The 50,478-nt window shown below is 51.6% G+C and overlaps 1 protein-coding gene across 2 annotated transcripts; it reads right to left on the bottom strand.

The window, feature by feature from the left end:
- Positions 1-25,321: 25,321 nt before the first annotated feature.
- On the bottom strand, positions 25,322-48,444 carry PDGFRB (platelet derived growth factor receptor beta). Of its 2 annotated transcripts, XM_060008534.1 has the most exons (23): positions 48,369-48,444; positions 47,387-47,432; positions 45,994-46,317; positions 45,199-45,465; positions 44,352-44,479; positions 44,064-44,235; positions 43,327-43,519; positions 42,507-42,622; positions 41,050-41,173; positions 40,405-40,616; positions 37,904-37,998; positions 36,873-37,005; positions 36,217-36,321; positions 35,736-35,846; positions 34,514-34,673; positions 33,292-33,452; positions 32,254-32,372; positions 31,889-32,011; positions 30,992-31,103; positions 30,455-30,554; positions 29,803-29,908; positions 28,472-28,704; positions 25,322-27,357 (listed from the first exon to the last, which is right to left on the bottom strand). In XM_060008534.1, the coding sequence occupies exons 1-23, from the start codon at positions 48,408-48,410 to the stop codon at positions 27,180-27,182; spliced, it is 3,360 nt and encodes a 1,119-aa protein (XP_059864517.1). In that variant the 5' UTR covers positions 48,411-48,444; the 3' UTR covers positions 25,322-27,179. The 2 variants fall into 2 exon arrangements, with proteins under 2 accessions (XP_059864517.1, XP_059864518.1); XM_060008535.1 differs by lacking the exons at positions 45,994-46,317; positions 47,387-47,432; positions 48,369-48,444 and having other exon boundaries at positions 45,165-45,312.
- Positions 48,445-50,478: the final 2,034 nt, after the last annotated feature.

Below are 50,478 nucleotides of genomic sequence, written 5' to 3'. Positions count from 1 at the left end.
AGTAACTCATAAAAGCCCGTGCACCACAAGGAAGATTGCCCCGCTCGCCGCAACTAGAGAGGGACCCGCATGCAGCAACCAAGTCCCAACGCAGCCAAAAAAAAAAAAAAAAAAAAAATACCATTCACTTAAAAGACAAACAAAGAATTCCCTGGAGAATCACAAAGGGGAATGGAGGGTCTCAAAGACAACAAGCTTGGATTTGAAGGTTCCCTTAGGGAACACTGAAAAGGTTTCCATTAAAGATGGTTGCCAAGCACTGTAGCCTAAACGTCACGCGTGCTGCCTGTCTGTCAAGAAATCTGTCCTGGCAGTTCCGAGGCTGTAGCCACGGTGGTCAGAGGCTCCTAAGAGTTTCTACCCGAGTGCTGAGGGCAGGCGTGCCTATTGCAGAGGGGCCTGGGAGAGCCCAGGCTCTGTCTCACGCACTGCCTGGATAAATTTACCTCATGGCGAGGCAGGTGGAGGCAGTGACAGGATCACCTTGAAGAAACCAAAGTGAGGAGGCTGTCTGAGACTCAGAGCTGAATTTGAGAGACGAATTCAGGAGTATACAGGTTGAAACACCCAAGCCCTGACTTCTTTGTGGGCATGTTGGGGTTTAATCTTCCACGTAGATGATCGAAACATTTTACCTCCCCAGCAGAAATCAAAGAGAAGCTCAGCTCAGCACCTGGGAAATTTCCAGGTAGAATACATTCCGCCCAAGACCTCCATATAGCATGTGGCCTTTAGCATCACCACCAATGCTTCTTCCTCCGGCAAACTTTCATACACACACTCACACTCACACACACACACACACACACTGAAAGACATTTTAATTCTAACTCCCTGCTAGTTTGGCTCATACAAAAGAGGGTTTAAACTCTCAGTGAGGAAAACCGAAAACATCCAATTGTATGAAATTCCTTTAACCGAGACACGGGTGACATTCTTCTGGGGTGGAGACTTACCTGCTTCATGCTCCCTCATTTCCCCTTTACCCTCTTGCCCTAACAAGGTAATCAGGGCTGGTTTCATTAAGAATACACACCTTTATCAATAGTGCCAGGTAATTATATTAGGCACAGGTGAAAACGCTCAACAGCTCTGTAAGGCAAGCTCTCTAGTCAGGGAGCGATGGCTTTAACCTCCTGGGTCAGAGGACTGCCCCCTCCCCCATTAATCCTGGTTCCAGAAAGTTTTGCTATAGTCATCCAGGAACCAACCCCTATTAGCCAATCCTAACAAAGGAAACACTCAGACATAGGCAAACAAAAAGGCATGGGGCTCTAACTCAGGGTTGGGATTCTAGCCTGATTGATCCTTTGGTACCTCAGTGGCTGCAACCTTTTAGAGTGACTCTCTTATGGTGGGACTCTAACCCACAATCCTGATGAGATTATTCAACAATATAGGCACTGGTGCATTTTAACAAGCTTACTCACCCCCAAAGACATCTGATTTCAGAGCTGTTTCTTCTCTCAAAAGTGAACGGAGCACTGAGGGGCCTGGAGGGCCACAGCAGGGAAGCAGGAACTCGACAGCTGACCCTCTAGATGAATTTGGTCTAAGTGGCCACTCAGGGTCTGTGGTGAGGGCCCACAATCCGCCAGGGGCTACAGTGCCTCAGGCAGGCTGTCACAAGACTGAGTCCCTTCATGGAGTCCAAAATTGTTACTGAGCAAGGGCTTGCTACCCAACGTGCATAAGAGCCAACACTATGTGCCTGGCATTTGAGAAAAGCAAGAACTTTATTGGGAGGTTGGCTGCCAAGGAGACAGATTTGAGGGCCTTGCCTTGGTTGACCCCCCAGATGAGTAGGAACCTTGGATAGAGAGGGATGACGATAAGCAGTAGGTGGATGAACACCCACAGTGTTCAAGGGTCAGCTCTACACCAGTTAAAGGAGATTGTCATACTGGATAAAAAAGAAAAACGGAATATTTGCTATCTACAAGAAACCCACTTTAGAATGTAAACTGGTGCAGCCACTATGGAGAACAGTATGGAGGTTCCCTAAAAAACTAAAAATAGAGCTACCTTATGATACAGCAATCCCCTCCAGGGGGATATATCTGGAAAAGACGAAAACTCTAATTCAAAAGATACATGTACCCCAATGTTCATAGCAGCAGTATTCACAACAGCCAAGTCATGGAAGCTATCTAAGTGTCCATCGACAGAGGAATGGATAAAGATGATGTGGCATATATATATATGATGGAATATCACTCAGCCATAAAAAAGAATTAACTAATGCCATTTGCAGCAACATGACCTACAGATTATCATACTAAGTCAAGTAAGTCACAAAGACAATATCATATATCACTTATATGTGAAATCTAAAATAAATTATACAAATGAACTTATTTACAAAAAAGAAACAGATTCACAGACATAACAAACAAACTTATGGTTACCTAAGAGGAAGGGGGGGATAAATTAGGAGTTTGGGATTAACAGCTACACACTACTATATATGAAATATGTAAACAAGGACCTACTTTATAGCACAGGGAACTACATTCAATATCTTGTAATAACTTATAATGGAAAGGAATCTAAATTATATATATAGCCATATATATATATCTGAATCACTTTGCTTTACACCTGAAACTAACACAACATTATAAATCAACTATACTTCAATAATAATGAAAAAAAGAAGCCACGTTAAATATAAAGACACAGGTAGGATAAAAGTAAAAGGATGGAAAAAGATATTACATGGAAACTGTAATCAGAATAAACAAAAAAACAGCTAGAGTGCTGTACTAATCTCAGACAGAGCAGACATTAGAACAAGGAATATTTCTAGGGATAGTGAAGAATATTACATAATGACAAAGAAGTCAATTATCCAATACAACTATCCTAAATGTATGTGCACCTTAGAAGAGAGCTTGTAAATACATGAAACAAAACTGAGAACTGAAAGAACAGATAGACAAATCTCTGGTGACACATCTCTCTCTGCAACAGATGGTACAAGTACAGAGAAATTAAGAATATAAAACACCTGAACAAAAGTACAAACCACTTGACCTAATTGATATTTAGGGGTACTCTACTTAACAACAACAGAACACACATTCTTCCCAAGGACACATGGAGCAGTCACCAAGATGTACCATATACTCATGTATATGAAAAACCATTAAAAATTTTAAAAGCATAAAAACTTTAAATATCTAAATCATACAAAGTAGTTCTTGTACCATAACAGAAGCATATTGATATCATTAACAGGACAATAACTGGGAAATCCAAACATATGGAAATTGAACAACACTCTTATAAACAACCCACGAGTCAAAGAAAAAATCCCAAGGGAAATTAGTCAATGTTTTTAATTGAATGAAAAAATAATCAATGATCTGAGTTCTACCTGAAGAAACCAGAAAAGAATTAAACCCATAGCAACTATAAAGGAGGAAAGAGGATAACAGCAGAAATGAATGAAATCCAGAAAATGTCAGAGAATAATCAATAAAGCCAAAAGCCATTTCACTGAAAAAGAAAAAAATATATAAAATATTCAAGAAAAACAAAACAAAACAAGAAAGGCAAAAAATAAATAAATTAATTAATTAAAATGCCAAGCCTGGGGAGGGTTGGGTTTTGCCAGGCAGAAGCAGGGAAGAAACAAGAAAGGGCATTTACAAAGAAATGAACAGCAAAGACCATTAGCAGGGCAGCTAGTCGGCCACTAGCTGTTACAGAACCCAGGCAGAGAGCAGTAGTGCCAGGAATCCCTTCCCAGCAGCACGCTATAGTCCTGTTGCCCCACAGTGCTTACTGCAAGATAGTCATACATACAGAGGGATCTATTCTCCCCCTGGATGGAAGCTCCCCCCCCCACAAACCCTTCTCCCAACCACAGCCCCTTTCCCAGCAACAGCCACTGGTACGAATCATGTATATGCTCTACCCTTCCTGACCTTTGTCCACACAGCTATAAGCTCATCCACGGATCCATTCATCCATCCTCTCAGCCATACTGTGTGGTTTTTGTTTTTTTTTTTTTTTGCGGTACGCGGGCCTCTCACTGTTGTGGCCTCTTCCGTTGTGGAGCACAGGCTCCGGACGCGCAGGCTCAGCGGCCATGGCTCACGGGCCCAGCCGATCTGCGGCATGTGGGATCTTCCCGGACCGGGGCATGAACCCGTGTCCCCTGCATCGGCAGGCGGACTCTCAACCACTGCGCCACCAGGGAAGCCCTTGTGTGGTTTTAAAAAGCAGTAGTAGATGCTATTTATTGCACTGTGGGGCTTCGGGTTAAGCACTTAATCACACATCTTAGAAGTCTTTCCATGTCGATAGAGATTTACCTCAGTTGTTAACTAGCTACACTGCATTCATGACATAAACGTACCATAATTGTTTTCACCATTCCTCTACTGTATGAACACTTCAGTTACTTGATTTTTCTCCACTGTAAACAAGGCTGTGGTGCACATCCGAGCACCTAGATGATTGTGCGTGTGTGCTATCATCTTAGCGGGATCCATTCCGGAGTTTTGGGTCCAAGGGTGGGTCCAGTGAAATGTGAGGCCCTGTTAAACTGCCCTCCAACAAAGGCTGTGTGGGGCTCCCCTGGTGGCGCCGAGGTTAAGAATCCATCTTAGGGCTTCCCTGGTGGCGCAGTGGTTGAGAGTCCGCCTGCCGATGCAGGGGACACGGGTTTGTGCCCAGGTCCGGGAGGATCCCACATGCTGCAGAGCGGCTGGGCCCGTGAGCCATGGCCCCTGAGCCTGCGCGTCCCGAGCCTGTGCTCCGCAACGGGAGTGGCTACAAGAGTGAGAGGCCCGCGTACCGCAGGAAAAAAGAAACAAAAAACAAAACAAAACAAAAAGAATCCACCTTAAAATCCACCAGGGAGAACAGGTTTTAGTGAGGGCCCTCCCTTGAACCATAAGTTTACATCTCTTCCACAAATTCTTACCTTGCAAAATAACTTAGAAAAACCAGTGGAGGTCAGACGTACCTGCTACTCTTGATCTGAGGAAAGTTGATAACTGCAGTGCAGGCAGAGAGCTGACGGTAGCACAGCCAGGAGTCCTTCCTCGAAGAAAAACAAGCACTTAGTGAAGCTGGGCTCTGCAGCTGGCTGACTGGGTTTCCTCCGCTGCAGTGCTCAAGAGAGTTTACTTCTTGGCCAGCAAAACCCCAGAAGAGGCTGGAACAACTACCTTCACCAAATGCCTGCCGCTTCTTCCCAGCCTTTATGGTTGGGGCCGCACACCAATCAGCAGTCTTATCAGAGACTCAGGTCTGCGTGATGCTGCAATGCTGGCTGTACCGGGAAAACCTGGGCGTTCACGGGAGATGAAGGAAAGCACCAGGACTTGCCAATCGGTGGCTACGAGCAACCTTTATTCCTATATAGGCAGCACCTGGGCACACGGGCCGCTTGCCCCGCCAACCACTCTCCATCTTAGTGCCTGTTCTGAGGAGTTATCTTGCCCTCCAGAGAATGGATGTTTGGGGAGAGAGAGCATGAAAACAGGCAACCCCTAAGTCAAAGTCTTAGTCAATATCCCAGGTTTCAAACCCAAGAGCTGAGAACAGTGTATGGACTGCAAATCTCTAGAAAATGGCCTTCCCTCTGTAACTCATAGAAGCCCGTGCACAAGGAAGATAGCCCCGTTCGCCGCAACTAGAGAGGGACCCGCATGCAGCAACCAAGTCCCAACGCAGCCAAAATAAAAAAAAAAAATACCATTCACTTAAAAAGACAAACAAAGAATTCCCTGGAGAATCACAAAGGGGAATGGGAGAGCCTCAAAGATGACCAGCTTGGATTTGAGGGTTCCCTTAGGGAACACTGAAAAGGTTTCCATTAAAGATGGTTGCCAAGCACTGTAGCCTAAACGTCACACGTGCTGCCTGTCTGCCAAGAAATCTGTCCTGGCAGTTCAGAGGCTTCACCCACGGTGGTCAGAGGCTCCTAAGAGTTTGCCCCCGAGTGCTGAGGGCAGGCGTGCCTATTGCAGAGGGGCCTGGGAGAGGCCAGGCTCTGTCTCACGCACTGCCTGGATAAATTTACCTCATGGCGCGGCAGGTGGAGGCAGTGACAGGATCACCTTGAAGAAACCAAAGTGAGGAGGCTGTCAGACTCAGAGCTGAATTTGAGAGACGAATTCAGGAGTATACAGGTTGAAATACCCAAGCCCTGACTTCTTTGTGGGCATGTTGGGGTTTAATCTTCCACGTAGATGATCGAAACATTTTACCTCCCCAGCAGAAATCAAAGAGAAGCTCAGCTCAGTGCCTGGGAAATTTCCAAGTAGAATACATTCCGCCCAAGACCTCCATATAGCATGTGGCCTTTTGCATCACCACCAGTGCTTGCTCCTCCGGCAAACTTTCATGCACACACTCTCACACACACACACACACACACACACACACACACAAACACACACATACACATACTGAAAGGCATTTCAATGCTAACTCCCTGCTAGTTTGGCTCATGCAAAAGAGGGTTAAAACTCTCAGTGAGGAAAACCGAAAACCTCCAATTGTATGAAATTCCTTTAACCCAGACATGGGTGACGTTCTTCTGGGGTCGAGATTTTCCTGCTTCATGTTCCTTCATTTCCCCTTAACCCTCTTGCCACAACAAGGTAATCTGGGCTGGTTTAAGAATACACACCTTTATCAATACCGCCAGGTAATTATATTAGGCACAGGTGAAAACTCTCAACAGCTCTGTAAGGCAAGCTCTCTAGTCAGGGAGCCATGGCTTTAACCTCCTGGGTCAGAGGACCGCCCCCCCCCCCCAATTAATCCTGATCCAGAAAGTTTTGCTATAGTCATCCAGGAACCAACCCCTATTAGCCAATCCTAACAAAGGAAACAGTCAGACACAGGCAAACAAAAAGGCATGGGGCTCTAACCCAGGGTTGGGATTCTAACCTGATTGATCCTTTCGTACCTCAGTGGCTGCAACCTTTTAGAGTGTCTCTCTTAAGGTGGGACTCTCACCCACAATCCTGATGAGTTTATTCAACAATATAGGCACTGGTGCATTTTAACACGGTTACTCACCCCAAAGACATCTGATTTAGGAACTGTTTCTTCTCTCAAAAGTGAAAGGAGCACTGAGGGGCCTGGAGGGCCACAGCGTTACCGGGAAGCAGGAACTCGACAGCTGACCCTCTAGATGAATTTGGTCTAGGTGGCCACTCAGGGTCTGTGGTGAGGCCACACTCCTCCAGGGGCTACAGTGCCTCGGGCAGGCTGTCACAAGACTGAGTCCCTTCATGGAGTCCAAAACTGTTACTGAGCAAGGGCTTGCTACCCAACGTGCGTAAGAGCCAACACTATGTGCCTGGCATTTGAGAAAAGGAAGAACTTTATTGGGAGGTTGGCTGCCAAGGAGACAGATTTGAGGGCCTTGCCTTGGTTGACCCCCGGATGAGGAGGAACCTTGGATACAGACGGATGACGATAAGCAATAGGTGGATGAACACCCACAGTGCTCAAGGGTCAGCTCTACACCAGTTAAAGGGCATTGTCATACTGGATAAAAAAGCAAAACAGAGGGTTTCCCTGGTGGCGCACTGGTTCGGGTCCCCTGCCGATGCAGGGGACACGGGTTTGTGCCCCGGTCCAGGAAGATCCCACATGCCGCTGAGTGCCTGGGCCCGTGAGGCATGGCCGCTGAGCCTAGGCGTCTGGAGCCTGTGCTCTGCAGCGGGAGAGGCCACAACTGTGAGAGGCCCGCGTACCGCAAAAAAAAAAAAAAAAATGTAATTTCGTGCAGCCACTATGGAGAACAGTATGGAGGTTCCCTAAAAAACTAAAAACAGAGCTACCATATGATCCAGCAATCCCACTCCAGGGGGATATAACTGGAAAAACTCTAATTTCGTCTTTACTTTCTAATAATCAAAAAGATACATGTGTCCCAATGTTCATAGCAGCACTATTCACAACAAGCAAGTCACGGAAGCTATCTACGTGTCCATCGACAGAGGAATGGATAAAGAAGATGTGGCATAGCCTCCTGTCGTTTCCCAGAACCTGTCAGGATTCCCACCTTCCAACAGTCCTGCGTTCTGGCAGAGCCTGGAGCTAAGAGCAGAGAGAATTAGTGGAACAAGCTTCATCTCTCCTGGATGCCAATGAACAACCTCACAGCCTTCTCCTTTGGGCTCTGACCTAAGACTCTCCCAGCCTGTTTGCAAGAGGCTAAGGGCCTCTTAACTTCCAACATGTCCCTGACCCATCTGAAATGGGCAACACCTGGAGAACTTAACTTGTTAAAAACACACTAGCCTGGAAGGAAGAGCTCAGCCTCTTCTTTCGGGGAGGGACGTTTAGGTGACTATTCTTGAGAGAGCAGAACAGCAAGCTTTGTCCTCAGCACCTTAGCCCTGTGGGGCCCTGGGTTGCTCTAGTTCCTGCCTTTGCTGCCAGGAGATGGGTCAGCTTGATCATACCAATATGGTAACTGAGAAGATGAGAACAGAAGTGATGAACCTGCTGCAGGTTTGCTGGTTGGTATTAGAGCTGATTGAACCCCAGGCCCCCTGTGTCCCACTTCTGCAGATTCCACTGTTAGCAGGAGATGATCAGAATATACAAGTCTCACCATTTAAACCCTCTGTGACCAAGACGCTTTGCTCTCTTCAGCCCCACCTCTCCCTGTGACCCCATGGTCCATACTCTAGTGATAATTTACTTTTTTCATTAAAGTGTAATTGATTTACAGTATAAATATAACACAAGTATACATAAGTATAAATATAACACAAGTATAATTGTGTTACTTTCAGGTACACAGCAAAGTGATTTGTTTAAACACATATTCTTATTTTTCAATACTTTTCTTATAATTAGTTTATTGTAAGATATTGAATATAGTTCCCTGTGCTGTAACAGGAAATCCTTGTTGTTTATTTTATACATGGGAGTGTGCATCTGTTAATCTCATACTCCTAATTTATCCCTTCCCCCTCTTTGGTGACCATAAATTTGTTCTCTATGTCTGTGAGACTCTTTGTTTTGTAAATCATTTCATTTGTGCTATTTTTCAGATTCCACATGTAAGTGATATCATGTAAAAAAAAAAAGATGTGGCATATATATATATATAAACACATATAATGGAATATCATTCAGCCATAAAAAAGAATGAACTAATCCCACTTGCAGCAACATGACCTACAGATTATCATACTAAGTGAAGTAAGTCACACAGAGAAAGACAATATCATATATCACTTGTACGTGAAATCTAAAATAAAATTATACAAATGAACTTATTAACAAAAGAGGAACAGAGTCACAGACATAGCAAACAAACTTACCGTTACCAAAGAGGAAAGGTGGGATAAAAAAGGAGTTTGGGATTAACAGCTACACACTACTATATATAAAATATATAAACAACAAGGACCTAATTTATAGCACAGGGAAGTACATACAATATCTTGTAATAACGTATAAAGGAAAGGAATCTAAATTACATATATAACTATATATATATATATATATATATACCTGAATTACTTTGCTTTCTACCTGAAACTAACACAACATTGTAAATCAACTATACTTCAATAATAATGAGAAAAAACCCACTTTAAATATGAAGACATAGGTAGGATAAAAGTAAAAGGATGGAAAAAGATATTCCATGGAAACTGTAATCAAAAAACAAAAAAACAGCTAGAGTGCTGTATTAATCTCAGACAGAGCAGACATCACAACAAGGAATATCTCTAGGGATAGTCAAGAATATTACATAATGACAAAAAAGTCAATTATCCAAGAATACAACTATCCTAAATGTATGTGCACCTTAAAAGAGAGCTTGTAAATACATGAAACAAAACTCAGAACTGAAAGGATAGACAAATCTCTGGTGACACATCTCTCTCTGGAACAGATGATACAAGTACAGAGAAAGTAAGAATATAAAAGCCCTGAACAAAAGTACAAACCAACTTGATCTAATTGATATTTAGGGAATACTCTACTTAACAACAAGAGAATACACATTCTTCCCAAGGAAACATGGAACAGTCACCAAGATGTACCATATTCTTATCTGTATGTAAAACCATGAAACATTTGAAAAGCAAAAAAAGTTTAAACATCTAAATCATACAAAGTATTTCTTGTACCATAACAGAATTAAACTTGAAATCATTAACAGGACAACAACTGGGAAATCCAAATATATGGTAATTGAACACTTATAAACAACCCATGAGTCAAAGAAGATCTCCCAGGGGAAATTAGACAATATTTTTAATTGAATGAAAAAATAATCAATGATCTGAGTTCTACCTTAAGAAACCAGAAAAAGAACAAATTAAACCAATAGTAACTATAAGGGAGGAAAGAGGATAACAGCAGAAATGAATGAAATCAGAGAATCAGTAAAGCCCAAAGCCGTTTCACTGAAAAAGAAAATATATATAAAATATTCAAGAAAAACAAAACAAAACAAGAAAGATACAAGTTAAAAATGTCAGGAATCAAAGAGGGGACAACATCCCCAACATCACCAGCCACTAAAAGGATAATAAGGGAATACTATAAAATGCTCTAGGTAAAAGGATAATAAGGGAATCCTGTAAAACGCTCTAAGTACATCACTTCAAAAAGTTAGATAAAATGGACAAATCTCCGGAGAGATGCAAGAAGATGCTTCTAGCATCACTGAGCTGGCCTGTTGATCCTAAGGCGAGGATGAGAAACACGTGAGGCGGAGCTGCACCAGCTAAGGTACCTCTGCTGAGCCCAGCCTGGAGCAGAATCCCCAGTCGCCATGTAGATGCCTGAGTGAACCCTACAGAGTCCAACAGGATCAGCCGCACAAGGTGTAGATGAGAGAGAAATAAACGTTGTTATTATTTTAGATTTGTGGGGTTTTATTTGTTTGAATGCTATAGAAGGGAAGCTAACTGGTAATGTATTGATCTGGGATAAATGCCAAGCCTGGGGAGGGTTGGGTTTTGCCAGGCAGAGGCAGGGAAGAAAAAAGAAAGGGCATTTAGAAAGAAATGAACAGCAAAGGCCATTAGCAGAGCAGCTAGCTGGCCACTGGCAGGTACAGAACCCAGGCAGAGAGCAGTAGTGCCAGGAATCCCTTCCCAGCAGCACGCTATAGCCCTGTTGCCCCACAGTGCTTACTGCAAGATAGTCATACATACAGAGGGATCTATTCTCCCCGCGGATGCAAGTCCCCCCAAAAAACCCTTCTCCCAACCACAGCCCCTTTCCCAGCAACAGCCACTGGTACGAATCATGTATATGCTCTACCCTTCCTGACCTTTGTCCACACAGCTATAAGCTCATCCACGGATCCATTCATCCATCCTCTCAGCCATACTGTGTGGTTTTAAAAAGCAGTAGTAAATACTATTTACTGCACTGTGGGGCTTCGGGTTAAGCACTTAATCACACATCTTAGAAGTCTTTCCATGTCGATAGAGATTTACCTCAGTTGTTAACTAGCTACACTGCATTCATGACATAAACGTACCATAATTGTTTTCACCATTCCTCTACTGTATGAACACTTCAGTTACTTGATTTTTCTCCACTGTAAACAAGGCTGTGGTGCACATCCGAGCACCTAGATGATTGTGCGTGTGTGCTATCATCTTAGCGGGATCCATTCCGGAGTTTTGGGTCCAAGGGTGGGTCCAGTGAAATGTGAGGCCCTGTTAAACTGCCCTCCAACAAAGGCTGTGTGGGGCTCCCCTGGTGGCGCCGAGGTTAAGAATCCATCTTAGGGCTTCCCTGGTGGCGCAGTGGTTGAGAGTCCGCCTGCCGATGCAGGGGACACGGGTTTGTGCCCAGGTCCGGGAGGATCCCACATGCTGCAGAGCGGCTGGGCCCGTGAGCCATGGCCCCTGAGCCTGCGCGTCCCGAGCCTGTGCTCCGCAACGGGAGTGGCTACAAGAGTGAGAGGCCCGCGTACCGCAGGAAAAAAGAAACAAAAAACAAAACAAAACAAAAAGAATCCACCTTAAAATCCACCAGAGAGAACAGGTTTTAGTGAGGGTCCTCCCTTGAACCATAATTTTACATCTCTTCCACAGATTCTTACGTTGCAAAATAATTTAGAAAATCAAGTGGAGGTCAGACGTACCTGCCTACTCTTGATCTGAGGAAAGTTGATAACCGCAGTGCAGGCGGAGAGCTGACGGTAGCACAGCCAGGAGTCGTTCCTCGAAGAAAAACAAGCACTTAGTGAAGCTGGGCTCTGCAGCTGGCTGACTGGGTTTCCTCTGCTGCAGTGCTCAAGAAAGTTTACTTCTTGGCCAGCAAAACCCCAGAAGAGGCTGGAACAACTACCTTCACCAAACGCCTGCCGCTTCTTCCCAGCCTTTATGGTTGGGGCCGCACACCAATCAGCAGTCTTATCAGAGACTCAGGTCTGCGTGATGCTGCAATGTTGGCTGCACCTGGAAAACCTGGGCGTTCACGGGAGATGAAGGAAAGCACCAGGACTTGCCAATCTGAGGCTACGAGCATCTTTTTTCCTTTGTAGGCAGCACCTGGGCACACGGGCCACTTGCCCCGCCAACCACTCTCCATCTTAGTGCCTGTTCTGAGGGGTTAGCTTGCCCCCCTGAGAATGGATGTTTGGGGAGAGAGAGCATGAAAACAGGGCAACCCCGAAGTCAAAGGCTTAGTCAATATCACAGGTTTCAAACCCAAGATCTGAGAACAGTCTATGGACTGCAAGTCTCTAGAAAATGGCCTTCCCTCAGGCGCCCTTAAAAGCCCACGCCCCACAAGGAAGAGTAGCCCCGCTCGCCGCAACTAGAGAAGAGCCCGCCGCAACTAGAGAAGAGCCCGCGTGCAGCAACTAAGACCGAACGCAGCCAAAAAAAAAAAAAAAAAATACCATTCACTTAAAAAGAAATAAACAGAATTCCCTAGAGAAGCCACAAAGGAGAATGGAGAGCCTCAAAGATGACCAGCTTGGATTTGAGGGTTCCCTTAGGGAACACTGAAAAGGTTTCCATTAAAGATGGTTGCCAAGCACTGTAGCCTAAACGTCACGCGTGCTGCCTGTCTGCCAAGAAATCTGTCCTGGCAGTTCCAAGGCTGTAGCCACGGTGGTCAGAGGCTCCTAAGAGTTTGCCCCCGAGTGCTGAGGGCAGGCGTGCCTATTGCAGAGGGGCCTGGGAGAGGCCAGGCTCTGTCTCACGCACTGCCTGGATAAATTTACCTCATGGCGAGGTAGGTGGAGGCAGTGACAGGATCACCTTGAAGAAACCAAAGTGAGGAGGCTGTCTGAGACTCAGAGCTGAATTTGAGAGACGAATTCAGGAGTATACAGGTTGAAACACCCAAGCCCTGACTTCTTTGTGGGCATGTTGGGGTTTAATCTTCCAGGTAGATGATCGAAACATTTTACCTTCCCAGCAGAAATCAAAGAGAAGCTCAGCTCAGCGCCTGGGAAATTTCCAGGTAGAATACATTCCGCCCAAGACCTCCATATAGCATGTGGCCTTTAGCATCACCACCAATGCTTCTTCCTCCGGCAAACTTTCACACACACACACACACACACACACACACTCTCACACAAATTGAAAGGCATTTCAATGCTAACTCCCTGCTAGTTTGGCTCATGCAAAAGAGGGTTAAAACTCTCAGTGAGGAAAACCGAAAACGTCCAACTATATGAAATTCTTTTAATCCAGACACGGGTGACATTCTTTTGGGGTCGAGATTTTCCTGCTTCACGCTCCCTCATTTCCCCTTTACCCTCTCGCCCCAACAAGGTAATCTGGGCTGGTTTAAGAATACACACCTTTATCAATACCGCCAGGTAATTATATTAGGCACAGGTGAAATCTCCCGACAGCTCTGTAAGGCAAGCTCTCTAGTCAGGGAGCAATGGCTTTTACCTCCTGGGTCAGAGGACCGCCCCCCCCCAACCCCTTTAATCCTGGTTCCAGAAAGTTTTGCTATAGTCATCCAGGAACCAACCCCTATTAGCCAATCCTAAGAAGGAAACAGTCAGACATAGATAAACAAAAAGGTATGGGGCTTAACTCAGGGATTGGGATTCTAACCTGATTGATCCTTTGGTACCTCAGTGGCTGCAACCTTTTAGAGTGTCTCTCTTAAGGTGGGAATCTAACCCACAATCCTGTTGAGTTTATTCAACAATATAGGCACTGGTGCATTTTAACAAGGTTACTCACCCCCAAAGACATCTGATTTAGGAGCTGTTTCTTCTCTCAAAAGTGAAAGGAGCACTGAGGGGCCTGGAGGGCCACAGCGGAGAAGCAGGAACTCAAGAGCTGACCCTCTAGATGAATTTGGTCTAGGTGGCCACTCAGGGTCTGTGGTGAGGGCCACACTCCGCCAGGGGCTACAGTGCCTCGGTCAGGCTGCCAAAAGACTGAGTCCCTTCATGGAGTCCAAAATTGTTACTGAGCAAGGGCTCGCTACCCAACGTGCATAAGAGCCAACACTATGGGTCTGGCATTGAGAAAAGGAAGAGCTTTATTATGAGGTTGGCTGCCAAGGAGACAGATTTGAGGGCCTTGCCTTGGTTGACCCCCCAGATGAGGAGGAACCTTGAATACAGAGGGATGACGATAAGCAATAGGTGGATGAACACCCAGTGTTCACGGGTCAGCTCTACACCAGTTAAAGGACATTGTCATACTGGATAAAAAAGCCAAACCCAGTATTTGCTTTCTACAAGAAACCCACTTTAGAATGTAAACTGGTGCAGCCACTATGGAGAACAGTATGGAGGTTCCCTAAAAAACTAAAAATAGAGCTACCATATGATCCAGCAATCCCACTCCAGGGCATAAAACTGAAAAGACGACAACTCTAATTCAAAAAGATACATGTACCCCAATGTTCATAGCAGCACTGTTCACAACAGCCAAGTCATGGAAGCTATCTAAGTGTCCATCGACAGAGGAATGGATAAAGATGTAGCATATATATATATATATATGATGAAATATCACTCAGCCATAAAAAAGAATGAAGTAATGCCATTTGCAGCAACATGACCTACTGATTATCATACTAAGTGAAGTAACTTACACAGAGAAAGACAATATCATATATCACTTATATGTGAAATCTAAAATAAAATTATACAAATGAACTTATTTACAAAAGAGGAACAGATTCACAGACATAACAAACTTATGGTTACCAAAGGGGAAGGTGGGATAAATTAGGAGTTTGGGATTAACAGCTACACACTACTATATATAAAATATATACAAAAAAAGGACCTACTTTATAGCACAGGGAACTGCATTCAATATCTTGTAATAACTTATAATGGAAAGGAATCTAAATTTTATATATATATATATATATATATATGAATCACTTTGCTTTACACCTGAAACTAACACAACATTGTAAATCAACTATACCTCAATAACAATGAAAAAAAAGAAACCACTTTAAATATAAAGACATAGGTAGGATAAAAGTAAAAGGATGGAAAAAGATATTACATGGAAACTGTAATCAGAATAAACAAAAAAAAAACAGCTAGAGTGCTGTACTAATCTCAGACAGAGCAGACATTAGAACAAGGAATATTTCTAGGGATAGTGAAGAATATTACATAATGACAAAGAAGTCAATTATCCAAGAATACAACTATCCTAAATGTATGTGCACCTTAGAAGAGAGCTTGTAAATACGTGAAACAAAACTGAGAACTGAAAGAAGAGATCGACAAATCTCTGGTGACACATCTCTCTCTGGAACAGATGGTACAAGTACAGAGAAATTAAGAATATAAAAGACCTGAACAAAAGTAGAAACCAACTTGACCTAATTGATATTTAGAGAATACTCTTCTTAACAAAAAGAGAATACACATTCTTCCCAAGGACACATGGAGCAGTCACCAAGATGTACCATATACTCATGTATATGAAAAAACATTAAAAATTTTAAAAGCATAAAGACTTTAAATATCTAAATCATACAAAATATTTCATGTACCATAACAGAATTAAACTTGAAATCATTAACAGGACAATAACTGGGAAATCCGAACATATGGAAATTGAACAACACTCTTATAAACAACCCACGAGTCAAAGAAAAAATCCCAAGGGAAATTAGTCAATGTTTTTAATTGAATGAAAAAATAATCAATGATCTGAGTTCTACCTGAAGAAACCAGAAAAGAATTGGGTTTTATTACTTAATCACCCATCTTAGAAGTCTTTCCATGTCAATACGCTGAGATCTACCTCAGTTGTTAAATTGCTACATTGTATTGAGATAAACGTACCATGATTGTTTTCACCATTCCTCTACTGAATGGACACTTTAGTTCCTGATTTTTCTCCACTGTAAACAATGCTGCGGTGCACATCCGAGCACCTAGATGGTTGTGCGTGTGTGACATCATCTGAGCGGGATCCATTCCGGATTTGGGGGTCCAAGGGTGGGTCCAGTAAAATGTGAGGCACTGTTAAACTGCCCTCCAAAAAGGGCTGTGTGGGGCTCCACTGGTGGAGCCGTGGTTAAGAATCCGCCTGCCAATGCAGGGGACACGGGTTTGAGCCCTGTTCCGGAGAGATCCCACATGCCGTGGAGCAACGAAGCCCATGTACCACAACTGCTGAGGCTGCGCTCTAGAGCCCGTGAGCCACAACTACTGAGCCTGCACGCCTTGAGCCCGTGTTCCGCAACAAGACAAGCCACCGCAATGAGAAACCCACACACTGCAACAAAGAGTAGCCCCCGCTTGCCACGACTAGAGACAGCCCGCGCTCAGTAAGGAAGACCCAACGCAGCCAAAAATAAATTAAAATAAATTTTAAAAAAAAGACTGTGTAAATGTGCATTCCTATCAACAGTGTGTAGGAAACCAGCTACACTATGTTCTTGCTGACATTGGCTTTTACTGACCTTTAAAGATGTTCCCAATCTGATAGAAAAGAAATGTTATTTCACTGAGATTTTAATATGCATTTGTGAGGTTGATGGTAAAGTGATTGCTTTTTTAACGTGTATATTGGCTATTTGGATTTCTTCAACAGATATCCTTGCCTCATTTTCCCATTTGTTTCTTGCCTTTTATTGATTTGTTGGCACTATTTATATTCTGTATTATGTCTATTAACCCTATTATCAGATACATTGAAAATATTCTCCCCCAGTCCACCACTTCTCTTTCAACTTTCTTTTCTGGTATCTCTATTTACACAGAAGTTTTACTTTGTTGTCAAATGTGCTGGTCTTTTCATTTCTGGTTTCTGGGCTTTGTGTCTTGCTTAGGAAGGCTGAGCCATTAATCGTTTACAAGGCACTTTCATTTCCATTTTCTCATAGAGGCCTGGGCCACAGGGACTCAGTGAAGTGCATAGTATCTCCACTAGAGATAAGAAAAAGAAAGGTCAGAGAGGGTAAGTGACTTAACTCAGGTCACACAGTCACTTTGGGGAAGACTTAGAGGCAGTACTGGGATTCTCAGGGACTCAGGTCCAGGATACCCCTCCCGGCTGCCAGGTCGATTGGCCAATACCATTCCCCACACACTCACAGCATTCCTGGCAGGTCACCTGCGTACCTCTTGTAGTTAGAAAGCTGTAGCCCATGCTTCCCTACCAGGGAACAGATCTGTCTCCCTGGGGTACTCACCTGTCACTACTGGTGCTGTTTTCAGGATCCCCCGGCAACTCTGTTCCCTGTCCCCCAACAGGCCAGCTGTGTGGGGGCAGCCCCTGTGGCCCCTGGAGGCACCATGTCTCTAGGACAAGCACTTCATCCCTTAGCGGTCCTCCTGGGACCTGGTCTCCCAACACGTCTGGTCATCCTCACCCTCATCAGATCTTCAACAATATGCAGGGTCAGCAATATGACGTTAACTTTTTCAAGTCCAATATATTTGGAAGGAGCCCCTTCGTGTGGTGACAGGGGCACAATCAGGTGGCATGGGGGGATAGGATGGAGAGGCTTCGAGGGTTTCCAGAGCAGTGGCTTTGGAGCTGGTCCTTGGAGGAGTCCTCCAGGCAGAAAGGAAACCCAGGAGTGTGACCGGCATGAGGGCAGAAAGGGCGAAAAGTCAGAGCTCCCCGTGGTCGGCCAGAGGAAGGGAGCAGAGGCCGAAGTAGGAAGGGGCGAGGTCCAAGTGCAAAGTGTCCCTGACCATGCGGCTGGGGTTTTAGGCTTTATCCTACAGGCCAGGGTTCTTCATGGGAACTGGAAGAGGGGGGGTACCTCCAAGTACAGTCTGGGTCCAAGTACAGTCCAGGGACCCCAGCCTCAGAATCACAGGGGTACCTGTTAAAATGCAGATTCCAGGGCCATCCCAGGCCTGTGGAATTAGAGGTGGGATATGGGAACCTGCACAGGAAACAAGCTCTCTAGGGGATTCTGATGCTTCCTTGTGTCTGAGGCCATTGTCCTCCAAAGCCCACGGATGGCCTTGAGAAAAGCTGAGAATCTCTAAGATGTAGGTGAAGTTTGTGTCTGGTCTCAGGACTGGGCTCTCGGCTTCCATTCAATTCTCACAAAGTCCCTGATCTGGGCTGGCGGGGACCCCTCCCTGGTGGAGGGCGTTGAGGTGGAGAAGGGATGTGGCTACCCAGGGGGATGGAGGTCACAGTGACCCCGAGGGGTGACATAGGCCACCTCAGTAGAACCTGTCTCTGTCCCAGAGATCAGAGGAAGCTGTCACTTCTGTTCACCCAGCTATAACTCCAACAGTTTGGACTCCCTACCTGTCCCTGCCAGGCTGGCAGGGGTTCTGCCTACGCATCCCAAGCCTTCTGGGTTCACACCCATCTCAGTTCTCTTTTCACTTGCAGGCCTCCGAGGTTCTACGCATCCCAAGCCTTCTGGGTTCACACCCATCTCAGTTCTCTTTTCACTTGCAGGCCTCCGAGGTTTATCAGGTTCTCACATGTCAGGCAGCATGCCAAGCTCTCTTTGGAATTTTCTCACTGAATCCTCAACCCTAGAGGTAGGTGTGGTTATTATTCCAAGGCTCAGAGGAGTTAAGTCACTTTCTCGAGATCACACAGCTGGTGAGGGTTTTCCTGCCTCTTGAGCCTGTGGTATACCTGACCATTCTGATCCACTGATTTTAGATGTTTGAAGGATGAATGAATCAACAAACGAATGCTGTGTTCCAAAGCTCTGTGAGCAGGAAGGCACTGTACCCTCCTGGAAATATGGCATTTGGAGGCCTAACATCATCCACGTGTTGTTTATGTGCCAGGCACCATAACAGGTTCTTTGCATATTTATCTCGTTTAATCCTCTCAACCAGGAGACCTGGTCTATTAATTATTCCCATTTTGCAGATGAGGAAACAAAGGCTCATAGAGGTTAGGCACTTGCCCCAGGTCCTAGAGCCAGCAGGTGACAGAGCTGGCTGCAAAGACTTTGCTAATGACCATCAAAATGCACAAGGTGACCCTGGGTCTTTCTCAGACGTGAGGGTGCTGGTGACCCATGAATGTGGGTGGGAGTGCCCTGGGCTCATGGGGTGACCCTAACTGGGGAAGCTGCAGTGACGCTGCCGGGAGGGTGATGAACAGGGACCCCAGACTGCCATGACTCCTTCCTGTGGCAGAGGAGCTTTGCAAAGGGTTTGCACGTCAGCCTGAACATTAGGATGTCCTGAAGCAACTGTGTGGGCCCGTCATGCTCCTGCACACACCGAGGGCCTGTACTCATCTCCCTGCCTGGCTCTGGGCTCCTGGCACCTCCGGACCCCATGGCAGAGAGAGCTCAGCCCCCACTCTCCTGACCACTCAACCCCAGCCCCAGCCCATGTCCTGAGATGCAGGCAGTTTCCCCACCAGGGAGAGGAGGGGCCCAAGCCAGGAGCCAGGGACCCACCATCAGAACACTTGGCTACCAGTCCTGCTTCGACCCCAGGCCAGAGAGATTCTACTGCACCTCCCTCTAGGACTGAGGATGAAATGAGTTCTAGTATCTGGTTTAGGCTACTGTGGGGTGTTTGTTCCCATCTACTATTCCAGCCCAGCAGGGCAGATCAAGTCCACACTCTAGCTGAGCTTACAGGAGCCTTTGCGACCCACCCACATCTGACCTCAGATCCTCTGCTCTCTCTACTCATTCTCCCCACTGTACTGAACCCCAAGCTTTCAGCTCCAGAACTCGCCATGCTCTTTCTTACTGCTCTATGTGCTCCTGCTTCTGTCTGGACGGTGCTCACCCCTCCTGCCTTTGTCTGTCTTATACTCTCTCTGGCCCCCTGAGGTCACAGCACTTCTCAGTGTCAGGATGTTCTCAGTGAGGGAGGCTATTGATATAACATCATCCTGACACCCTCCACCCCCATCACAGCTCCCTGGCAGGCCCTGCATCTCTCCTGGTCTCCTTTATACCCTCTGCCCTTGGCCCATGCCCGGCAGATGGTGGGAGCTCAGTCAGTGCCGGATGCATGAATAAATGAGTAAATGTATAAACAAACGAACAGAGAGCAAAAGGAGTCCTCCACTCTCAGAAACCAATCCATTTGGTGACTACTTCACATGCCAGGCCCTGTTCTGGGCCCAGGAAGGAGAAGGCTCAGGGCAGTTTTCTGCCTTCATGGTCCTCCCTGTCCTAAGTGGTGGTACTATAATGCAGGTGATAATACTGATATCAGTCTATATTGCTATGATTTATCATCCAAACGAGGACCTTTGAGACCAAAAGGGTGTCATTAGTAATTGCAGTAAAGTGGTTACATAAGGAGGGGCTGTCTTGAGTCCCCCCCTGTCCACTGGGCACTTTCTTTGTGCCAATCTCTAGACTAATCTCTTTGTACAGGTCATCTCATATGATCCTCACAATCGCCTAAGGGGATAGCTATAATTATTCCATGTTATAGGAAAGACAGGCTCAGAGATGTGTTCTGCCCAGGGTCACACAGCTGATAAGTGGCAGAGCTGGATTTGAACTCAGGAACTCAGCCCCAGAGACCATGTTTTTAACCACCTGCCTTCAGCAACGGCTGGGGCTCTCAGAAAGGTCAAGGGTAGAGGGGAGTGGCTTGGTTTTTGGAGCCAGACAGACTGGGAATGACATTCCCCACTCATAGCTGTGTGACCACAGCCAGCTCCATGACCTCTCTGTTTTTTTCATCTGTAAAACAGGGGAAGGGTTACTAACTCAGATCCAGTGAGACAGTAATGCAGGTGAAGTGCATTCAACAAATGTTTATCAAGTGTTGACTCTCTGCTTGGCCTTAGGGACAGTGCTGAACATGGCAGGCACGGTCCCTCCCCTTTGGAGCTCACAGCCTAGGGTGAAGATGAACTAGGACATCAGTGGAGTTGCAGGACATCCTGCGAACACTGAAGACAAGGAAGAGTTTGCCTAAACTGAGAAGGAGTTGGGGAGAGGTCCAGGGAGGAGTAGGGAATATTCTAGGAAGGAGAGACAGCATGGTAAAGGCTTGGAAGTGAGAGAGCACATAGGACATCAGGGGACTGAGGGTGTCAGAAAAACATGAGGGCCCATCAGAGGCACAAGCAAAGGACTGGGAAAAGAATCCACTTCCAGCTGAGTATTAGGAAGGCTTCTTGGAGGAGGTGGCTTTGGGCTGGGCTGGAAGTTAGAGCAAGGCTTTGCCTTTCAGTCATAGAGGGCCGGGAGTCCTAGGTGGTAAGCGCAGCACCAACAGAAATGCAGAGGCGGGGCTTCTACACAGCAAAAACTAACAAAATGAAAAGGTAACCTATGAAGTGGGAGAAAATATTGGCAAATTATATATCTGATAAGGGGTTAATATCCAAAATATAAGTAACACATACAACTCAATAACAAAAAAAAAAATCCAATTACAACATGGACAGAGGAACTGAATAGACATTTTTGCAGAGAAGATCTACATATGGCCAGCAGGCACTAATCATCAAGAAATCAAATCAAAACCACAATGAGGTATCACCTCACACCTGTTCGAATGGCTATTATCAAAAAGACAAGTGATAGGTGTTGGTAAGGATGTGGAGAAAAGGGAAGGCTTGTGCACTGTTGGAAGGTTGGACAGCTTGTAGCCACACAGGGGTAGACAGGCCTTGAGGGCAGATGTGGGGAGGGAACAGGAGAGGTTGGAGGCAGGTCAGGAAGGGCCTTAAAGACCACATGAGGATGTCTGGACTTCGTTTGTTGGGCTGTGGGGACCCATCAAAGGTGTTTGAGCAAAGGAGAGCCAAGATCACAGTAGGCTTCAAGAAGATCAGTAACGGAGAAGAAAAACTTTCAGGCGTGGAAGCTGCCATCTTTTCCCTTCAGAAGGGGAACAACCACTCTGAGAATTCTGTGATTTTCCAGAAGCTTTGTTACTTCCCTGTGTTTGTGACTTTCTAGTTCCTTGAAGTGATTACCCACAAAACCCCAAACCAGAAAGAGACTGGAACTGTCCCAACCTTGCTAGGAGGAAAGGAGCCCTAAGCGGGGGGCGGAGGCATAGGGAGCTGTTGGAGAGGGCAGACAAGCATGCCAAAGGGGGACCAGAGAGAAGGGCAGGGGCTGAGCCAGTGGGAGGGGGACCACAGAGAGATAGTCCGGCTTCTGTGATGTCCCTGAGTCCCTGCTGGATCCTGAGAAGGGCCACCCTCTGCCCCAGGCTGGGTCCCCTTCATCAGGCCCCAAAAGTCATGGCAGGTCATGGCAGATGGTATTCTGAGCTGTGGGAACCCATCACAGCCCAGAGAAGCCCCAGAAGCCCCCTCCAAGGAGAAGCCTACCCAGGGAATTCCAGGAGCCTCACCCCGAGTGGACGGTCAGCACCCGGACTCCAAGGTTCAGCCTGCTGCCCCCTCTGCATCCAGGAACTGGACTCAGAGACTCCCTGAGAAAGGCAGTAGCAAGGATACCAGACTGGCAGGCATGAGCCTCCCTGTGTGTGACCTTGGGCCAGCACTTCATGGCTCTGACCCTCAGCTTCCTCACCTGGATCTTCCCTTGGCATGTCTCCTGGCTGTACTGTGAACATCACATGGATCCACCGATAGGAACCCACTCTAAATGCTGAGGGACCGGGACAGAGTCAGGCTCTCAAGGGTCTCTTTCTATATTACATATTTGGTAATAGATACTTTTTAGTGTAGGCATATACTATATAAATGCTTTTATAAAAGTGATTTAAAATGACTATGAAGCTGAATGCGAAATTGAAATAGAAGAGGCCTTGTGGAGACACGGCTCTAATTCAAAGAAGGGGCATTAATGGGGGTCGTGGGGCCCCTCATCAGCTGAGGGTCAGGGCCCCTCAGCAAAAGCTTTCAGTCTTTCCCTCTTTTTCCAGGAACAAGGATGCTGGCTGTGAATAGGGTGGCGGAAGAATTGTGTAGTCAAGTGGCTCATCGTCTGGCAGGAAAATTCCAGCTCACCCGTTCCCGTGGGCCCGCCTGAGTGGCGGGAGCCTGCAGAGGTTGACCTACGGTTCCCCGTCCTCCAGCTCCTGCACCCCTCTGCACAGGGGACTGTGGGTTCCAAGTCCCCCACCAGACTCTTGCTTATTATGTCCACTTAGCCCTCAGACTCCCTTAGCTCTCTCCTCTCCCCCAGTTCTTTCTCCTGGGGACCCACAGACCTAGAGGTCTGGAGTCAGGAGACCGGGGCTGGGACCCAGGCTTCCCCACTCACCTGCCATGCAAGCCGGCCTGGGCTTCGCCTCCCCTAGGGCTGACCTGGGGGTCGGCCAGGCCCAGGCTCCTATCCCCTCCCTGCCACACCGACCAGATGACATTGGGCAAGCCACTTCAACCCCCGTGAACTGGTGTCCCCTTTGTAATATGGGGACAATAGTAGCCCCTGGTTCACACGGTGGATGTAAGGGCAAATGAGAAGATGTGTGCAGCAACAGGACAGGCCTGGCACAGAGTAACTGTTCAGTAAGTGGGCACCGGCGCTCTATCCTCCTTTATCCCTTTGTGGCATCATTAGCTCCATTTACCTCTGGGGAAATGGGGGCCTGAGGCCAAATAATCCACCCAAGGCCCCATAAGGAGCAGGCCTGAGCTGGAGGGAGCCGAGGTCCCCTGACCTCCGGATGGAGGCTTTTCCCACGGGCGAGGGTAATCCGCATCTGGAATGTGGAGATTTACTCTCTTTACGGGGCAGGTCTGGGTATGGCTTATTCATCTTCTACCACAGCCAGGAGAGACGGGGTCACGGGCTCTAAGGCCAGGACCCCCAGGAGGGTGGGCCCTGCAGCAGGTGGGGTTTCCCTGGGGGTGGCTCAACCGCCCGAGTTGGCGGCTGGGCCCATGAGTCAGAGCTGCCCCACGTCTCTGTTCCTCTCCCCACTGGCAGCCACGGCCCCAGACTCCTGGAGGCAGTCCAGGGAGCCCTGTGGTTCCAAAACCAGGTGCCTGTCCCTAGGAACAAACTGAGAGGCCCCTTCCCCAGTTCAGAGTGAGCAGGGAATGGCCAAGGTCACGTAGTGAGGTGTGACAGATCTCAAGCTGAAACCTGGTTCCACCTCAGGTGACCCCTCCCAAAGGGCTCAGGCGGGAGGGCCAGGAAGCCCCAGGCTGGGTCCAGGACCTGTGCACCCTGCCCTCGGCCCCTGGCAGCTCCATTGCCCTGGCTCCCTACTGCCGCCAGGTCTCCCAGGCCTGCGCTGGGCAGTGGAGCCGACGTCCAGTCCTGAGCCGGCCAGCAGACACCGAGATGCCTGGTTCGTGCCAGCCCCACGCCACCGAGCTGCTGCAGCCATGGGAGGCCGGTCCGCACTCCTCTCCCAGCCTGGCTAGACTTTACTCTCAGAGACCCAGCCGGGCCGCCTTTCCCACCCCCCCACCCCCGACCGGCCTTGTCCTGGTGGCTCTCACCCCACGTCTTCCTCCCTTCCTCTTCCCCTATCTCCTTCACCCTCTCTCCTCATTCCTCCTGCTCTCTGGACCCCTTGGGTGCTCTGTCCATCTGCCCTGCTCCTACCTGAGACACGACCACTACTCACCGGGGCCTGGGATCTGGGCTTTAGCGGATGCCTCTCGATCTGGGCCCATGGGCAGAATGGAGGGAGGGGGCGGGGTGGCCTGGCTTAACAGCCAAAGCCAATGGAGGGTGGGGCGGAGTGGGGCTGGCGGGGGAGCGCAGGCTCCCGACCCAGAGCCGGGCACTGCAGAGCCGGAAAAGCCTTCTCCTTTCACAACCTGGAAAACCAAAGCCTGAGGTCCAGGTCACCCGGCTACCGGCGAGGAGCTGGGGGGAGTGTGAAGACCTCCGTCTCACAGATGGAAGCAAGACTTGAGCTGAAGGGCCCCGTGCAGGGATCCTACAGCTGGGCGAGCCCGGCTGCCCTACCCCACTTTTGCCACCTTCCGGGCCCGGGGATCCAAACCTGCGAGACACCACGAGGTCTGTGGGTGAGAAGCACCAGGTTTAATATTAAAATCTTTCTTTAAAAAAAAAGTACACAGAGAAGAAAAGTTGATGGCATACAAAATAGCACTTCTGTTGTATAAATGGGAGTTAATGTGAGTCCTAAAAATACTTGTAAACCTAGGTGATTACATCTTTGGTACCGTAGTGAGAACCCACGCCCTCTCCTTGACCAGGCTGCGGGGGTCCTGGGGCGGGGAGGCGCCAACCAACACAAGGGGCTGGTGCCCAGAGGCGCTGACCTTCCCTCACCCTCCGTCCAGCCCTTCCCCTGCCAGCAGTCTCGGCCACAGCCCTCACGCCCCAGTTCCCTCCAGTGCCAACTGGGCTGGCAGACACAGTGAGGTGAGCATCCCCGGGCAGACAAAGCCATGTTCTACGGTTCCTGCCTCAGGGTGGGGCAGCTGGCAGGTGGGAAGACACCCCCCAAAGTACCCACCTCTTGTGCCCCTTCCTCAGGTCCCCCATCCAAGGTTTCTTGTCCGTTCACTGTCCTCTAGGTCTGCGGCACAGACCTGGACAGCAGGTACGAGTGGTGGGCTGTGTCAGGTGGTCTGACTTGCCGTCTCGGCCTCCTTTGCCCAGAATAGCTCCAGAGGTCATGTGGGTGCTGAAAGGGGTCCCACGGTCTCCCCATGTCCCTGGGGCAGCTTCTGGGGGCTTTCTAGGACACTGGCTGTCGCTCAGAGTCAAGGCCTGGGCAGCTGGCCTTTGGAGACTTGCCAGGGGCCTGGGGGAGGGGCACAGCTCCTGAATGCCTGGAGTGTGCTGTGTAGCCTGGAACCTCCCCAGACCCCAACTAACCCAGGATAGAGGTTTGGAGGGTTTATCTTTGCTTCATCTGGGCAAGTGTGCAACCCCTGGAATATTCTAGAATGTTAGTGCTGGCAGGGCACCAGAAGTCAATGAGTCCAACCTGCTCATTTTTCAACAGGGAAAACAGAGGGCGAGGGATTCCTCCAAGGTCTCTTAGTGGGTCCAATGCCACATTGGTCCATACACGTGGACACCTCTTGCAGGCACGTCAACACACTCATCACAGACGTGGGGCCCATCTGGCCCTGGAGACTCTGGTGAGTGGAGTAAGACTGGCAGTGATGAGGAAAAAGACCCCTGGATCCATGGGGCCAGGAAGACACGGACACAGGCATGTTATGGGGAGGTGTACCCCAAGTGCCTGGGGCAGGGGCTACAGGCCAGGGTGTCCTGTCCTTGGCTCAGCCCCCAGCATTAATTAAGCTTGGAAGGCCCCAGACCAGCCTGGGCCTGGGAAAGCAAAGACTGGCATTGAGGGGAGGTGGCTTCTGGATGAGACAACACTGTCCAAGGCCAGGCCCTAGCTCAGCCAGGAGCCAGAGATGCTAGGGTCCCTTCCCCAGCTCTTGGGCAGGAAAAAGTGCAAGGAGGGAGCTGCAGCTCCTTGAGGGGCAGCTGGCTGAACAGAAAAAAAGTTAACCTACCACCTCATGAACCTTGAGCATCTCCTCAGGGATTCCAGCCTCCATATCTGTCAGCCAGGGTGAGAATCCCAGATGGTGGGTTGCCAAGCCCACCTTTCCCACCTTACAGATGGGGAAACTGAGTCCCCTGGGAGAAGTCTGGCTCAGAGTCACATGCGCTCTCCAGAGGCAGAGGACCGGTCATGGTCCCTACGGTTCTCTTACCTCCTAAGCCAGCCCCAGGGGTCGGGGTGTGATGTGCCAGGGGCAGAAGCTTTCCAGAGGGGACAGCTGATGGGAACAGCCTGGCTGCTGGGAGGCTGGGCCAGGCCAGGAGGCGCAGGGTGCTGGGAGGTAGAGGGGGAGCTTCGGGTAGGGCAGGGTGGGGGCCAGCCCCTACAGGAAGCTGTCCTCCGCCTCGGCCCGAGGCCCAGGGCAGCTGGAATCCGGCGGCCGCTTGGGCTCTGGCTCCACCTGGGACTCAGGCTGGGGCTCTGGCTCTGGTTCCTCTTGGGGTTCCAGGGGGCTGTCACAGGAGATGGTAGAGGAGGTGTTGACTTCATTCAGGGCGGAGCTAGAGGCGGAAGGCAAGTGAGTGAGAGGCTGGGAGGGAACCACAGTGAAATAATACCAGCCTTAACGTAGAGCTTTCTATCTATCCACCCTTGCAGCATGCACCTTACACATTTTAACTCACTGAATCCTTGTAAAGACTATGCAAGGCAGGCGCTGTGAGGAAAGTGCAGCTCAGAGAGGTTACATCATTGCCTTGCATCACACAGCGGGTAAGTATAGGAGTTAGGACTTCAAAGCAGATCGAGTTGATTGCTCACCCGTCAGTGTCTCTCTCCTGCATGCCTGAATGTATAATGATCTCATTTAATCCCCACAACAACCTCCAAATAGAAGTATTCTTACTGTTTTCATTTTACAGTTAAGGAAACTGAGGTTCAGAGAGGCGAAGCAGCTTGTCTGAGGGCACCAACATTCACAGCCCAAGCTGTTCGAAACTCTGAGCTCAACTCCTCTATACATTGGCTACTTGGAGCCTTGGAATGTTTTGGGCATGGGTTTGGCCACATGGGGAACATCTAGTCCAGGCAACAGCTGGCCTTCCTCCAAAGCCCTCCCCATACCGTAACATCACATCCCGAGGCAAAAGAAAAGCACGAATCTCCTCCCCAGTCTGAATTCTGGCCTGAACTTCTGTAGGTACCTCTGCCTCCCTGTGCCAGGCTCCCTGGGGTCCTCAGGGCATGGTGCTAAAGGACAGACCACAGGGCTGGTGATGCCCATAGAGTAATACATGGTGTGCTGGGGATGCGAATTAGATTTTCCTCTTTTCCTCCTTAGGGCTAGGACAGGGCCTAGAGAGGGGCCAGAGTAGATGGCCTGTGGAGGCTCCTTTAAAGAAACAGCTACCTTACCATATATCCCAGGCCACTTTCTCTTACCAGCCTGCCATTTCCACTCGAGGTCATCAAAGGTCAAATGAGTTCAATTCTCTCTTCTATTCACTGGCAGGAATAAGTACTCACCCTAGGTAACTTACTTCTAAGGCAAGCCTGATGGCATGAAGACACAGACAGATACACACACAAAGACACACACACAAAGACACACACACACACACACACACACACACGCTATGCATCCTACTGCTTTGGGCTGCAGGTCAGAATGGCTACCTGGCAAGGCTGGGGGAACCCTCCAGTGGTCCCTCATCAGCAACCTCGGGTTTGGGGTCAGGCAGGGGGATGATATAGTCGTTGTCACCCTCGTTGGGCTGCACAGCAGTGTAGAGGACGGAGCTGGTGTCCAGGGGGGATCGGAGGCCATTGAAGCCGGGCAAGCGGGCTTGGGACCGAAGGACGGCTGGGTGGTCGCTCCTCAGAAACTCCTCATCCACCTGCTGGTACTTCTGCTCGGCAGGGCAGGAAGAAGCCGAGACACAGGGAGGGTCAGACCAGAAATGCCTTTAGGGATCATCTAAGGGCAGGTTCTGACCCAGCCCCTCCCGCCTCATGTAAATAAAGCACCTGGTGCTCTGAGAGGAAGAATTGCCCAAAGCCCCACAGCTGAGCTGCTCTCCTACCCGGCCTCTCACCAGACAAGATGGGCTCAGGGTCACCCAGGGAGGGGACAGTGATCGGACTAGCACCCGCAACCCTAACTCTTCCCCCACTTCAGGGTAGACAGGCGCGGGCTCTCTGCCTGCCATGGCCTCCCTCGCTACTGAAGGGAGACAACTCCCTTCCAACTCACTGGAGCTGTAAACAGATGTGGTTGGGAGTGGGCTTAGGAATGGACTGAGGGAAAGGGCTGTGTCTGGGCCAAAGGACAAGTGCATCCCCCTCACTGTAGCTTCGTAGTTGGGCAGCGAGGGTTTTAAGGCCCTGCTGGCTCCGTAAGCCTTGTATGAGCCCGCCACAGGGTCCAAGTGGTCAGGCCCTCAGCAGTCATCTCGCCTGGGGTTGTTCAAACTTGTGACGGAGGCCCAGGACTTGGTCTGGGTGCAAAGGCATGAGGAAGGATGCAGGATGAAGGGGGCTGTAGGCTTCCTGCCCCCACTTTAAATTAATCAGCTTCCACATAGGATTTCACTTTTAAAAACTCTATGCTGCTAAAAGAAACTACACTCACAGCTCCAGCCCATCCCTTATTAGTACCAACAGGGAAACTGAGGCCCAGAGAGGGGAAAGGATGGTCCCCCAAATACCAGCATGTCACACAGAGCCTTGTACCCTGTGTCTACTTCTGGACCAGAACTCTTCGTTCCCCACCCCAACCCTGCCTCAACGTACCTTTTTTTTTTTTTGCGGTACGCGGGCCTCTCACTGTTGTGGCCTCTCCCGTTGCGGAGCACAGGCTCCGGATGCGCAGGCTCAGAGGCCACGGCTCACGGGCCCAGCCGCTCCACGGCATGTGGGATCTTCCCGGAGCGGGGCACGAACCCATGTCCCCTGCGTCGGCAGGCGGACTCTCAACCACCGCGCCACCAGGGAAGCCCTCAACGTACCTTTTTGTAACCCTCGCCCAGCAGTCTCTCGAGAAGCAGCACCAGCTGGGAGAAGGGGGGCCGAATCTCAAACTTCTCTTCCCAGCACTTCTGCATGATCTCATAGCTGGGGAGAGGGGCAGAGGGGTCAGGGTCTCTGGCTCAGGGTCTGCCACCTCCCAGAACAAGGGGAGTAATGAAGAGTTTGGAGGGGAGGGGTTTTTTCCATTACTGTACCTGCATGTTCCCTTGGGAAGCCCTCCCACCATCCTCAGTTCAGTGGTCCCATTGATCACACCTTGGTGAGCACATGACATGGGCATGGCCAGTAGGCATTTTTATCCCCTTAGCTCAGTGGCTGGTTTTCTGGATGGGGAGGTGACCCCAGCTGAGCCCTTGACAGTCACCTCTGGACCTTTCACTGGAACTATGGTGAAAACAGCTAGGACGTAGCCATTTGGACGGTGCCAACCTGAGAGTGAGGCTGACGCGGAGGAGAGCAGAGCCCCGCGGTAGGATGAGAGAGTGTGGATGATGTCTTATGAACAACAGGATCCAGCTATACCTACATTTGTCTACATATCTGAACTAATAAATCTATTTTCGGCTTAAGCTGGTAAAGTTGGATATCTACTGTTTGCACCCCAAGTATCTTCCCAAGCGCTCCACTCACATCTCGTCAGAGGCGTGGGCAGGCTGGGCCATGCGGTAGCCCCGCTTGATGGCATTGTAGAACTGCTCGTTCATGGGCAGCTCTGGGTACGGGGTGCCACCTGTTAGGGAGCAGAGACAAGAAACACAGGCTCAGGTATGTCGGAACAGTGGCAAGAATCTTCTTCCATGGGACAGGGAGAGGCACACCAACCCCGGCGTCGGTGAGGGTGCAGTGGCCTTGGCATTGGGAAATGTGGGCTCCCTCATAGGCTCTGGACAGAGACTGCATGCCTCCCCAGAATCAGAGAACCAGAGAATGCCGGAGCCAAGCAGGCTTTTTGATGTCACTGTCCAGATTCATCTCTACTGAGATGGGGAGGTAAAGAGATCCAGAGAAGGCAAGAGACTTGCCAAGGTCACACAGTAACAAGAAAGCAGCAGAGCTTCTGAGCCCTGTCCCAGAGCCCGTCCCACAGCCCCACCAGGATGAAGGTGTGAGCGGTCAGGGCGGACGCTGCGCCGTGAGGCTGAGGACTGGAGGAAGAAGGAAGCGTACCCAGGGTGAAGATCTCCCAGAGCAGGATCCCGAAGGACCACACGTCGCTCAGGGTGGTGTAGAGGCTGTTGAAGATGCTCTCGGGGGCCATCCACTTCAGAGGCAGGAAGGTCTGCGGGAGGGCGGAGGCTGCTGAGTGCAAGGAGGGGCCGGGCCCCACTCTGCACCTGGGAGCCGGGAGGAAGCCTGGCAGTTCCCACCCCCAGCTCTTTCTCACTTCTCGGTCCCTGAGGGCCCATCTCTGCTGGTGCACGGTTCCCACGCCCATCCCACTGCTGGTCAGAGGATCAGGAGGCTGAGTTTCTTTTCGCACAAGCTGGGGACATGGTAACCCCTGTCCATGAGGGAGAGCCCCAGGGTCTGAGGCTCCTCATGGAACAGGCTCCCCTTCTTGACCCTAGGAAAGGCCCTGCTGTGGGGAGGAAGAGACGTGCCAAGGTGTCACCCAGCTCTCATCCTAGCTGCCTTAGATCTCTGGGCAGATTCCTACGCGGGAAGTGCGGACATGAGTGGGAGGCAGGATGGTCACCTTTGAACCAAATACTGCCTGCCATCTACTCATCTGTCTTAGCCTGTCACCTGGGCTTCTTGCTCTGTTCACCATCGCCGCTGGGTCAGCACATTTGGCCTGTTGCCCCCTCAACCTCCCCAGGACCCTTTACAGCTGGTCCCTTGCCCCCTGCCACGACCAGCAAATCTGAGCCCCCGGCCTACCCCACGGGCCTCGGCGTCTCACCCCCGCCCCATGCACAGCTAGTGGCTCCCCTTCCCATCCCTGCACACAGGGATAGGCAGGCAGAGCCCATCGCCACTGGGAAGGTCAGGCCACGAGAACCCTGTCCTGATCTCCCATGAGCCACAGCCACGCGAACCATGAGGACGGGGAAAGGCACTCACACTGCCTTTGGAGATGTAGTTCGAATCCCGCATGATGTCACGAGCCAGGCCAAAGTCGCAGATCTTGACCAGTTTGCCCTCACAGATGAGCACATTCCTGGCTGCCAGATCTCGGTGGACGCACTGGGGAGGGAGGAGACGGGAGCTGAGACCGTGGGGGGCAATTCTGGGGAAAGACTCTCCGTGTCAGGGGCTTTGGGAAATATGCATCGCTGCTCAGGTGTGAGGGGCCACCAGGTGTGAGGGCATTTGCCGTCCTCACCCGCCAGAGGGCTGCCGTACGGGGCCATGTACTGGGAGCACCCTGGCTGGCTGGGTGACCCACCTCCCCAGGACCCCACTGTGCTCACTGTGACCACACATACATTCTTGGAGGCCAGGAACTCCATGCCATTGGCCACCTGGTAGCTGAAGCCCACAAGATCCGTGTAGCTAAGTACTGGGGACTCGTTGATTAAAGTCACCCGGCAGGTCCTCTCAGGAGCTAGGGAAGAGCAGAAGGACACCCACTGTCTTGTGTCTCCCTGGGGCTAGAGAACTCCTGGCCTTTGGCTCGTGGAGGCTGAATGTCCCAGAGAGAAGACTCCTGATCCTCTAAGCCTCCCACAAAAGGAAAACAATTTCCAAATATCTAACTTAAATTCTCCTTCTTTATCAGAGCCCTCATTGGCCAGAAAAACTTTTGGCTTTAGCCCTGGGCCACCTTTGCTCAGCCTGGCCTGCCTGCTCTTTAGGGACTCTAGATCAGCCTGGCACCTGTAGACCACTCTTCCCCAAGGCCCCAGCAGGTCAGGCACCCCTGTGCCCACCCTAGCTCCTCCCCTCCCTGTGGACTGTGTACACATCTCTGGACCCAGAAACAGGGGGTTCATATTGGGGTTCCACCACACAGCAGCTTTGGGCAGGTGGCTAGCCTCAGTTTCTGCATCTATGAAATGGGCACAAGGTCACCTTCCTAGCAGGGTTGTTGCCAGGCTGGGCAGAGGAAAGGTTTCGAAAAGAATGTATGACTACATGGGACTTCCCTGGTGGTGCACTGGTTAAGAATCTGCCTGCCAATGCAGGGGACACGGGTTCGATCCCTGGTCTGGGAAGATCCCACGTGCCGCAGAGCAACTAAGCTCGTGCGCCACAACTAGTGAGCCTGCGCTCTAGAGCCCATGAGCCACAGCTACTGAAGCCCGCGCGCCTAGAGCCCGTGCTCCACAACAAGAGAAGCCGCCGCGATGAGAAGCAGCCCGCGCACCGCAACGAAGACGCGACTAGCCCCCACTCGACGCGACTAGAGAAAGCCCGTGCGCAGCAACGATGACCCAATGCAGCCAAAAATTTTTAAAAAATTAAAATTAAAAAAAAAAAAGAATGCATGACTACATAGGTGTGAGGACCCTGTGCGCACCCACCGGAGGGGACGTAGTTATCATAAGGAGCCATGTAGTTGGAGGACTCGATGTCTGCGTATTTGACGTCCCCTTTCATGTCCAGCATGGGCACGTAGTCCACTGACTCATCTTTGCTCATGTCCATGTAGCCACCATCGCTCTCCCCAGGCAGGGACACATGGCTGGGGGCAGAGGAGCGTTACAAAAGGAGAAGCACAGGCTCTTCCCTCTCTTCCCCTTCCTGCAAGGCCCCATCACTCATGCATTTCTTCTCTCCCTCACTCTTGCATGCCCACACAGTCTGTCACAATATGAATGACCATGTAGTGAGCCCTTCCAGCCAACCTCAGGCCCACGCTGAGCTGGACACTGGGTCTGCCAAGATGACCTAGGACCCCGGGTGTGTCCTCAGAGAATTTACGTCCAGGGGTGATTCCAGCAACCCAGGACCAGGGTCACAGGAAGGGCCTGTACCCAAGTGCCTTCCTGTGGCCACTACAGCACCGTCCAGCCACGATGCCCTGCAAGTGGGCAATGAATCGCCTTAATGCCTCTGCCTGCAGCAGCAGCTCCCCCGAGAGCTGAGGGACTATGTACACATGTGTCTCTAGGGTTAGAGAAAAGACTGGAAGGAAATCAATCAAAATATTGGGGAGGACACGGGTGAGTTTTAATGTCTTCTAATGCTATTCTGAACTTACTCTTGCCTCTGCAATAAACATGTGTAGCTTTTGTAATTAGCAAAAGAACAAAGAAATGTTATTTTTGGAAAAGAAAAAGAAGAAAGGGGATGAGCTGCCCTGGAGGCACTGGAGAGACTGGTGTGGGGAGGAGGGGGGAGGCTGTGGTGAGGCAGGAGTAGAGTGTGGAGCACTACAGAGGGGGTCATCCTGGGACAGGAGGGCCCCAGGTGCCCCCTGTCGACAGGAGATGAGATGGGGTGGGGTGAGGGGTCAAGGGGGTCACCCCCTCTGAGCCTCCAGAGTGCTCAGCGCAGGGCCTGGCACACCACGGCAGTCAGCAAGTGGTAGCCGATGCCACCATCATCACCACCGTCATTGTTTTGCCCACCTCTGGGGTGGCCAGGGGCCAGGTCTTGAGCTGGCTGGTGAAACAAGTGAAACCTGGTTCCAGGAGTGGCTCTGCCCGCCCTCACCTCAGCTTTCTGTCCTGGACAAGGAAGGAGTGAGCAGGCGCTCCTCAGGGCTCCCCACAGATTCAGGTCCCGCCCTCCCTCCAGTACCTGGGCAGCGGGAGCCCAACGGGCAGGGCGTTGCTGTAGAGCTCAGCGCTGGGCGGGCGGCGCTTGTTGGAGCAGCGCTGCAGAAAGGTGTGCTTGTTGCGGTGCAGGTAGTCCACCAGGTCGCCGTAGCGGCAGTACTCGGTGATGATGAAGATGGGCCCTGCGGAGGGACAGGCTCAGGGACAGTCCCGGGGCGGGGGGGGGGGTCTTCCCATCAGAGCCATGAGGCTAATGACGGGTTGCACGTGGGTCAGCAAAGAGGCTTAGGTGCCAGGCAAACCTGGACTTTCCTGACCGTGAGCGAGGCACTTAGTTTCCCTGAGCTTTACTTTCCCCATCTATTAAATGGGGCTAGTAATATACCCACCCCAAAGGGCTGCATTGAGTATTCATGAAACAATGCCTTTGTCAGCTCAGCTCAATGCCTGGCAAGTAGCAAGCACAGGGTTAGCTGTTATTGATAAAGCTGATTCTGGAGCCCAGGATACAAAATAAACAAAGGTAACTCTTTATTACCAGGTTACTGTTTAAATTCAAACACGATACATTGACTTAAAGTCAATCAGTGACAGCTTAAACATACTGGTGGAATCAAAAATTTTGAAATGTGTGATCACTGCAGACATAAGTTGGCCTACGCACACAGCGTACTTCTGTATTCTGTTTTTGTTGCACAATACCGAGGAAAATCCCAAATCTCACAATAAGAAGCTGCAAATAGTGCTAGCATTTTTTTTTGGCGGCCTAACTTGTAATCAGAGCTTCAAATAAACACATTTGGCTGGAGAGACCTTATTCTATGATCCGAGTGACAGCAGCTCACAGTGAGCAAGCTAGTTGGTGGGCTCCAGAGGTGGGGCTATAACTCATCTCAGTGTCACAGGAGCTGTCACTTTTGATAGCTTTTAAAAGGTATTGTAAACAAATAAATAAGTAAAAATAAAATAAAATGTATCGTGAACATTTTTTCAGTGTCAGAGAACCCCTTGATTTGGAAGCCGCTAGGACTGGTGAACTAAAGAGTCCTTTGGTCTTGAAGGTGATGTGATTTGGTGACTTGCTAAATCCCACACCCATCTGCCTCTGTGAAGTGAGGGCACCAGACAGGGTGCGCACGGACCCTCCAGCTGGAGTGTCCTGTCCGTAAACTGAGGAGGGGGCGGGGAGGGGCCAGGCTTTGACCACTGGCACTTCCCCAGAATCCTCTAGGGGTGGGTTGTACCTCCTTTAGTGCAGGCCCCCAGCAGGTTAACCACGTTCAGGTGGGGCCCGAGGTGACTCATGATCTTCAGCTCCGACATGAGAGCTTGCTTCTCGCTGCTGCGGGCTGTGGCTGAGGGAGAGAGGGGGCCCTCAGGCTTGGTCCAGTCACTGAGGCCCCGCAGACGCCCCACTGGAGCCTATTCCGGCTCTTCTGTCCCAGGCTGGGCTGTAAGACCCAGGTGGCTGAGGGAGATGAGGAGCCGTGCACAGGAGAAGAGGAAAGAGGATGGGAGGAAGATGGAGGAGGACAGGAGGCTCCCGGAGGAGGGGGCAGGGTGAGAAAGCCTCTTTCCCAGAGCAGAATCAGGAGTGCTGCTGGCTCTGGTGTGAGTGCACTTCCTGTGCCCGGAGAATCAGCGGGAGGCCTGCTCTGGGAATGCCTGAATGTGCGGGGAGGGGGCAGCGGAGAGGTAAGGGAGGGGCGGGCTCCCAGGACTCACATTTCAGCATCTTGACGGCCACTTTCATGGTAGCCTGTGAATGGCTCAGGCCGTGAGCCGTGGCCTCCACCACCTGCCCAAAGGCCCCGGAGCCCAGGGTGCGTCCTGGGGAAGAGATGATCTCTCAGCTCCTGGCGCACTAGGAAGCTGCACCCCCCTACACTCTCTGAGGTCAAGCTAGACATCCCTCAAGCCACCCTGGACTTAAGGTGTTTCTCCGACGGACCCTCCTAAAATCACAGCGCTTCGCAGACCATCCTGGTCTCGCCTAAGTCCTGCCTGCTTTCTGGCCCCTCTTTAGTCCCTGGAGGCCTTCTTCTCCCCACAGAGGGGAGCACAGCTCCTCCACGCTCTCTCAGCCTCTCCAGCTAGACTAAGCGCAGGCCTGGCACTCAGCCTGCCCTCAACTAATACTTCCTCTCTCGCCATGAAGGGGTCTCATCTCACACCATCATTGGATCATAGGACCTCAACGTTGGACGGTCCCTGGGGGATCATCTTGCCGCCACTGTACAGAGGGCGGGGCCCTATGGCCAGAGAAGGCAAGACGTCAGCACTAGGTCTCAAAGCTAATCATGGCAAGGCTGTGCTCAGACATCAGTGTTCCCACCCGCCTCAAGTCCCCAGACTGCCGCTTGAGGCCTCCCTGGGCTGACCAAGCACAAGCTGGTCCCGCGGCAGCTCCCAGGTGGAGTCGTAAGGCAGCTGCATAGGGTCCACGTAGATGTATTCATGGCCATCAGAGCTCACAGATTCAATCACTTTCCATCGGATCTCATAGCGTGGCTTCTGCAGGACCAAGACGAGGGATGGATCATCAGAGGGGGACCACTAGGTCCAGCTCCTTATGAAACAGATGGGGCAGGAAAACCTGAAGCCCAGAAAGGATTAGGGGCATATCTGAAGCCATACAGCATGTTATCAATAGAGCCAAGGCCTTCATGGGCTCCACGGAACAGATGTTGGGGGAGGTGCTGAGGAACAGCTGACAGCTGAGGGGCAGGCTCATCAGAACCTCCGTACCAGCTTCTCCCAGAGCCTGGGCCGCTCCTCAGATGGGAAGATGGGAGCAGGCAGCGCTGGAAGGTAACACAAGGCAGGGACATTCTACTGGATGTGGATGGCCCCTCCCCACGCTGGATCAGTCACAGTGGTAATCTCAGAAAGATATAACCTTAGAGTGTTGAAATCATAGGAGGTTGGAGTCACAGGATTGGAATCTGAGAATGATAGAATCATGGGGCGCTGCAATCCTGTGGTGGAATCATGGAACGGTGAAATCTCAGAACAGTCCATTGAAATGACAGATTTAAAGGATTAGAATGCCTTTCAGTAGAAGCCTGGGAGTCTCTGTGGGTCAGAGTTGGAAGAATGCTGGAGCCCGTGCAGTCCACCCTGAAGGTCCCATGCCCCGTGGTTGCGATGGGCAGGGATGATGCCTGAGCAGGACTCTGGATGGAAAGCGGGGTGCACAGCACAGACAGGGCACCCTGGATGGCCTGGACCAGGCCCACGTTGCCCAGGCTGCTGGGGTTGAAAGCAGCTCAAACATGCAGCATCACTTCACACCTGAGCTCCACGCTGGGCCCCAACCATGGCCCGATCCTCCAGCAATAGGGGATTGCGGGGGGGTCCATGCAAAGAATGGTGTGCCAGTCTGCACCCATCAGGCAAGGGTGGGGCTTACCTTCTGCCAGAGCATGATGAGGATGATGAGGGAGATGATCGTGAGCACCACCAAGGCCAGGATTGCCGAGATCACCACCACCTTGAAGGGTAAGGCTGGAAGCAGAGACAGGAGCTGCTTATGAGCAGACAGGGCGTTTGGCAGCTCCCCTCCCTTCAGTCCACCCCTGGTACCACAAATCGCTCTCTGCCCAACCTGCCCCATCCCCCTTTGGCCTACGATGTCAGACCCTTAGCCTCTCCCCTCTGGGCCACATCTCCAGCCCCTTGCATAAATACCCCATGCCCTTCAGTAACTACCCCTGGATCACTACTGGCCGCCAAATCCCTTCAGCCCTTGCCAGGGTCAGTCTGGCCTGTCTGCCGTAGCTCCAGATGGGATGCAAGCTCCTGACAGCTGGGCTGTGGTTCACCTCTCCTCTGAATCCACGCCCTCATTGGGGCTGTCACTGCTAGGACAGAGCCTGACTGAGAGGCCAATGGACCCAATAACTGAGCTCCCATAGCCTGAGGCATCCAGACTGCAGAAAGGAGCCGGTTTCCTCCCCTATAGTGATGGTAGTTGTAAAGTACATCGCGGTGTGGGCCAGGGAACTGGGGTAACCAAGTAGGGCCAACTCTGGGTGCCCCCCCCAAGCCCTGAGTGTCCTCTACCCCCAAAGCCTCAGCCTCTTTGCTGCACAGATACCCACTCCTTCCCACTCCCTCCACATCCACCCTAGCCAGACCCTCACCTCCCCTGTCCTGCCCCTCTGGCCACCCATGAAGTCCCCTGGGAACTCACTCCCTCCTCCTGTGTCACCCACCTGCCCTTCTCTGCTCGCTAGAGAGCTCTGTCCCTCCTCCTCAGGGACTCAGACCAACATCACTCCTCTCCTCCTTTTCCCCATCCTGGGAAGGAAGCCTGCATCTTCTAGGGAAGCCATTTCCAAGTAAAAAGAGGGGCCTTCATCCAGCCTTGGAAATTCCCCGTGGGCTGGTACATGGCTTCCCCCTCAGTGGCACACAAAAGTTTTACTTCTGCTTTGCTCAGAGCTGGTCTGCACGTGCCCACTTGCTCGGGGATATGTGTGCATGTGTGGGAGTGTGAGTGAGATAAGGCATTAAAACCCATCACCCATCCCACCACAGGGCAGGGGGAGGCAGGTCTGCGTAGAGCAGTATCTGCCTGTATAAGCCCATGGACCTACCTAAGTATAGGCATAAGTGTGTCCAAAACACCTTGGACAGTCTTCATATCTCTGCTTGCACTGGCTTCTGTCTTCTCCTGCAGCTCCCTCCTTTACTAGTCCCCTCCTCCTTATCTCCTCCCCCAGCCCCTAAATATATACACTCTGTTCTCCAGCCAGGTTGAATTCCTTTCATTTCTCTGAACCCACTTTGCCTCTGGGCTTTTGCAGAGGCTGTTCCGTCTGACCAGAGCACCATTCCTCACCAGGCTAACTCCAGTTATCTTTCAGGTATTGACCTAAAGCTTCCTTTTACCAGGACACTTTCCTGAATCCCACAGCTGGGTATGGAGCCCCTTCTCCCTTTAGGCTTTCCCCCCAAATGCTGACCCCCACAGTGAGGTTGCCTAGTTCCTTGTCTGCCTCCTCTCTGCACCGTGGGCACTAGGAGGACAGGCAGGGCTGGGCCTTCTCCAGTGAGAAGCTGCGACCCTGTGACTATTTACTGAATGAGGAAATAGGTGAAAAAATGAAGCACGTGCACGCAGGTCCACGCATGCACAGGGACTGGCAGGTAGCAAAAGCGTCTGGGCACTGTAGGAACTGTTCATACGGATAAGAATTATGCATGGATGTGTACCTGCTAACAGACATGCACGGCACAGCAAGCATATGTGTATGCGGATTGCGTCGCACAGTTTTACAAAAAGGTGTGCTGCATCTCCACGCTTACAGATGTGCACTATGCCAGTGTGCACACGTGCACGGGAGTTGTACATTGTTTGCACACTTGTATGGGGATTGTGCACCTGCACGTACACGCCTACAGACGTACACACGTGGGTTTATATACCTGCCTGGGGATCGGGGTGCTCATGTACATGGTTTACAAACATACCCACAGTGGGTTTATACCCATAAACGTGCTTGTGTACATGCTTACAGACACACGCTCTAGCTTTACACATGTATGTGGGGATTGGGCATTCTTCACTACTTGCTTTACAAACCTACACTTGCAGGGTTTGCACCCACGTCAAGGATCAGGCATGCTCGCGTACACAGCTTAGGACACACATACAGTGCACATACAAAAGAAGACAGCACTGTTCATCGTCATGGCTTATACACATACACTCGTGGATGTACACATGTGTGGCAATACTGTGCTGCTGTGCAAATGCCTGGGGAGATACACCCACAATGCTCCTGAATGCCATGGCCCTGAACGCTGACTTTAGCCTGCTGTGGGCACACAGGCACAGTTCCAAGTACAGCAGGGTTGAGGTGGGGGTGAGGGGTCGTCAGGGGCTACGGAGGATGGAGGACTCACAATGTGGCACCACGGTGACCTCCTGAACGTCTTGGCCCAGAAGGTTGTGCAGCGTGCAGCGCACTGACAGCGGCTGATCCACACGGCGCAGGCGCAGCGTGCTCACCACCTCGAACTCCTGCTCCTCTGCCCAGTACGTCACGTTCGTCTCCAGCAGGCTCTCCTCCTCGGAACTGTTCCCCAGTGGCGTGGGAGGCAGCTCCAGCGGACACCTGCCGGAGAACCAGCCAGGTCGGCTTCCAGTCCCTTGCTTCCCTATGCGGGTGGGAAAACTGAGGCCAAAAGCAGGCAGAGCCACCGGGTGGTGGTAGAAGGAAGCTGGGCGCGTCCAGTTCCTTTTTCCCACTGCCTGGTCCTGAGTTGGTTCCTCCCGTGATCCCTCAACTGACCAGCAGGGGCGCACCTACCCCAGAATTGAGAACCTGGATTGCAAAATCCACTCCCTTCCTTTGACCCTCAGGGTTAAGGTAAGGAAAGGCAACAATTTAGGTCATGCAGAGCATCTCCAAGAAGCCACATCTTCTACGATATGGATCTAGCCTGGAACAGTGTTCCCAGAGGATGGTGTTGGACTAGATGACCTTCATTGGGTCCTTCCAGTCAGCTATGGGTACCCTGGGAGACCCTGGCCCAGGGTCTGCTCACCTTTTGAGGTCGCTGCAGGTAGACCAGCTGAGGTGTGGCTGGGGCATGCCCCGGCCACGACAGCGGACTGTCTGCTCGCCGCTGGCAGGGTGGCTCTCGCTCAGCTCCAGCACACGGACAGGCACTGCAGGGAGAGGGGCACGGGCCAGGAGGTGGAGAGGTCAGGATAGACAGTCAGTAAGAAAGGCCCTCAGGGAGGACCTGGTCCAGAGTCTCCCTTGGGGGGAGGGGAGCTTCAGACGGCAGGTGAACATTAAATACCAGGAATCACCATGTGAAAACTGACAGATTCCCCTTCTGGGTACTTCAAAGGGAAAGTCTCAGTAGGGTGCTAGTCTGTCTTTAACACCTCTCTGAGATTTGCTAATCTTCCCTTTTAACAAAGAGAGGGCAGGCCTGAGGATCAGAGCCCTGGACCGGCAAGAACATGCAGTTAGAATTTAATAGCACTGTTTTGTTTTCTCAGAGTTTATTTTAGTGGTTGCTTTATATTTATGACATGTGATGCTGATTTTCCATCTACAGTGGAGAAGTTCACTTTTCATTCAAAATAAATTTATTTTTAGAGAGTCAATTCAAAAAAACATTAAGTCATTATTGTGTCATTTCTCTGCTCAGAATCCTGCAGTGGCTCTTCATTTCAGTCACAGTAAAAGCCAAAGTCCATACAAGCGCCCAGGAAGGCCTACACGATCTACCCTCTCCTGTCCCCCCAGCTGCCCCGTCTCAGCTCTGACCTCATCTCCCACCGCTCTCCCCTTCACTCTGTTCTGGCTACACAAGCCTTTCTGCGTTGCTCCTGCCTTTGCACTGCCTGGTGTGCCCTTCCCCCAAATAGTCACTTGGCTAATGCCCTCACCTTCTTCAAGTCTTCACACAAATGTCATCTCCATGCAGCCAATCTTGATCATGCTATTTGAAATTGTAACTCTCCCCACTCCCCTGCCCCCAGGACTCTACCCTCCTTACCGAGCTTTTCTGTTTTTTTGTTTTCTTTCACAGCACTTGTTACCTTCTAACCTTGTACATGGTTTGCTGTTTTTTCCCCTTTTTTGAATGTTTATCTTCCCCGCACTGGGATGCAAGCTCCACAGTGGCAGGGCCTCAAGAACCTTGAATGGACTGGCATATTGTAGTTGCTCAATAAATATCTAATTAGTACTATAGTGTAAGTGGTGTGTGAGAAGGAAAAACCATGCCACTGGGATGTGAATGCCTGAGGTTTTGTAAACACCAATCTAGCCCAATGACCTTCTCGCAAAGCTGTGGAAACTGAGGCCCAGAGAGGGGATGTGCACGCAGCAGTGGTCAGTGTCAGAGCCTGGCCTAGAACCCAGCCTCCTGAGTCCTGGACTCTCTCTTCTCCTCCTCCTGTGGGTGGATGGACAGTGTAGGAATGGCAAGACAATGGGGGTGGGAGGGTCAGGGGAAGGAAAGCAGGGTGGAAGGCTCCTCACCGTTGACCTGCAGCTGGAAGGAGAGCTGGGCTTCAGCATCCTCATGGAAGGCCCGCATGGTGTAGCGGCCAGCTTCAGCCACCTTCACCCGCACCAGTGTCAGTTCTGACACATACCTGATGAGGAGGACAGGCCAGGAGACCCAGCTGTCAGAGCTGGAAGAAGTCCTACAGCCCCCACCTTTCTTGTAAAGACAGAAAAACAAGGTCCAGGGAGTGGAAGGGGAGTGTCAAGGTCACATGGGTATCAGTAGCAGTGCCAGGACTTTTGAATCCCCACCCATAGGCAGCTCCAGTGAGTCAAGGGGGAGGGTTAGGACGGATGGGGTGGGGGGCGTGGTGGCGGGGAAGCACCATCTCCATCCGTCCACATCTCATCCCTTTCAGAAAGGCCTGACACTGCTTTATTCTAACATGCAGCACCTCAGGTCAGTCTGCTAATCTCCAGCCTCAGGGGAACCATTCTTGCATAGGTGCAGTGGCCTGCCTGCACCCTCTTCTCCAGTCATCCTGCCTTTTTATCCGTGGCTGCTTCCGGCTGACTCCACCCATCACAAGGACAACTAAACATCTGGGTGATCGGATGACCAGAGTCCGTTTTCCCCTCTAGACAGGAAACTCTAGGAGGCTGCAACTGTCTGTTCTGGTCTATGCAGCATCCCCAGTGCCTGGCACAGGCCCCTGGTATGGCGCCTGGCATGTAGTAGGCTCTCAGGAAAGATGGGCCTCGATAGGTTTGCCAAGTAGCTTAAGGCTGTGGGCTGCCTGCCGGCTGCAGAGAATAGTAACTTCAAGAATGAAGCGGACAGGCCGCCGCTCACCGGGTCTCAGACACATTGCGCGTGGACAGCGCAACCTCGCCGGCGCCGGAGTCACCCAGGGTCCGGTTGTCCTTGAACCACATGACAGTGGGCGGCGGGTAGGCCTCGAACACCACCTGCAGTGTCCGGCTGCGGTGAAGCTCCGCGAATTGTACAGGGTCCAGCTCTCCCAGCAGCCGCACGTAACCGCTCTCTGCAATGGGCGGCCGTCAGGGGCGGGGCTATGCCCGGCCTCCAATGGGGCAGCACCTCCTGGGGGCGGGGCCTCAGGTTTTAGGAACTGAACCAGCGAAGGAGTTACCTGAGTTGGGGTTCAGGTGGGTACTGTGATGGACTGGAGCAGGAGCCGAATTTGGGGCTGATACTGGTTTGGGGGCTGCGCTCAAGATTGGGACTGGGGTTGTAGTGCTCTTTGGTGTGCTCTGTCTCAGGATTGTGGCGGAGATGGGTTACAGCCTGGCTGAATTTGGGGATGGGGCTGCCTGGCCCGGGGATGGCAGCTGGGATTTAGAAATCGGGTTGGGGCTCAGGTTCTGGCTAGGCGGGAAGTCTAGGTTGGGATTAGGATTGGAATTGGGGCTGGTACTGTGCTTTGGTTCTGGTTTATCCTGAAAAGGGGGCTTTGCTTGGCACTAAGGCTCGAGATGGATTAGAACATGGCTGACAGTACCCCAGGGCTGTGACAAGGTCTGGGTCCAGTTCAGACTGAGGGCTGGGGGTAAGCCTAAGGCACACACCGACCACGGTGACATTGATGGCCTTTTCATCTCGATGGTCGCTCACACTTTCTGATACATTGCAGATGTAGGTCCCTGAGTCTCCCAGCTCGGCACTGGGGATGTGCAGGATAGAACGTATGTGGGGCATTTCAAAGAGGAAGTCGGTCACTGGCTCCACCAGCCGCCCACTCTGTAGGGAAGGTTGGGGCAAGCCCCCCACATCAGGAAAGGTCCATGAAGTCAGGCTATGAGCCTGAAATACCCATCCCTGCCCGTCCCTTCCTCCCACCCGTGGCCCGGCATTACCTCCATGCGTGGGTACGTCCACTCAAAGTTGACCACCTCATTCCCAGTCACAATGCACATGATGGTGATGTTCTCCCCTTGGCGGACCACAGTCTGCACCGCATTCACTGAGACGTTGATGGAGGACACTGGTGGCAAGAGACTGGCTCAGGGCTGAGGAAGTCACCCCCCAGCCACCAGCACATCCGTTTAGGGAGGGGGTGGGGGTCCAGAGAGGGAAGGGATAACTGGTGTGGAAGATTCACTCTTTCAACAAATATTTATTAAATACCTACTATTCTAGGCACTGGGCCTTTAGCAGGAAGCACAACAGACAAAATTCCTGTCCTCATGAAGCTGACATTCTAGAAGGGGTAACAATTTTGAAATCAAAGTACTCTCTGAGCATCTGAGTACAGAAGAAATTTATTGAGCACAACCACATACTCTCCATCTTTTGTTTTATTTAATCTTCACAATAATCCCACTAGGTAAGCAGTCAGTATTATCCCCATTTTACAGAGGAAGAAGCAGACTCAGAGAGATTATGTGTCTTGTGCAAAGTCACTGAGATGGGAAGTGGCAGAGCTGGGATTCAAACCCCACTGGTTCAAAGCCTGTGCCTTTGCCCACCGCAGTATACAGCCCAGCTCCACCACTAATGCTTCCTGTGACCTTGGACATACTCCATCCTCTTTCTGAGTCTCAGTTTTCTCATCTGTAAAATGGGGCAACACACCTGCCTTCCAAGGCTGTAGTGAGAATTCAGTGAAAAATGGAATTGCACACTGTGTTATCCGAAAGGTCTGTACCTCTGTGGAGGGTCATACTTGCCTCTGCTGAGCACCAGGCCAGAAAGGGGGCTCACCCTGGAGGCTGTAGACATAGTAGGCATCCGAATCCACCTCCCTGTCCCCGATGGTGGTTTTGCAGACGTAGGTCTTGTCCTCAAAGGTACCAGAGAAGCCACGTTGGTGGTCATAGGTGATGGGCAGTGGGACATCCACCTTCTTCTCATGCAACGTCACCACCAGTCTCGGGTCCGTCACTCGGCACGGAATTGTGGTCTCAGTTATTTCCGTGAGAAAGATGAATAGTTCCTCGGGGTCAACGGGGAGGAAGCCCACAGTGGGATCTGCCATAGGTGAAGCCACGAGTACGAGTCAGAGGAGCTGGGTTTCTGGCTATGCCCTGATTTTCTCGGTTACCTTGAACAGGTCTCTTTCTCTCTCTGGGCCTCAGTCTACCCACTACAGAATAAGCATGCTCTCAGAGGTCCCTTCTAGCTTTAGCATTTGATATGGACAGCACTGGCCTGAGAAAGAAGATAAGTTGCAAGTGGAAGGGCAGCTGGTACCTGGAGCTTAGAGAATGGGGAAAATGAGATGTGGAGGCCGAGAGGGTGCATACTGGAACCAGCTGAGAATGCAGAGTTCTTGGGAACCGGGAATGGGGTGGGCTGGCAGGGAGCAGACAAATATTCAGGGCAAGGGGTGGGAGTGAACATACTCCTGGACTGAACCAGGCTGGATTCCCTGATTCATCTGCGTTTCTGAGACAGCTGTGTTTCACCATATCAGTAAGGCACTTTCTGAACTTCCCCCAGATGCCTGCAGTTGAGAAGAGGAATAAGGGAGTGAGTACACAGGCCGGGGGCCCTCACCTGGCACAAAGATGTAGAGTCGTTTTCGCTCGCTGGCCTCCAGCCCATGGGAGCCTTTGTAGGTACAAAAGTATTCTCCTGTGTCTAGCCCAGTGACATTGGTCAGTGTCAGCACGCTGGAGAAGGTGCCGTCCTGGCTCGTGGTCATTTCCTGTGGGGGCTTCTGGGACGTCCGTTCCCACACCACTGGAGCTGGACCCGAGCAGGTCAGAACAAAGGTGCTGGAGAGATTGAGGACAAGCTCTGGCCCCGGGGGTGTGATGACCAGGCCCCAGGAGGCCCGTGGTCCCAGCAACAACAGCAAGGGCAGCAACAGCACCTGGCCTTTGGGAGAGGAGACATCAGGGCACAAGAGCATGAGCACCTCTCCCCACAGCTGACCCTGAAGAACACACCTCCCTAATCCACAGAGAACACAGACTGGAACCCATGGCTCTGAGACCTGCTTGCCCAGGGCCTGGTCTCCAGGGACTCCTTCTGGCCTCCTGGCCTCTTGACCTCAGTTCCTAGAGACCCCCAGCCTTGGAGTCTTTCTGCAGTGCAACTTTCAGGCTGCAGGCATGTTCTCTCAAAGGCATCAGGAAATCCTCGGGAAGCAATTCCCAGGCCTCCAGTTCCTGCATTACTTCCCAGGTCACTTTCTGAGCCTCTTCCCTGCAGCTGCCCCAGATGTCCAGGTTCTGCCCCAAATCCCAGAGATGGCCCTGCTTGGGGAAGTGGTGGCCAAGGTAGTCCAGAGTGAGGCAGACTGGGACACGAAAGATACTGAGGCCCCTGGAGGCTGAAGGGGACTGGGGATCGGGGGATGTCAAGTGATTGGTTTCCCCTCCCCTTGCTGACACCACCGGGGAAGGATTCTGTAAGCCTCGCCCTCCCCACCCTGGCCCACTTCGGCAGGGAACATGAGGTGAAAATAAGCACCCACTTAGACGGGTGGGTGCCCAGCCGGTGGGTCGGTCATCTTTGGGTGGGCCTTTGGCTGGTCACTGATTGCCTGGAGAAGCCCACCCAGACTTGGGAGCTTACAGTCAATGAGGGGTCCAGGCAGGGAAGGGGAGTCCCCCACTGGAACCAGACTGGCCGGACTAGTACCAACGAGTGCTGACGAGAGATGGGAGACCAGGGTGACTGTTAGGGAATGGGGTGGGGACTGCTGGTGAGGGGACATGGATTTGAGCTGATGTCTCTGGACAGGCAGAGGTCGACTGAGGCCTCCGAGCTGAGAGGTGGGCAGTGGAAAGAGGCCTCCACTGAGAGCAACTGGAAAGGCAGGGAACTGGTCAAGAGCAGAGCAGTGCCCGGGCCCTGGTGCTGGCATGCACCACCCCGCCGGCTCCAGATCCCACTTAGCTGGCTCCCCAGGGCATTCCGCCCCTGCCCCGAGTCTACCTACCTTCGAGGACAGGAGCTCGCATGGCACTCGGAGGCCGCATGGTATCCTGCAGAGTTAAACAGGGGTCAGGGCCCAGAGTTGCCAGAGGCAGCGCCAGGGCCCCTCTTTGCCTGGGTCCTGCAGAGTAAGCCCCAGCCTGAGCCCCCCAGCCTCTGGATCCCTCGGGCTAAAGTCAAAGGCTACTCAGAGCCCCCTCCAACAGGGCACTCATGCCCAAGGAGCTCCCTCCCCTGTGCCAGGCCCATTCACAGGGTGCCTGGACCCTGCTCTGGCTCTGCCTCTACCTCCCTGATGGCCTCGGCCGAGACCCCTGCTTCTCCCTGGGCCTTGGTTTCTCTGTATGTATGTGGGGGGCGGGTCTTGGGCTGGATGGTGTCCAGGGGCCCGCCAGCTCTAACAGCCTGTCCTCCGGGTGACAGTTCCAATACCAGGCTCTTATCTGCCAGGACAAATATTTGGGAAAGTGTGATGAAAGGCCTAGGGGAGAAGGAGGGGGTAAGCCAGAACCCGGAGAACTCCCACAGCTCCACAAGCACAACAGGAAATGGAGGCGGCGTTGGGGAGGGAAGCGGGGGCTGTGGAATGTGGGGGGCACACACCCCCTCCCCCGCACTGGCCCCCTTTACTCAGCCCCAAGCTGCCCAGGGAGGCCCAGGAGGGAGGGGCCGGGGGCTGGGCCCAGGGGAGGCCACCCCGCACAGCACGGCTTCAGCGGTCCTTGGAAACTGTTGAATCCAAAGCCCCCACCCACACCTCCAGGGTCCAGATGGGGAGAGTGAGGCTCTGAGAGGGGAAGAAGTTTACCCGAGGCTACACAGCAGCGCTTGTCCTGGAGGGAGACAAAGGGACTGGAATGATAGAGGTAAAAAGACAAAGACGCCAAGAGACAGAGAGAAAGGAAGCACCGGGTGATGGAGGCAGAGGGAGACAGAAGCAGGGACACGGAGAGAGATGGATCGCACTGCGTGCGTCTTTGCCCTACCCCTGCCCTTGGCAGCCCCTTCCGAGGGTCCAAAATAACCATCGATAGCCAGGCTTGCAAAGGTCTGACTGTAGGATCAACAGGAAGAAGGCCAGAAGTGGGTGGAGATCATAGAGCAAGAAATGTGGGAGAGACCAGGTGACAAGGCAACCGGGAGAGTGGGGCTCCTGCCTTCCCTGAGTGGCTGCCCTGCCTGGCCCGGCTCCTAAGGCCACACACCGATTGCTCCCACTCCACTCTCATCTCACCCCTTTCAGTTCCCATGCCAGGGCTGGGATCCGGGTTTGAGCCCCAGCAGGGCTACCTCCTGCACCATCACTATCTCAGTGGCCTCAGTCTGCAGCTCTCAAAATGGGACAACGGCAAGTATACCACTTACAGGGCTGCACTTACACATTAGTCACGGGACACAGGCAATGGCCCTGGCTTGGGGTCGCTGGTCTCGGCTCTGCCCAGTGCCCTCAGAAGCTCCCTGAATGAATCTGCTCTCCTTCTCCTCATTCTCCCCATCCCTTCAGACCGGCCTGCCTGAGGGTCCCCTCTCCCAGTTGCTTTAGACTCAAAGCCCCGCCAATCTGAGGCCCCCTCCACGGTGCCCTCCTCTCCCATCCCTCCTGCCCCAGCCCTCCAGCTGGATGCCAGGCCTCTTCCAGCAGGAGGGAGCAGCGCCGTGGCGGAGCCAGCATCCACCACAGAGGCCTATCTGTCCCTCGGTGGGTGCCCCTCTGGATCCCCCCTTCCTACCAGAGATCTCAGCCAAAGAAAATCGTTAGCAGCGGAGGCTGGGGGAGGGGGTCATTTCAGCCTCCCTGCCCCTCCCCTCCTGGCCTCCCTGGCTGGCCACACTGTTTATTATTCTAAAGGAGGAATTTGGTCGGCTGGCCTGGAGATGGGAGGTCACGGCAACTAGGACTGGCCTGGCTCTGGAAGGCTGTGGGCCGGGCCTCTGGGCGGGCAAGCGGCCTCCCCCACCACCCCCGACCCTGGCTTCTCTCCTGCTAGGCCTGGCGCTAAGGGGGCTTAGAGTCCCTGAGACTCTGAGCTTGGAGGGGCCTTCTTGAACGGGCAGCAGAGGCCCAGAGACGGACAGAGTCATGGCCCAGTCACACAGCAAAAAGATGGAATCAGGCTGCAGGGAGAGGATGGGCTGGGCACAGGAGCTCAGGGAGAGTGCAGCCACCTTCGGGAGAGTATGGACAACCAGGGATCTTGGACTGGCTTCTCTCTTTATGAAATGAGCATTTCACATGGGGCTTCAGACCTACTCTGAGACTGAGTGTGTCTCCAGCCCTCTCTGGGACTCAGTTTCCCCATCCACACAGGGAGAGGTTTGGATGGGTCATCTCAAAGAGCCATCGCGCTCTAAAGCTGCCAGAGAGAAGATTCTGGTCACTATTATTCCTGCCGTGGTGGGTTGGGGACATAGGGACGGATGGGAGGAAGGGCAACATTCCTGAGGCCGACGTAGAATAAGAATCCATAACCCATCTCATTCCATGGATTCAATCCCCTGACGATTTGGTCCCAGATTTGCTGTGTGTACTTTGACAAGTTGCTTCCGTCTCTGGACTTCAGTCTTTCAGGTGACCTCCAGACAAATAAACGGGTGATGCGGACACCCAGGAGGTGGCAGGGGGAAGCGTGGTGTGGGCCACAGGCCGGTGGACTGGGAAGAACCAGAGTGGGGCTTGGGACATGACCTCCTGGGCCATCTTGGATGATTCCCTGACACCCCCAGTTGTCCATCCAATGCCTTATAGACTTCTGTGCTTCCCAGGGGCTGCTGTATTTCTAGCCGACCCCAGAGGGGCCCAGGTGGCTGATATGGGGGTGGAGGACTTGCCTGTGACCACTCCCCTTCTTCAGGGGCAGGGCTGCGCTCCAAGGAGGGACCACCTGGGACAAGGTGGGTGTCATAGTCAGGGAGGAGGCATCCCCCTTCCTGCCACACTCTCCTGCCTGGGGAGGCCCTTGGAGCAGAGAGAGGGAGGGGACCCTCGGAGATCCCCTGCTTCGCACATGAGGCGAGTTCCCGTGATTCCTTCTATCTTGGCCAGGTTGGGGGTATGAGGACCAAAGATTAGATAATTGCCCAGCTCCTCCCAGTGAG

The sequence above is a fragment of the Delphinus delphis genome, chromosome 3 (genome assembly GCF_949987515.2).
Source record: "Delphinus delphis chromosome 3, mDelDel1.2, whole genome shotgun sequence".
Taxonomy (NCBI): Eukaryota; Metazoa; Chordata; class Mammalia; order Artiodactyla; family Delphinidae; genus Delphinus; species Delphinus delphis.
The sequence above is the reverse complement of the archived record's forward strand: the minus strand, read 5'-3'. Positions and strand labels throughout refer to the sequence as shown.

Coding starts and splice junctions, on each gene's coding strand:
- PDGFRB (XM_060008534.1), bottom strand. CDS start 48,410: ATGGTTATTTTGGACCCTCGGAAGGGGCTGCCAAGGGCAGGG. Junction 44,236..44,351: donor GGACGTACCCACGCATGGAG/GTAATGCCGGGC, acceptor CCTTCCCTACAG/AGTGGGCGGCTGGTGGAGCC. Junction 32,373..33,291: donor TGATAACTACGTCCCCTCCG/GTGGGTGCGCAC, acceptor GCTCTTCCCTAG/CTCCTGAGAGGACCTGCCGG.